This window comes from Gossypium arboreum, chromosome 11 (assembly GCF_025698485.1).
Source record: "Gossypium arboreum isolate Shixiya-1 chromosome 11, ASM2569848v2, whole genome shotgun sequence".
Lineage (NCBI taxonomy): Eukaryota > Viridiplantae > Streptophyta > Magnoliopsida > Malvales > Malvaceae > Gossypium > Gossypium arboreum.
Genome location: NC_069080.1, coordinates 87,927,750 through 87,999,838, shown reverse-complemented (window position 1 = coordinate 87,999,838; position 72,089 = coordinate 87,927,750). Strand labels below are relative to the sequence as shown.

The 72,089-nt window shown below is 34.6% G+C and overlaps 1 protein-coding gene across 1 annotated transcript; it reads right to left on the bottom strand.

The window, feature by feature from the left end:
- Positions 1 to 63,295: 63,295 nt before the first annotated feature.
- LOC108465347 (protein LIGHT-DEPENDENT SHORT HYPOCOTYLS 10-like) lies at positions 63,296 to 67,034 on the bottom strand. The gene is made up of 3 exons (XM_017765677.2): positions 67,018 to 67,034; positions 65,955 to 66,537; positions 63,296 to 63,577 (listed from the first exon to the last, which is right to left on the bottom strand). The coding sequence occupies exon 2, from the start codon at positions 66,497 to 66,499 to the stop codon at positions 65,972 to 65,974; it is 528 nt and encodes a 175-aa protein (XP_017621166.1). The 5' UTR covers positions 66,500 to 66,537; positions 67,018 to 67,034; the 3' UTR covers positions 63,296 to 63,577; positions 65,955 to 65,971.
- Positions 67,035 to 72,089: the final 5,055 nt, after the last annotated feature.

Below are 72,089 nucleotides of genomic sequence, written 5' to 3'. Positions count from 1 at the left end.
TCATCACAATCGATACGTACCTATACCATGGCCCGTAGTAAAATCAAGGTAACTTATCTCGGAGTACCTATACCATGTCCCGTAGCCAAATCAAGGTATTATTTGCACCTGAAGTGTCGATATCATGGCTCAAAGCCAGTGCATTAACTTAATTACATTACATTATCATCATCACTATACTTAAGGTTTAATCAGAAAGTTTCACTTGTCGATTTCATCATTGAACACTTCTGTAAAGTTGTATTCACAATTCAAACATTATCCACAATCTCATAAACACATTTTATACAATATCACAGCATATAACATTCATTTATAATGAAATTAACACCTACGAACTTACCTCGGTCGTAGAAACAACGAAACTAGCCGATTAATCGAGTACTTTGTTCTTGCCTCGATCAAAGTCCGTATTCCTCTTTTCTTGATCTTAATCAAGCTTCCAAAGTGCCAAAATTACTAAAGCTTCAAACCCTATCTTTCTTTCTAATATTCTTTGAAGAAATGGAAAAAAAAGATGGACACCAATTTGTTTTGTTTTATTTTATTAACCTTTATTTCATTATTTACTAATATAACCTTAGTTATAAACATTAAAATTTCCATAATAGATGTACATTAATGTCCATTAACCTTAAAAATGGTATAATATCATCATAAGAACGTCTTATTTAATGCCTCATAGTAAATAGACACTTTTAACAAGTGGAATGCAACTTTTGCATTTTACGCGATTAAGTCTTTTTTCTCAAATTGAGCTATTAAACAATAAAATTAGCTCACAAAATTTTCACACATATATATTCACATGATGTAAACACCAAAAATATTATTAAAATAATTTTACAAAATCAGATTTGTGGTTTCAAAAATACTATTCTGGTTTAGCTAAAAACACAGGCTGTTACAGTGTGTCTTAGCCATGTGACTTCAATTTGTTCTTGTGTGACAAATAAACAGTTACACGGGTTTGGGACACGGGCATGCATGACCACACGGCCTACCCACACGGGTGTGTCCCAAGCCACACGGGCATGTGACTCCTATTTAGGCAAAAAAATTTTAAGTGCTGTAAAATTTTCTAAAGTTCTCGGTTTAGTCCCAAACAGCTTCCAAAGCATGTTTTGGGCCTCGTAGGCTCATTTTAGGGACGATGTGATTTATTTTTAAAAATTTTTAATTTGGTGTCAAATTTGTGACTCAAAAAAGTGTGTTTGCTTGTCTTAAAGTCCGGTAATGCCTCGTACCCTATTCCAGCGTCGAAAATTAGTAGAGGGTGTTACAGTGATGTTGCTACAAGAATTTCACTAAAGCTATTCGTTTATTTCTCAATTCGTTGATCTCTTGAGCCACAATTTTTTTTAGTTCTTCATTTTATGTCATATCAAGCTGAATCTCAATCTTTGACGAAGAAATCACACGTGAAGGAACCGATCGATATCGACGCAACATCGATACGTGAAATACATTATGGATCTTTTCTAACTCTGTTGGTAAAGCTAATCGATATGCCACTAGCCCTATTCTTTCGATGATCTCGTACAGCCCAATGAAACGCAGACTCAACTTGCCTTTCTGGCCAAATCTAAGGATTTTATTCCATGGAGATACTTTCAGAAACACTCTATCACCAATCTAAAATTCAATGTCTTTCCGTTTTAAATCCGCATACAATTTCTATCTATCAAAAGCTACTTTCAAATAGTCACAAATTACTTTCACTTTCTCTTTGGTTTCTCTAATTAGATCAACCCCGTGAATCTGTTTCTTGCTAAGTTCAGTTTAATAGAATGGAATTTGGCATTTGCAACCATATAAAGCTTTGCACGGTGACATCTTTATGTTCGTTTGAAAGTTGTTATTATACACAAATTCAACCAGCGGCAAATATTTCTCCCAATTACCTTCGAACTCTAAAATATAACATCAGAGCATATTTTTGAGAACCTGAATTACGCACTCAAACTGTCCGTCAGTTTACGATGAAAAGCTGTACTAAAATTCAACTTCGTACTCAGAGCTTCTTGTAATTTCTTCCAAAATCGTGATGTGAACCTCAGATCTCTATCTGAAATTATCGAAACTGGCACCCCGTGCAATCTAACGATCTTAGAAATAGACAACTCAGCCAATTTATCAAGCAAAAAGTCAGTACGTATCAAAATGAAATGTGTGGATTTTTCAGTCGATCAACGACAACCCAAATTGCATCTTTTTTCTTTGGAGATAGGGGTAATCCCGATACAAAATCCATAGTCACTCTATCCCATTTCCATTCCAGTATCATCACAGGTTGAAGTAAACCCGAAGACACTTGATGTTCAGCTTTAACTTGTTGACACACTAAACATTTTGTTACAAATTCAGAAATGTCTCGTTTCATAATCGACCACCAATACAATTGTTCCAAATCGTTGTACATTTTGGTACTCCCAGGATGAACTGATAAGAAACCACTATATGCCTCGTGTAAAATTTTTTGAATCAATTTTGGATTTTTCGGTACGCAGATTCTATCTCGGAACATTAAACAATCATCAGATCCAATTTGATACTCTGAATCACTAGTCGACTCACATTGCACTCTTTTAGCTTGCAATTAACTATCACACCTTTGAGCTTCACAAATTTGCTGAAGAAATACTGGTTTAGCTTTTAACTCAACTAAGATCAAACCATCATTGTCACATCCTGATTTTGGGCTTAGTCAGAACAGTGGTTTCGAGACCACAAATCCGATGAGGAAAATTCCATTTTTATTATATTTTTATGATCTACAATTTCATGGAATGGTTTCATGAAAATTTTGTTCGAAGATTTCGACATTTGGGCACTCAATTTAGTAAAAAAGGACTAAATTGTAAAAAGTGCAGAAGTTGAGTTTTATATGTTAGAGGTGTCTAATTGTCATGAAATTTTAAATGGGACGTCTTTAAATGATAATTAAACCATGTATAACTTGTTGAACAAAAATGGCCTTGGTTGGATAAAATTTGAAAGAATAGTAAGAAGGGTATTTTGGACATTTAAGGGTAAAATCAATTAAAAGACAAATTTTAAACCCCAAATGTGTCCCTTTCTTCTTGCTACAGTAGAATGTACCAAGATCAGCCATGGTTAGGGTTTGGCTAAGCTTCCAAGTTTAATAGTAAGTGATTCCGAGCTCCGTTTTTAATGTTCTATGTATTTTTGAAATCCCGGTAACATGATTTGCTCATTTCTACCATTATTTTGAGTTAGGATTTATGTTTAAAAATTTACCCATGAATGATATGCATTTATTTTGATGTTTTATGGTAGAATATGAAGCTTGAAATTGTGTTAAACAACTTTTGCTAAGCGATTTTACATGAAAATGAGTAAAACGACATAATCGGTAAAAATACCTATTGTTCATAAGTACATGTTAAAGTGAGAATTTGATGTTGTTATAGAAGGGAAAAATGATCAGCATGTCATAAAACACAAGAAATAGGATGAAGTTTAATTTCCGAACCTTGGGGAAAAAGTGTAAATATGCAAAAGTTTAGGGGTCAAAATGTAAATTTGTAAAAATATGATTTATGAACCCATTTGAATAATGTGAGTAATAAATGAGCTATATTTGTAATGTTTAATCAAGAAAATCAAGATTCAGGCTAAAATCAAGAAAATACCAAGTAGTGGACTTAAATGGTAAAAATGGTCGTTTTCGTATGTGAGGTAAGTTCATATGATTTTTAATAATGCAATGTGTATTTTAATTTTATTGCTTTGATAGTATATGAGATGTAAGTTTATATGTAAATAATGTATTGTTTTATTATGTTATAATATTTTATTTTGTGGCATGTGATATAAGTTTTAGTATTGTTCAATTAATGGACACAAACGGTGATTTGTGGTTGATGAATTAAGATTAAATGAGGAAATCTTGGTTGAACCTTCAGAATGGAAAAACGTGGTGCTAAGTGGATATACCACGGTTATACGTGTATTGTGGTGCTAAGTGTGACAGCCCTAAATTGAGCCTAGTCGAAAAGTGGTTTCGGGACTGCTAAACTGAGTCACCGAAGTATTTGAATATGATATTTATTGTCTAAAATATGTGAATATGAATGTGTGAAAGTTTTAAGCTTCAATTTAGTCGATTGCATGTGAATTTAGTTAATAGGACTTATGTGTGACACTTTTGAAATGTGATAGGTTAATCTATAAGGATCTAATAATGCATGTTTTAAAAATGATGGGTTTGCATGTCAAATTTCCATTTATAATTAGTGGCCGGCCATGGTATGGGCTATTAATGATAATATGTATTTTTTTATTGACATTTTTAGTTACAAAATAAAATAATGGATTAAGAATAATAAAACATGAGGTAAGTGGGAGGAGAAACCAAAGTTGTTTCATCCTTGCTCCTTATTGCCGTAACTAGAAGAGAAAAGGCTTGGAGAAATTCAGCTATGGTGGTTAGCTAAATCAAGGTAAGTTCTAGGATGATTCTTGGATTTTTAGCATTTTTGTTGAGTTAGTCATTAAGTTCTTTGCTTAACCCATGACCAAATTTGAAATGGTGTGGTGTCTTGAGCATTCGGCCATGGTAGGAAATGGAAGAGATATATGGTTGTTTTCATGTTTAATGAATAAGTTACAAATGGTTATTAATTAAGATAGTTTAAGGTATTTGCAAGTAGTTTGAATAAATGAACAATAATAATAATAAATCATCTAGTGAATTGGTGTAATTGCTGAATTTGAACTAAGAAGTTATTGAGTAATGTTTGTATTTTAAGTGATAGAATAGAGTGAATGCTTGGAATGTGATATGTATGAATTATAAGTTGAATTAAAGGCTATTATATTGCCTTATCATTTTCGAAAATGTGCTTTGTCAAAGAAATTGAGGGTTGATGTTTAAGTGAGGTAAGTATAGGTATATTCGGCTTGTAGTTTTATAAATGTGATACGAGTATTTTGTTTGTAAATGAGTAGTAAGTATGTTAAGATGGTTCTTGTATGTATACGTATATGCAATAATGTTTAAGTACGAATGTATTTGGATGGATGTGCTTATAAGTATAACTTGAGACAAAATGGTATTTAGTCAATACAAATAACCATATTTGTAGAATGTATTAAATATATAATCGGCCTTAACATAGATATGCATATATCTATAAAAATTGTTAATGCCTAAGTAAGATGTTGGGTTGTGCATGACTAGAGAATATATATATATATATATATGCGTATGGTGTTTGATAGTTAACCATTACGTCATATGTACCTCAACCTTATAATATACATGTATTATATTAAATCGCCTATTTGATTTGAAATTAAATGAATTCAATTGTTTTAAATTAAGCTCAAGAGCAAAGAGGATCTAGATCTGATAAGGGAAAGGAAAAAGTAATCGAATAGCCGTTGAAGTCGTTCGACAACATCCGAGGTAAGTCTTCGAGTAATGGAACTTAGTTTATGATTTGATTAAGTCATGACATATAAGCATAACAAATAAACAGTGATATGATGATTCTACTTGAATTATATATTGAGGCAATTGGTTCATACTTATGACGGGCAGCCGAATGCGTATAGAGATCATGTTATAAAGCAAATCAAAATCATGACCTTTGTATGTGGCTATTGAGCCGAAAATGGTAATGGTTGATAAGTGTCTTGTGTTTGAGTTCTAGTAATGAAAATGAAATAAAGATGTGTTATGATTTATTGATATATGTGCATGATTATTCGGATGATAATCGGACTAAGATCCGAAGGCATTTGTGCGAGTTACTATATCCGGGCTAAGTTCCGAAGGCATTTGTGCGAGTTACTATATCCGGGCTAAGTTCCGAAGGCATTTGTGCGAGTTACTATATCCGGGCTAAGTCCCGAAGGCATTTGTGCGAGTTGCTATATCCGGGCTAAGTCCCGAAGGCATTTGTGCGAGTTGCTATATCCGGCTAAATCCCGAAGGTACTTGGGTTTGGAAATGACTGATCTTGCAGTAATAATTTCAATTAATACGCTCATAAAATCCAAACGATAAGGTATGTTTCGTATATGCATCGGAAAGTTGATTCCTTTTAAATAGTATTCCCTCAAGTGATTAACAAACTTCCGACCTTAGTTAGGTTTGATCCCCTGTGCATGAATATACTGGTTGAAGCTTGAAGTAAGTATGATTTTGGGAATATGCGTATATGCAATTATTCATTTAGTCATATGAACACTATACTTTAGTCGTAAATAATTTCATTACCTAAACTTACTAAGCATTAAAATGCTTATTCTGTTGCTTTGATTCTCTGTTTTATAGATTTTGTTAAATCACCTATCGGACTCTGGAGTGTCAAAGTCGAAGTCGTCCACACTATCAAAGCCCTTTTGGTACTCTTTTAGTTGAACTTTGATAATGGCATGTATAGGACTGACCTTTGTTGTTAATTAAGTACCTTTTGGTAATGTATATATATTCGGATAGCCATGCGAAAATGGCTTATGTATATTTTGAACATAGCATTATAATCATTTTGTATATATGGCTATTGAGTGGTGTGGAAATGCTTGGTAATGATTAGCCATTGGAATGGTTAATCATGACCATATTTGGTGCTAAGTATGTCAAATTGCTAGTTGATTCAGGGAAAACTATGAAATAGGTGAAATTTACCTTAAAATAGATGCTGACAGCAGTAGTGATATGAGTTTGAAAAATCACTAAAAATAGTATAAATGGAATTAAATAATGAATAAATTATTTAATCGAATCTTGATGAGTCTATTTTCATATGAAAGAAACGAAATGACCATATGAGCCGTATTTTATGAGATGTATAAGTTTTCGTGAAACAGGGCCAGAGCGATTCTGGATCCCCTGATCTGACTTTGGAAATTCACCATAAATTAACCAGAGATAATTAGAAGTCATTCTTTATATGTAAAGATTCCTTTTTGAGTCTAGTTTCATTAGAAACAAAAGGCATAAGTATTGAAGCCCTGTACAGGGAGATATCTAAATCGTAATGCATGAAGGTCAGAGTAGTCAAACCCTGAAACAGGGGAGACTTTAACTAATAAACTGTACTAATTGGCCTGACCAAAAATTCTAAAAACGACATTGTAGATGGATATATGAGTCTAGTTTTAGGAAAAATTTATGGAATCAGTTTTTGAATTCTGGAACTCGAGATATGATTTTTAAAGTGACTGTGATGCAGTTAGCCAGCTTGTCTGGAAATTTTAAAATGAACTGTGTAAGTAAATGAATTAAGTTCGTTAACACCTCGTGTTCGACTCCGGCAACGGTCTCGGGTACGGGTGTTACAATTTTATTGGTATCAGAGCCACGGTTTAGTCGATTCTAGGACTACCATAATACGTTCGGGTCTAGCTATACATGCCATTATGTGTTTATTTGAGAGTGTGGTGATTTCTGACAGTTAAAAATGTGTTTACTTATAGAAATGGATCCCGATCCCAACCAAGCGGTAGTTGATGATCTTGAGAGTGTAGCGCCTGCTCCCGCACAAGGGACAGCACCGGTGGACTCTCAACCTATTGCTAGTAATCAGAATGATGAAGCTAGACAGCCTTTTTATAGCGTGATGAATGATTGGTTCAATCAGTATATTTGAACTAATACGGCTGTTCCACAACCCCCATTCCAAACTAATACAACCCCTACACCTGCGATACCACCGGTAACTGACCAAATAAGGTTAAATAAGCCCCCAGTTGACAGAATCCGAAAACACGAGGCTACTGAGTTTAAAGCTACAGACAGCAACGATGCCGAGCAAGCTGAATTTTGGTTGGACAACACTATTCGGGTACTTGATGAACTATCTTGCACACCCGATGAATGCCTTAAGTGTACTATCTCCTTGCTACGTGATTCTGCCTACTATTGGTGGAATACGTTGATTTCTGTTGTGCCCAGAGAGCAAGTAACTTGGGAGTTTTTCCAAACCGAGTTTCAAAAAAAGTATATCAGCCAGAGATTCATTGACCAAAAACGGAAAGAATTTCTTAACCTTAAACAAGGTTCCATGTCGGTTACTGACTATTAACGAAAGTTTGTAAGGCTTAGCCGGTACGCTCGAGAATGCATTTCTTCAGAAGCTGTAATGTGTAAACGTTTCGAAGATGGACTGAACGAAGATATAAAACTGTATGTTGGCATTTTAGAAATCAGAGAATTTGTGGTACTTGTCGAGCGAGCTTGCAAAGCCGAAGAGCTCAGTAAGGAGAAAAGAAAAGCTAGTATGGGAGCAAAGAAGTTTCGTAAGAGATCTTTGGGAAAGCCCTTTCAACAGTCTTCGAAGAAAGTTAGAGATGATTTAGGCCGGTCTAAAGGCACTTCGGGCTTTTTTAGACGAGATCGTGATCGACCCCGTGAGTACACGAGTCACCGGTTGCCGGTGTTGGAAATGATCGTCGAGATAGAAGAGTGCGCGTATTGTGGTAAATGGCATTCGGGGAGTTGTAGATTCCATGACCGCTCCTGTTATAAGTGTGGATCAGCTGACCACTTTATTTAAGATTGCCCGAGATTGTCTGAACAGAATGTAAATCGAGTGGGAAGCGGGTGCTACTATTGCTCGAGGTAGACCGTCCAAAAATGCGGAAATCCTAGTGGCGGTCGAGAGGATCTAGAGACGCTACAACCAGATCTCGAGGCTCGTGCTCTGCTAAAGCTTATGCTATCGTGCGAGAGGATGCTTCCTCGCCGGATGTTATTAGGTACTTTCACTCTCTTTGATACTAGTGTGATTGCTTTGATTGACCCGGTTCTACTCATTCATATGTATGTGAGACCTTAGCATCCAAAGAAGACTTTAAGCTGTTGAGTCTCATCGAGTTCGTAATTCGAGTGTCGAATCCCTTGGGTCGTTATGTGCTTGTCGATAAGGTGTGTAAGAAATGCCCGTAGTAATCAGAGGTTCACCGCTTCCTACCGATTTGATGCTTTTACCGTTTGATGAATTTGATGTTATTCTCGGTTTGGATTGGTTGACCGTGCATGATGCAGTTGTGAATTGCAAAAGTAAGACTATTGATTTGAGGGGGCCAAATAATGAGATAATCCGAGTTGAGTCTACTGTTTTGAATGGATTGCCAACAATAATATCCTCGATGTTAGCTCAAAAATATGTGAGAAAGGGGTGTGAAGCGTATCTTGCATACGTACTTGATAATAAAGAATCAGAAAAGAAACTTGAATCGGTACTAGTGGTTTGTGCATATCCGGATGTTTTTCCCGAAGAATTACCGGGGTTACCACCTGTCCGGGAGGTAGAGTTTGGCATCGAACTTGTACCTAGGACTACACCGATTTCGATAGCTCCATATCGCATGGCACCAACGGAATTAAAGGAATTGAAAGCTCAGTTGCAAGAGTTGAGGGATAGAGGTTTTGCTCGACCGAGTTTCTCACCTTGGGGTGCACCAGTATTGTTTGTGAAAAAGAAGGACGGAACCATGAGGTTGAGCATCGATTATCGTCAGCTGAATAAAGTGACAATAAAGAATAAATATTCGTTACCGCGGATTGATGATTTGTTTGATCAACTAAAGGAGCCTCGGTGTTTTCAAAGATAGATTTGAGATCGAGCTATTATCGATTCTTAATTCGAGATTCGGATATACCCAAAGCGCTTTGAGCGAGATCTGATCCTACGAGTTCTTAGTGATGCCATTTGGGCTCACTAATTCCCTACGAGATTTATGGATTTGATGAATCGATCTTGAACCGTTTTGGATCGGTTTGTAGTTGTGTTTATTGATGACATTTTGGTCTATTCAAGAGATGAAACCGAACATGCTGAGCACCTGAGATTAGTGTTGCAGATTTTACGGGATAAGTAGTTATATGCCAAGTTCTGTAAATGTGAGTTCTGGTTGAGAGAAGTTAGTTTTTTGGGTCATGTGGTATCTACATCGGGTATTCAAGTTGATCTGAGCAAAATTTCAGCCATACTTAACTGGAAGCCTATGAGAAATATTACTGAGGTTCGGAGCTTTTTGGGACTTGCCTGTTACTACAGACGTTTCGTAAAGGGTTTCTCGATGATAGCCACACCAATGACGAAACTACTTCAGAAAGAGGTTAAGTTTGAATGGACAGAAAAATGTCAGAAAAGTTTCGATCAACTAAAAGCTTATTTGACTGAAGCTCCAGTACTAGTGCAGCCTGAATCAGGCAAAGAGTTTGTCATTTACAGCAACGTATCCTTACTTGGGTTGGGTTGTGTATTGACGCAAGAAGGTCGAGCTGTAGCTTATGCGTCGAGGCAATTGAAGCCACATGAGAAAAATTATCCAACCCATGATCTCGAATTAGCTGCCATCGTTTTCGTTTTGAAAATATAGCGACATTACTTATTTGGTGAGAGGTGCCATGTATTTTCAGATCACAAAAGTCTCAAATATTTGATAACTCAAAGAGATTTGAATCTGCGACAAAGACGTTGGCTTGAGTTGTTAAAAGATTATGAGCTTGTCATTGACTATCACCCGGGAAAGGCTAATGTGGTTGTGGATGCTTTAAGTCGTAAATCCTTTGTTTGCTTTCTGACGATGAATGTATACTTATGCATTCTATTCGACAATGTGTTAGTAGCAGAATTAAAGGCCAAACCCTTGTTGATTCATCAAATTCTTGAAGCTCAGAAAGTTGATGATGAATTGGTTGCAAAACGGGCTGAATGTGTTTGGAGTATGGAATAAGAGTTTCAAATTGATGATGACGATTGTTTGAGGTTCGGATGTCGTTTGTGTGTTCCAAGAAATTCAGAACTTATTTCGATCATTCTGAACGAAGCTCCTTGTAGCCGAATGTCGATTCACCCGGGGAGTACGAAAATGTACAGCGATCTGAGACGTCAGTTTTGGTGGCATGGTATGAAACGAGACATTTCCGATTTTGTTTCGATGTGTTTAATATGTCAACAAGTGAAAGCGGAACATCAAGTGCCTATAGGTTTACTTCAGCCAATCATGATACCTGAATGGAAATGGGATCGAGTCACGATGGATTTTGTATCTGGGTTGCCAGTGTCGGCAAGTAAGAAAGATGCAATTTGGGTTGTTGTTGATAGACTGACTAAGTCGGCTCACTTTATCCCCGTACGTATGGATTTTTCATTGGATAAACTAGCTGAATTGTATGTTTCTCAAATTGTAAGATTACACGGGGTACCTATTTCTATTGTGTCGGATAGAGATCCGAGATTCACCTCGCGATTTTGGAAGAAATTGCAAGAAGCTTTGGGTACCAAGTTGCATTTTAGTACCGCTTTTCATCCACAGACTGATGGTCAATCCGAGCGGATAATTCAGATACTCGAGGATATGTTGAGATGTTGCATCCTTGAGTTTAGTGGTTCATAGGAGCGGTATTTACCTTTGATTGAATTCGCTTACAACAATAGTTTTCAATCAAGTCTTAAGATGGCACCTTACGAGGCTTTGTACAGTCGTAAATGCCGTACACCATTGTTTTGGACCGAACTCGATGAAAGTAAACTTTTCGGAGTTGATTTGATTTAAGATGCTGAGCAGAAAGTAAAAATAATTTGTGAAAGTCTGAAGGCAGCATCAGATCGTCAGAAGTCGTACGCAGGTTTAAAACGAAGAGATATTGAGTATCAGGTAGGAGACAAAGTGTTTCTTAAAGTTTCACCTTGGAAAAAGATACTCAGATTTGGCCGTAAGGGCAAGCTGAGCCCGAGGTTCATAGGGCCGTATGAAATATCCGAACGAGTTGGTCCAGCGGCATATAGATTGATTTTACCCCCTGATCTCAAGAAGATTCACAACGTTTTTCATGTTTCGATGCTTCGACGTTAGAGATCTGATCCTTCGCACATAATAAATCCCTCCGAGGTCAAAATTCAAGCCGATATAAGTTATGAAGAAGAACCGATTCGTATCCTAGCTCGTGAAATGAAAGAGTTGCGAAACAAAAGGGTTCCGTTAGTAAAGGTGTTATGGCTCAAACACGGGATCGAAGAAGCTACTTGGGAAACCGAGAACTCTATGAAAGAACGATACCCAAACCTATTTACGGTAAGATTTTCGGGACAAAAATTTCTTAAGCGGGGAGAGTTGTGACACCCTAAATTGACCCTAGTCGAAAAGTGGTTTCGGACCGCTAAACCGAAGTCACCAAGTATTTGAATATGATATTTATTGTCTAAAATATGTGAATATGAATGTGTGAAAGTTTTAAGCTTGATTTAGTCGATTGCATATGAATTTAGTTAATAGGACTTATGTGTGACACTTTTGAAATGTGATAGGTTAATCTATAAGGATCTATTAATGCATGTTTTAAAAATGATGGGTTTGCATGTCAAATTTCCATTTATAATAAGTAGTGGCCGCCATGGTATGGGCTATTAATGATAATATGTATTTTTTATTGACATTTTAGTTACAAAATAAAATATTGGATTAATAATAATAAAACATGAGGTGAGTGGGAGGAGAAACCAAAGTTGTTTCATCCTTGCTCCTCATTCTTAGTAACTAGAAGAGAAAAGCTTGGAGAAATTCAGCTATGGTGGTTAGCTAAATCAAGGTAAGTTCTAGGATGATTCTTGGATTTTTAGCATTTTTGTTGAGTTAGTCATTAAGTTCTTTGCTTAACCCATGACCAAATTTGAAATGGTGTGGTGTCTTGAGCATTCGGCCATGGTAGGAAATGGAAGAGATATATGGTTGTTTTCATGTTTAATGAATAAGTTACAAATGGTTGTTAATTAAGATAGTTTTAGGTATTTGTAAGTAGTTTGAATAAATGAACAATAATAATAATAAATCATCTAGTGAATTGGTGTAATTGCCGAATTTGAACTAAGAAGTTATTGAGTAATGTTTGTATTTTAAGTGATAGAATAGAGTGAATGCTTGGAATGTGATATGTATGAATTATAAGTTGGATTAAAGGCGTTATATTGCCTTATCATTTTGGAAATGTGCTTTGTCAAAGAAATTGAGGTTGATGTTTAAGTGAGGTAAGTATAGGTATATTCACTTGTAGTTTTATAAATGTGATCTGAGTATTTTGTTTGTAAATGAGTAGTAAGTATGTTAAGAATGGTTCTTGTATGTATACGTATATGCAATGATGTTTAAATACGAATGTATTTGGATGGATGTGCTTATAAGTATAACTTGAGACAAAATGGTATTTAGTCAATAAAAATAACCATATTTGTAGAATGTATTAAATATATAATCGGCCTTAACATAGATATGCATATATCTATAAAAATTGTTAATGCCTAAGTAAGATGTTGGGTTGTGCATGACTAGAGAAAATATATATATATATATATGCGTATGGTGTTTGGTAGTTAACCATTAAGTCATATGTACCTCAACCTTATAATATACATGTATTATATTAAATCGCCTATTTGATTTTAAATTAAGCTCAAGAGCAAAGAGGATCTAGATCTGATAAGGGAAAGGGAAAAGTAATCGAATAGCCGTTGAAGCCATTCAACAACATCCGAGGTAAGTCTTCGAGTAATGGAACTTAGTTTATGATTTGATTAAGTCATGACATATAAGCATAACAAATAAACAGTGATATGATGATTCTACTTGAATTATATATTGAGGAATTGGTTCATACTTATGACGGCAAGAATGCGTATAGAGATCATGTTATAAAGCAAATCAAAATCATGCCCTTTGTATGTGGCTATTGAGCCGAAATTGGTAATGGTTGATAAGTGTCTTGTGTTTGAGTTCTAGTAATGAAAATGAAATATAGATGTGTTATGATTTATTGATATATGTGCATGATTATTCGGATGATAACCGGACTAAGATCCGAAGGCATTTGTGCGAGTTACTATATCTGGGCTAAGTTCCAAAGGCATTTGTGCTAGTTACTATATCCGGGCTAAGTCCCGAAGGCATTTGTGCGAGTTACTATATCCGGGCTAAGTCCCAAAGGCATTTGTGCGAGTTGCTATATCCGGGCTAAGTCCCAAAGGCATTTGTGCGAGTTGCTATATCCGGCTAAATCCCGAAGGTACTTGGGTTTGGAAATGACTGATCTTGCTGTAATAATTTCAATTAATACGCTCGTAAAATCCAAACGATAAGGTATGTTTCGTATATGCATCGGAAAGTTGATTCCTTTTAAATAGTATTCCCTCAATTGATTAACAAACTTAGGCCTTAGTTAGGTTTGATCCCGTGCATGAATATCTTGGTTGAAGCGTGAAGTAAGTATGATTTTGGGAATATGCGTATATGCAATTATTCATTTAGTCATATGAACACTATACTTTAGTCGTAAATAATTTCATTACCTAAACTTACTAAGCATTAAAATGCTTATTCTGTTGCTTTGATTCTCTGTTTTATAGATTTTGTTCGTCAGCTATCGGACTCGGGAGTGTCAAAGTCGAAGTCGTCCACACTATCAAAGCCCTTTTGGTACTCTTTTAGTTGAACTTTGATAATGGCATGTATAGGACTAACCTTTGTTGTTAATTAAGTACCTTTTGGTAATGTATATATATTCGGATAGTCATGCGAAAATGGCTTATGCATATTTTGAACATAGCATTATAATCATTTTGTATATATGGCTATTGAGTGGTGTGGAAATGCTTGGTAATGATTAGCCATTGGAATGGTTAATCATGACCATATTTGGTGCTAAGTATGTCAAATTGCTATTTGATTCAGGGAAAACTATGAAATAGGTGAAATTTACCTTGAAATAGATGCTGATAGCAGCAGTGATGTGATTTTGAAAAATCACTAAAAATAGTAGAAATGGAATTAAATAATGAATAAATTGTGTAATCGAATCTTGATGAGTCTATTTTCATATGAAAGAAACGAAACGACTATATGAGATGTTTAAGTTTTCGTGAAACAGGGCCAGAGCGATTCTGGATCCCCTGATCTGACTTTGGAAATTTACCATAAATTAACCAGAGATAATTAGAAGGCATACTTTATATGTACAGATTCCTTTTTGAGTCTAGTTTCATTAGAAAAAAACGGCATAAGTATTGAATCCCTGTACAGGGAGATATCTAAATCGTAATGCATGAAAGTCAGAGTAGTCGAACCCTGAAACAGGGGAGACTTTAACTAATAAACTGTACTAATTGGCCCGACCAAAAATTCTAAAAACAACATTATAGATGGATATATGAGTCTAGTTTCAGGAAAAATTTACGGAATCAGTTTTCAAATTCTGGAACTCGAGATATGATTTTTAAAGTGACTGTGATGCAGTTAGCCAGCTTGTCTGGATATTTTAAAATGAACTGTGTAAGTAAATAAATTAAGTTCGTTAACACCTCGTGTTCGACTCTGGCAACGGTCTCGGGTATGGGGTGTTACACTAAGTGGATATACCACGATAACACATATTGATACATGTAACATGGTGCTGAGTGGATATGTCACGGTTACATATATCGATTCATTAACGCGGTGCTAAGTGGATATACCACGGTTACACGTGTAATGTGGTGCTAAGTGGATATACCACGATTAAACATATTGATACATGTAACATGGTGCTAAGTGGTTATACCATGATTACATATATCGGTTCATTAATGTGGTGCTAAGTGGATATACCACGGTTAAACATATAACGTGGTGCTAAGTGGATATGCCACGGTTATACATGTTGATTTGAAAAGTGGCACTAAGTGCGTATGCCACAATTATATGTTTGCCCAATAGTGTGGTGCTATGTGCATATACCACTAAGTTGGGCATTAATTACGGAAGGTGGACCTATGTGCTAAAACCACCGGATATTGTTACTTTCCGAAGTGTTCACCGGGAGAAACAAGTTTACTAAATGAAATTTAACGTGAAAAAAAAAATGTGGGATAATACCAGAATATGAATATATGAGTTTTGAATTATGAGTTAGATATGTGATTGAATTTTTGATAAGATGAATATGGATAAGTATTATCTTGAAAGTTGATAATAAGAAATTTTAGTGAATGAATGAAATTTGGGATAAACAGTCTAAAACAGCAGCAGGGGAGTGATATTGAAAAATCACCAAAAATGGTAGAAGTTGAACTAGAAGGTGAATGAGATATGGAATTAAAGCTTATTAAATCTATTTTCATATAAAAGAAACAGAGCAAACAAAAGAATTCTTTATTTTGAGATACTTATATTTTTGTAAGACTGGTTCAGACTAATTTCGTTATCCCCTATTCTGAATTATAAAAATCATTAAAAATTGTACAAAAATAGTTAAGGAACATAATTTATATGGTTGGATTCCTTATGAAATTTCGTTTTAGAAGAATGAAATTGTAACCTCATTTTAATTTGGTAGATATAATTAAATTTTAGTGAAGAGTGGTCAGAGCTACTGAACCGCGAAATAGGGGAGATTTCAATGAATAAACTGTATTAATTGGCCCAACCAAAAATTTTGAAATTTTTATAGTAAGAATACATGTGAATATAGTTTCTGGGAAAATTAACAGATATTAATTTTGAATTCTGTAGCTCAAGCTATAAATATATTACTGACTATGACTTAAGTAGATAGCTTAACCAAAATATGAATAAAAGTGTAATTATAGTTGTTTTACCTAACGAAACATATTGGTAAATTTCTTATTAATTTCATATGGACTTACTAAGCGTAAAGCTTACCCCCCTTCCATTTCTTTTAGTATCGATAGGTCAGCTCGGGGTTGAAGATTGCCGGAAGCAGCATCACACTATCAGAACGTTGATGTGAAGCATTGATAAACTTCAAGTGTTTTCAAGTGAGTGGCATGTATAGAGATTTAGTTTGTATGATAGTTTTTAGTGTGATTTAGCCAAACGTATTGGCTTATTATGGTTAAATCATATATATCCATGTAATATGGTTTATATTTGATTATTGGGTTGTAAGTCTAATTGATTATGCGTGCTTGATCCATTGCTTTATGATATGTGCATGTGAATGAATGTTTCGAAATAAAAATGACATTTTATAGCTGTATTTTAGTTGGATGTTTGTATGTTTGTCCGATAATGCCTCGTACCCTATCCCGATCTTGGCTACGGGTAAAGGGTGTTACAATCATTAGATAATGTCAACTGTGTATTCATTGTTCTCAAGGCAAACAACGACTTTCTACTCAAGCATCTGCGACCACATTTCCTTTCCCCGGGTAATAATCAATTACTAACTTATAGTCTTTTAGTAATTTGAGCCATCTCAGTTGTCGCAAATTCAAATCGTTCTAAGCCATAATATAATTTAAGCTTTTATGATCAGTAAAGATGTGACATTTTTCACCGTACAAATGATGTCTCCAAATTTTCAATGCAAATACAATAGCAGCCAACTCTAAATCGTGTGTCGGATAGTTCTTTTCATGCGGCTTCAACTGTCTGGAGGCATAAGCTACAACTTTTCCCTCTTGCATCAATACGCAACCCAATCCATTCAATGATGCGTCGTTGCAAATCACAAATTCTTTATCTAATTCAGGTTGAACCAAAACTAGTGCCTCAATTAACAATGCTTTCAATTGATCGAAACTTTGTTGACATTTATCGAAACATTCAAACTTTACCTCTTTCTGTAGCATTCTGGTCATCGGTGTAGCAATCATCAAGAATCCTTTGAAGAAAAGTCGATAGAAACCAGGCAATCCCAGAAAACTTCTAACCTCGGATACATTTCGAAGTCATTTTCAATATAAGCATAAATGCTTAGTAAGTTCACATACAAATAGCAAGTAACATAACCATATAAGCAAACATAAAACATCATTTGCATAATCATCACCAAGACATTCATATCACATTTTCATTTATCATCTTACCATATTGTTGTTATATCGAGTTTTCAACCCGAGGGTTAAGTACATACCTGTTCAAAGTATCCATTTCACAACACTTACCAATACGTCCCTTTCATCTTGAGTATTCCTCCATTTGAGTAGCACTTTACCCGTTGAACACATCGGAATATAATTCGGATACATGGAAACTTTGCACATAAGTGCCACATATGTAGCCAAGCTACCATGTAACCCGCCCATAAGTGAACTCGGACTCAACTCAACGAGCTCGGGCGTTCGCATCCATAAGTGAACTCGGACTCAACTCAACGAGCTCGGATGCCTAGTTACATCTCTCGAACTCGGACTCAACTCAACGAGTTCGGACATTCGCATCCATAAGTGAACTCGGACTCAACTCAACGAGTTCGGATGCTCGACCATCCTAGTGACATGTCACTTGTATCCTAATCTATTCCTAAGGTTCAAACGGGCTTTTTCCTCGATCTCACATTGCCAGTCTTCCATGGAATATCGGGCCGATACTCGGTAGCAATTCATATTTATCAAGTAGTAAACATAATTTGCATATTACTCAATATTAACCACAAAGCATAATATTTCACAATAAAAAAATCAGCATATCATATAATTAACATCAATAACTTAAAAATAACAATTATGCTACATTATTTACACATGAACTTACCTCGTATGCTAAAATGGCTACTTTTACCATTTCGTCCACAACTTGGTATTTTTCCATTTTAGCCCAATTTCAGTTTTTCTTGCTCTATCATTTAAAATATAGTCTAATTAGGACTCACATTATTCAAATTGACCCAAAATCATATTTTGGAAAAATTACAATTTTGCCCTAAACTTTTGCATATTTACACTTTTGCCCCAAAGCTCGTAAATTAAACTTCAGCCTATTTTCTTATGTTTTAAGACATGCTGATCATTTTTCCCTTCTATGGCAACATCAAATTCTCACTCTAACATGTACTTATGACTATTAGGTATTTTTACCGATTAAGCCCTTTTGCTAGTTTTCGCTTAAAACCGAGTAGCACAAGTTGTCTAACATAATTTAAAACCTCATATTCTATCATAAAACACCAAAATACACAAATTTCACCTATGGGTATTTTTCCAAATATAAACCCTAGGTTAAATTATTGCTAGCATAAGCTTAATCGAGCTATCGGGACTCCAAAACGTAAAAATCATTAAAAGCGAGGCTAGAACGGACTTACAATCGAGCTTGGAAGCTTGAAAAACCCTAGCCATGGTTTCTCCTTGCTATATTCAGCCATGGGGTTGAAGATGAGCAGAATTGGCTTTTAATTTTGTATTTTAATTCATTTTACCCTAAATGACCAAAATGCCCTTACTACTAAACTTTCCAAAATTCCATCCATGTCCAATTTTGTCCATAGACTTAGAAATTGGTAAAATTTCTATTTAAGACCTCCTAATTAATATTTCAAAACAATTTCATACTAGAAACTTCTAGAATGCAAGTTTTACGAATTATTCGATTTAGTCCTTAATTTCAATTTAACCACTTTATGCATAAAAGTTCTTCACGAAATTTTCACACAATCATGCAATCATATAATAGACCTTAAAATAATCATAAAATAATTATTTCTATCTCGGATTTTGTGGTCACAAAACCGCTATTCCGACTAGGCCCAAAATCAGGATATTACAACTCTCCCCCCCTTTAGGGATTTTCGTCCCCGAAAATCTTACCAGAAAAGTGGTCTTTACTTAGATTCCTCAATTTCATATTCAGTGCTGAAGAACTTTCACTCAAGCGGTGCCTCCAATATATCTCATTAATTTCTCATATATTCTGAAAGTTTACGAACTCATCTCTTAATTGTTCTTAAATTTTCAACCCTTCTCCGTTTCCCTTGTCATCTTGACATAAAACCAGATCTCAATTTGGTTAATGGAGACTAGAATTCCAAGAAATTAAACAATCAAAAAGACCTGAAATTCCATGAATCTAATGAGTAGGAATTCATTCAATACCGATATGATTTATAGATCTCGCCAAACATTTAACAATAGGATACATCACATTTTCCTCTTTCCGCCATGGAAATAATTCTGATATGGCCTCAAGAGTAATCCTTCTCATTTCCATCCCAATATCAACACTGGCAAGGATAATTTTGATAGATCCCAATGTTCGGCTTTAACCCCTTTAACAACTCCGATTTTATGTAACATCGAATGCTCTAAACTATCACATTTCCTCACTGTCTTGAAACACATCACAATTCATACAACAGTACATTACTGAAAGTCAGGAAGTCTTTACTCAATGTAGACTAGTCTAGTTCAAATGCTTCGGTTACCAATATTCTCATCTATCCAAACTTTGTCAACATGTAATAAACTTTTCAGCTTTCACAAGACGAAAACCTTATCATTCGTAGTGATTTTAACTAATATCCAACTCTTTCCAATAAATATACACTTCTCGTTCAGACTATTTACTCTTTTATCCGTACAAAATGAAATTCTATTATCAGACTTGGGAAAAATAATCTTGAAATAATTGTCACATGAAATGTTTCAAATAGATAATTCACCATACCGATGAAAATCGCGCTTTTATAACTTATGCCTTTCTCGATGTCAAATCGTTACGTAAATTAGAAAAAAATCCCAATACTAAAATCACCACATTACCAAGATCAAATTAGAAGTATAGTCATATTTGACATGATTAGCACGAAATGAACAACGACTTGAACATGAGTCATAATTGACAAATTATGGAACAAAGATAACAAGGAAACCGAATAAAGAAATCCAAGATACGATACTATGCCGAGAATCGAAAACCAAACTCATAGAGAAAATCTGAGAATACCCGATAATTCTTCAAAGAAAGAAAGTCCAAAAGAAAACATCATTTAATCCCTTTGGAATCAAATATAACAAGAACAATATATCTTCCCATACATATATATCGATGAAGCATCAAGTAGAAGAAAGCAGAATCATAATATCATATGTATTCTCTCATCAATTCTTATCGATTTAAATGGAATAGAATACCCGATGAAATAGAGCAATACAAATTATAAACCCATCAGACTACCAATGCTTTTATCCAACACCGGATTACAAGACATTCCCATATAACAAGAATTTCTTCGAAGATCAATAGCCATAGAAATATTTCGAGAACGGGTAAACACATAGAACATCTCAAAAGAGATCGCTAAATCTGTCCGGTCATCCTTTGTCACACTCGGATAGTTCACATTTCAATTATCATTTCCCCAACTAGTTCTGCGTCACAAATTTCATATTAAACCATTCACTAAAGAAGGCCGATTCGAATAAATTTCGATTTACACTTTTCTCGACCTTGCACCGAGTAATTCGATTTACCAAGGAGAATTCCTTTTCTAATCGGGACAATGCATAACTCCAATAATCTTTACGTCAATCCGATACTTTATTGGCTCGACTTTACTTATCACTCATTTTCAATCTCGATCATACTTATAATTATTCTATCTTTGAACTTTTGGGTTCTCAACCAAAACTTATTCAATACAAATCTCATGAAATTCCATTATAAGTACCACTTTGGTAAGGGGGAGGGGTTGTAGGACCTCTAACTCGACTTTCTTATACATACACATATGACACAACTTCCATCATCATAGCAACATCATCAAAATCATGCCATTCATTCAAGCAATGCAACATTCATGTTGGCTTACACCAATTTTCCTATTGTCCCATTTAGACAATATACTTATGCATACATTCTATGTTTTCTAGATAGCTTTAATTATCCATTCATTTAATTAAATTAATTCATGCTCATGACATCATATAAGGTCAAACAAACATAGATATTTGCATCACAATCACAACTTTCATTTCGTGCATCATCATGTACATTTCATTAGCATTCATCAACATTCGACGTCCAAATCAAGACAAGGACATTTTCATTCGTATCATAATATTATGACTTTTATTCATACCTCTACTACTTTCTATTTATTTCGTTCATCTTATCAAGTAAGCCATATACACTACATCATATGAGCATGAAGCAAATATGGATATTTATCACATATGTATCATAAACTTTTATTCATACTTTTCTGAATCGAGACTTATCATAATCATAATTTTACTCAAATACCTTCACATAACATTGAACATGGTTGGCGCAGCTCGGTTGGAGAGTACCCTGTCTAAATAAGATGGTACTTATACGCGTCGGAAGATATCACACTATCACATATCAGTGGCATGTATAGCTAAACTTTTACACATGCTAGGTTAGTCCGAGAACTAACTAAACCAGCTCTGATACCACCAAATGTAACGCCCCCATGCCCAAAACCGTCACCGGAGTCGAGCTTGAGGAGTTACCGAACATAATTTATCAAATTAAGAACTTCAAATCACTTGTTTCTACATTCACAGCTTTCTAGCTACTCGCATCATAGTTACAAGAAAAATTATATCTCGAGTTATGAAACTTGAAATCAAGATCCGTAAATTTTCCCTAAATCTACACTCATATATATATTTACTAATTTTTTTCTAGAATTTTTGGTTGGGCCAATTAGTACATTTTATTAGTTAAAGTCTCCCCTATTTCAGGGTTTGACTACTCTGACATCTGTGTATTACGAATCAGATATCTCTCTATACAGAATTTCAATGACTACGAGGTTTGTTTCTCTTAAAACTATACTCGATAACAAATCTGTAAATATAAAGAATGACTTCTAATTATTTTTTTACAATTTATTATGAATTTTTAAAGTCAGAAAAGAGGATCCAGAAATCACTCTGGCCCTGTTTCACAAGGTTTCAAATATCTCATAAAGTATAATTTATATGCCTGTTTTCTTTTTATCCATATGAAAATAGACTCATTACGCTTCAATTTCATAACTTGCTCATCATTTAATTCCATTTATACTATTTTTAGGGATTTTTCAAATTCATGTCATTGCTGCAGCAATATTCTGTTTTAAGGCAAATTTCATCTTTTCATGAGTTGTTATGAACTAGATAACCTATTAAACTTCCATGATATCAAACATGATCTAAATTTAACCATCACCATGACTTATCAATATCAAACATTTTCTCAACCAATCATGGCCATATCATAAAATTATTTACACAAAATAAATATATTGCTATACATGCCACACTTAAGTTTTACAAGCCATTTACCTAGATGAAAGTCCTTTGGATAGTGTGATTGAACCTTCGACCCGTCCCGATTCCCGAGCTGGCTTGTTCAAAACTACAGTAAATAAAGAGGAGGGAGTAAGCATAAATGCTTAGTAAGTTCACATGCAAATAGCAACTAACATAACCATATAAGCAAACATAAAACATCATTTGCATAATCATCACCAAGACATTCATATCACATTTTCATTTATCATCTTACCATATTGTTGTTATATCGAGTTTTCAACCCGAGGGTCAAGTACATACTGTTCAAAGTATCCATTTCACAACACTTACCAATCGTCCCTTTCATCTTGAGTATTCCTCCATTTGAGTAGAACTTTACCCGTTGAACACATCGAATATAATTCGGATACATGGAAAGTTTGCACATAAGTGCCACATATGTAGCCAAGCTACCATGTAACCCGCCCATAAGTGAACTCGGACTCAACTCAACGAGCTCAGGCGTTCGCATCCATAAGTGAACTTGGACTCAACTCAACGAGCTCGGATGCCTAGTTACATCTCTCGAACTCGGACTCAACTCAACGAGTTCAGACATTCGCATCCATAAGTGAACTCGGACTCAACTCAACGAGTTCGGATCCTCAACCATCCTAGTGACATGTCACTTGTATCCTAATCTATTCCTAAGGTTCAAACGGGCTTTTTTCCTTGATCTCACATTGCCGTATTCCATGGAATATTGGAAGCGATACTCGGTAGCAATTCATATTTATCAAGTAGTAAACATAATTTGCATATTACTCAACATTAACCACAAAGCATAATATTTCACGATAAAAAAATCAGCATATCATATAATTAACATCAATAACTTAAAAATAACAATTATGCTACATTATTTACACATGAACTTACCTCGTATGCGAAAATGGCTACTTTTACCATTTCGTCCACAACTTGGTATTTTTCCATTTTAGCCCGAATTTTAGTTTTTCTTGCTCTATCATTTAAAATATAGTCTAATTAGGACTCACATTATTCAAATTGACCCAAAATCATATTTTGGAAAAATTACAATTTTGCCCCTAAACTTTTGCATATTTATACTTTTGCCCCAAAGCTCGTAAATTAAACTTCAGCCTATTTTCTTATGTTTTAAGACATGCTGATCATTTTTCCCTTCTATGGCAACATCAAATTCTCACTCTAACATGTACTTATGACTATTAGGTATTTTTACCGATTAAGCCCTTTTGCTAGTTTTCGCTTAAAACCGAGTAGCACAAGTTGTCTAACATAATTTAAAACCTCATATTCTATCATAAAACACCAAAATACACAAATTTCACCTATGGGTATTTTTCCAAATATAAACCCTAGGTTAAATTATTGCTAGCATAAGCTTAATCGAGCTATCGGGACTCCAAAAACGTAAAAATCATTAAAAACGAGGCTAGAACGGACTTACAATCGAGCTTGGAAGCTTGAAAAACCCTAGCCATGGTTTCTCCTTGCTATATTCGGCCATGGGGTTGAAGATGAGCAAAATTGGCTTTTAATTTTGTATTTTAATTCATTTTACCCCTAAATGACCAAAATGCCCTTACTACTAAACTTTCCAAAAATTCCATCCATGTCCAATTTTTGTCCATAGACTTAGAAATTGGTAAAATTTATATTTAAGACCTCCTAATTAATATTTCAAAACAATTTCATACTAGAAACTTCTAGAATGCAAGTTTTACAAATTATTCGATTTAGTCCCTAATTTCAATTTAAGCACTTTATGCATAAAATTTCTTCACGAAATTTTCACACAATCATGCAATCATATCATAGACCTTAAAATAATCATAAAATAATTATTTCTATCTCGGATTTTGTGGTCACGAAACCGCTATTCTGACTAGGCCCAAAATCAAGATATTACAAATTTTACACTTTTGCCCCTAATATTTCAACTTCTTTACGATTTAGTCCCTATCTCATAAAAATGCAAATTCATGCAATTCAACTTATACCCATGCTAGCCAAATATCAATTAAGTCCCTAGCAAGCCCTATATTCCATTAATTTCACAATTTAACCATGAATTTTTCACATTTTACAAATAAATCCCTAATTTGCAATTTCAACCAAAATCAATTAACAAATGTTGTTTATCTAACAACGACTATTCATTTTCTATCATCAAACATCAAGATACACACATATTCATCAATCGTTTCCATGTATGCTACTCCTTTAATGCATGTTTTGCTGCACATTTATTTTAAACCATTAGTCAACTTAATCTTAAATTTAATTTATGACATTAATACTATTAAATTTGGCTGTAACTAATTAAATTTGTCTCTAAACTAGACACATTAAATTGATGTCCTAAACTAGACACATTTAAGCTATGTATTAATATAAGACTTATTTAATAATTTAAATTAAAAATGTCCATATTTAAGACACATTAATTAATTAATTAATTTAAGCATAAATTTAACTAATTAACTAAGACAACTAATTAATTTATTCTAGCCAAATAAATGCATCAAATAAATAAATAGACATTTAGCTCAATGAGCGAGCTAAGTGTCGAATTGAGCTAGCGTGAGCTAAGTCAGCTTGTAACACATTGTACAATGAGCTACTCGAGCTAGACTTTTGATGTTCGGCCATGCCTTCCATCCAAACTCAAGCCATGTAACTTGCTACAGCTTCTTGGAACCACTTGGCACAAGCTTGAGTGATTGGCCCCGATGGTAATTCCATGGTCTTCATGGGCGAGCTCACATCACAAAGGGCCAAGGGAGCTGATGTTTCCTTTTTTCAAAGCTGGCTGTCCAGCTCTCCAAAGCAGCATCTTGGAGCTTTCACATTGCTGCAGCATCATTTCACATGGAATGGCCATTCAATTTCATGCACTCACACCAAAGGACCACTCATATTCGGGTTTCACACTTGCATGGCCATTGGAGTGCCCTAAAATGCTCATTTAATCAAGAATTTTTAGCTCATCCAAGCAGCACATTAAAGAAACATCCAAGCAGCCTTAAATCACCTTGGCCAAATCTACCCATGTTATTTAGCTTCAAATTGTTCTAATTATTTTTAGCTAATTAAGATATCCCAAGTGTGTCCATTGACATCCCCAAGTCCAAGGAATCTTCATGGAAAGTGTTAGGAAACTTTAAGAAAGTTTCCACTTCCTTAAGAGTTAAGTTGCTGTCCATTTAAGTTTCCCAAGTGCCTATTCGGCTAGCTCCTATTTTAGACTATAAATATGTAGTTCATATTACTTGTAAAGATTAATGAACATTTTATGAACTTTTTTTACTTTGTGAGTTTGTTTTTCAACTCTCATTGTTCTCTAAAGACTCGTCTAACTTATGAAGTAGCCTTGTGGTGTCAACCCATCTTTGTTCGAACCTATCACTTTGTTCCCAAAGTGTGGCATTCAAATTATACCGAGGTTCCTATCATCTTTGATAGTGGGTCGAGGTTTTCATCAACTATCTACTATCCTTTCATCGCATTTTCGACTTAGGTGTTCTCTTAAGTTACGGGTTAACACACCAATATTGTCTTAGTTCATACTTGAACCCTTAGCCGAATCTCATCCAGCATTTCTCAAACTATCCCATAACCACATTGAGCCATTTTGAGCCTAGTTCTTCCTTTCTATATAACCATTCTCGAAAGAACCTTAACTTACTCGATTTACGATCGGGCAAACGTTATGACTCAAATCTCAACCGAGGCGAGTGCATATCACCTGTTCCGACGACGGATACGGGTTAGGGATGTTACATTTTTTATGTTTATTTGGTGACGATATGTTAGCATGATGGGTTGGTGCATGTTGGAATGATTTATATGCTCAAGCATGTTGTATTTTTCTTGTTTCGAGTAAAAATGATACTTCTGTGATTTTAAAATGTGTAGAAAGTCAGAATCGTAATTTGCTATCAATACTATACCACGAGTATCGATACTCAGGGCAATTTTATCGATACTTTTTCAATTATATCGATATTTTTCAGGTTTTGATTTTTAGACGAGAAACAGAATACTGATTTGGTATTAATTTTGCAAGCGATATCAATACCATGCAAGGAAAATATCAATACCCTTGTCCTAGTATCAATACCTACGTGATTGTCTTGGAAATTTTGCTAAGTGGTCCTAATGCATGTTCAATTATTACTATGATTTTATTTAAAGTATGTGTAACAGTCTGATTTAGACTCTAATTGGAATAGTGGTTTCGAGACCACGAGTTTGAGTTAGAAAAATATATAAATATTATTTCCTGTGTTTATTATATGTGAATTTGCATGTGTGAAAGTTTCGTATGAAAATTTGATTGTTTGTGTGCTTAATTAAATAAATGGGCTTAATCGCGTAAAATGAAAACTTGATAGTTTAACTGAAGTGTTAGTGGCTTTATAATATGGAGTATTTATGTTGCAATTATGCCTTTTAATTATAGCATGGATGGTTGAGGACAACCGATATAAAGTTTCTTATTATTTTATAAAAGTTACAATCGTAATTGAAATATTAATATGTTATTATAAGAAAACATAAAAAAAAGGCATTCATTCATACTTTGAAATAGCTGAAAGTTGTAAGAAAGAAAAGAAATAAAAACTTTGAGGTATTCTGCCATTGTTGATTCAAATTCAAGGTTAGTTTGGTTTTGGTTTTTGATAATTTTTACGTTTTTGAGATCGTTGCTTTGAATACTGTCCGACCCATGCTCAAATATCTGATTTTGATGCATATTTTGAGTTATTCCATTGATGAGTATTTGTTTTTTGTGATGTTTGATGATAAATTATGAAATATATATTTTGGATTAATATGTTTTGTATTGGAGTTTTTGATGATTTTGAGTAATTAGGACTAAATTGCAAAAATAATAAATTGAAGGGCTAAAATGAAAAATAAATGAAATATATGGATTAGTATGAGCATAAGGAAGATTCGGCCTAACTATGATATGGTGAGATTTTGTGTATTTTATGTTTTGTGCAAGTAGGATTAATTTGTAAAAGTATGAAATATTAGGGGTAAAATGGTAATTTGCCCATTTATGTGTTGTTGGGTTAAATTGAATGAAATTGTGTTTAAATGAGGTTATTTTGGAATTATATAGATCAAGAACAAAAGAAATCGGACTTGGATCGGGGAAAAGCAAAAATAATTTAATAGCCTATTTTTAACGTTTGCCGATATCAGATGTAAGTCTTTAAGCAATTAAACATTGTTTATTTCGAACATAGAATGTTTTACTATGATGATTCAAATTTTATAGTCTATTAGTATAATAGCCAAATGTGATTTGTCATTGAATAAATGTGGTTGAGTTTTATTCGACTAAGTTAAAACCTCTGAAAGTTTGTATTAATTTTGTAACTGCCCAATTTAGGGCCAAAACAGAATAGTGGTTTCAAAACCACGAATCTGAGGTTGAAAGAAATTATTTTGATTAAGTTTTAGTGTTTATATTATGATTTCATAATTGTGTGAAAATTTCGTTGCTAAATTTTATCGATTGGGTGTTTAATTTGATATTTAGGACTAAAATGAAATAGGTTAAAAAATGTGTGTTCTAGTTCATAAAGTACTTGATTGAAATGGGGGTTTTAAGTAGAGATCCTTAAATGACAATTAGACCATTATACTTTATATGGACAAAAGTTAGGACATGGATGGAATTTTAAAAAGGTTTAGTAGTAAGGGCATTTTGGTCATTTGTATATTAAATGAAATAAATTGGGAAAAATAACACAAAAATGTGTTCATCTTCATTCAAGCTTGGCCGAAACTTACATGTTCTTCATAGCTAGGGTTTTTCCCAAGCTTTCAACCTCAATAGTAAGTGCATTCAAGCCCCGTTTTTAATGTTCTTTACATTTTTGAAATCCTCATAGCTCGGTCTACCTATTTCCACCATTATTTCGAGCTAAGGTGTAACGCCCCCACGCCCGAGACCATCGCCGAGTCGAGCTTGAGGGGTTACCGAACAATATTTATCAAATTAAGAACTTCAAATCATTTATTTCTACATTCACAGCTTTCTAGCTACCCGCATCACAGTTACAGGAAAAATAATATCTCGAGTTACAAAACTCAAAATCAAGATCCGTAAATTTTCCCTAAATCTAGACTCATATATCTATTTACTAATTTTTTTCTAGAATTTTTCTGTTGGGCCAATTAGTACAGTTTATTAGTTAAAGTCTCCCCTATTTTAGGGTTCGACCGCTCTGACCTCTGTGTATTATGAATCAGATATTTCTCTATACAGAATTTAAATGACTATGAGGTTTGTTTCTATTAAAACTAGACTCAATAAGGAATCTTTATATATAAAGAAAAACTTCTAATTATTTTTTTTAAATTTATTATGAATTTTTAAATTCAGAACAGGGGATTCAGAAATTACTCTGGCCCTATTTCATAAAAGTTTAAATATCTCATAAAATATAATTTATATGCCCATTTTGTTCAATCCACATGAAAATAGACTCATTAAGATTCAATTTCATAACTTTCTAATCATTTAATTCCATTTATACTATTTTTAGTGATTTTTCAAATTCATGTCATTGTTGCAGCAATATTCTATTTTAAGGCAAATTTCATCTTTTCATGAGTTGTTATGAACTAGATAACCTATTAAACTTCCATGATATCAAACATGATCTAAATTAGCCATAACCATGACTTATCAATATCAAACATTTTCTCAACCAAACATGGCCATATCATAAAATTATTTACACAAAATAAGTATATTGCTATACATGCCATACTTAAGTTTTACAAGCTATTTACCCAGATGAAAGTCCTTTGGATAGTGTGATCGAACCTTCGACCCGTCCCGATTCCCGAGCTGGCTTGTTCAAAACTATAGTAAATAAAGAGGAGGGAGTAAGCATAAATGCTTAGTAAGTTCATATGTAAATAACAAGTAACATAACAATACAAATATACCAAACAACTTTAGCATGGTATCACCAAAACATATATCATATTTCTAAACATCATTCATCATCTTACTACCTTATCGTTGTTGTATCTATTATCAACCCGAGGGTTAAGAACATACCTGTCCAAAGTGTCCATTTCACAACACTTACCAAAACGTCGCTTGCATCTTAAGTGTTCTTCCATTTCACTAGAAATTTCACCCGTTGAACACATCAGAATACAACTCGGATACACGGATAATTTGCACATAAGTGCCTCATATGTAATCAAGAAATCATGTAACCCGCCCCTAAGTGAACTTGGACTCAACTCAACGAGTTCAGATGCCTAGTTACATTTCACGAACTCGGACTCAACTCAACGAGTTCGGACATTCGCATCCATAAGTGAACTCGAACTCAACTCAACGAGTTCGGATGCTCAACCATCCTAGTGACATGTCACTTGTATCCTAATCTATTCCTAAGGTTCAAACGGGCTTTTTTTCCTCGATCTCACATTGCCGTCTTCCATGGAATATCGGAAGCGATACTCGGTAGCAATTCATATTTATCAAGTAGTAAACATAATTTGCATATTACTCAACATTAACCACAAAGCATAATATTTCACGATAAAAAAATCAGCATATCATATAATTAACATCAATAACTTAAAAATAACAATTATGCTACATTATTTACACATGAACTTACCCTGGTACCAAAATATAAAGATTTTGCAATTTAGTCCACAATCTTTTCTTTTCCTCGATCGCGACTTGAATCTCATTTCTCTTGATCTATAATGCCAAATTAATCTTATTTAATACATACATTCATCAAAACAGCATTTATTACGAACTTTGGAAAAATTACACTTTTGCCCCTAAACTTTTGCATAATTACATCTTTTCCCCTAGGCTCGGGAATTAAACTTTATTCCTTATTCATATGTTTTATAACATGCTGATCACTTTTCCCTTCTATGGCAACATCAAATTCTCTCTCTAACATATACTTGTGACTATCAGGTATTTTTACCAATTAAGCCCTTTTACTCGTTTTCACTCAAAACTGAGTAGCACAAGTTGTCTAACATAATTTAAAACCTCATATTCTATCATAAAACATCAAAATACACAAATTTCACCTATGGGTATTTTTCCAAATATGAACCCTAGGTTGAATTATTGCTAGCATAAGCTTAATCGAGCTACCGGGATTCCAAAAACGTAAAGAACATCAAAAACGGGGCTTGGAATCACTTACTATGGAGCTTGGAAGCTTGAAACAAACCCTAGCTATGGAGAACCCTTGAAATTTCGGCCTAATGAAGAAGATGGATAAAAATTGGCTTTTAATTTTGTTTTTAATTCATTTTAATAACTAAATGACCAAAATACCCTTTCTACTAAACTTTCCAAAAATTCCTTCCATGTCCTAATTTTGTCCATGAACTTAAAATTGGTCAAATTTCTATTTAAGACCTCCTCATTAATATTCCAAAACAATTTCATACTAAAAACTTCTAGAATGCAAGTTTTGCAACTTATTCGATTTAGTCCCTACTTTCAATTTAAGCACTTTAGGCATAGAATTTCATCACGAAATTTTCACACAATCATGCAATCATATCATTATCATCAAAATAATTATAAAATAATTATTTCTATCTCGATTTGTGGTCACGAAACCATTATTCGATTAAGCCCTAATTCAGATATTACAACTCTCCCCCTTTTAAGGATTTTCGTCCTCGAAAATCTTACCAGAAACAGTGTGGATATTGGTTTCTCATAGTTTCTTTAGGTTCCGATGTAGTCTCTTCTACCCCATGCTTTTTCCACAACACTTTCACAAGTGCAACACTTTTATTTCTTAGTTGTTTGACTTCTCGAGCTAAAATCTTAATCGGTTCTTCTTCATAAGTCATATCCGGTCGTAGTTCAACTTCTGTCGGTAAAATTATATGTGAAGGATCCGAACGATACCGACGTAACATAGATACATGAAACACATCATGAATCTTCTCTAATTCAGGTGGTAATGCTAGCCGATATGCTACCGGTCCAACTTTTTCAATTATTTCATACGGTCCAATAAAACGCGGACTTAACTTGCCCTTTCGTCCAAATCTAAGGACTTTCTTCCATGGAGACACTTTCAAAAATACCTTATCACCAACTTGAAACTCCATTTCTTTTCGTTTCAAATCCGCATAAGATCTCTGTCTATCTGAAGTAGCTTTCAAACAATCTCGAATCACTTCACCTTTTCTTCGGTTTCTTTTATTAAATCAACTCCATAAATCTGATTTTCCTTGAGCTCAGTCCAATACAATGGCGTCCGACATTTACGACCATATAATGCTTCATAAGGTGCCATCTTCAAACTCGTCTGATAACTATTATTATAAGCAAATTCTACCAATGGTAAGTACCTTTCCCAACTACCTTGAAATTCCAATACACAACATCTGAGCATGTCTTCAAGAATCTGAATTACTCTCTCTGATTGTCCATCAGTTTGTGGATGAAAGGCGGTCTTGAAATTTAACTTTGTACCTAATGCCTCTTGCAACTTTTGCCAAAACCGTGAGGTAAACCTCGAACTCTATCCAAATGATTGACAAAGGTATCCCATAAAGTCTAACAATCTCTGATATACAATTCAGCTAACTTATTAAGAGAATAATCAGACGCGTGCGAATAAAATGAGCCGATTTAGTCGATCATCAACTATTGCCCAAATGGCATTTTTCTTCCCTAGAGTTAATGGCAACCCTGATATAAAATCCATAGTAATCCGATCCCATTTCCATTCAGGAACCATAATAGGCTGGAGTAATCCCGAAGGTACTTGGTGTTCAGCTTTCACTTGTTGACAAACTAAGCACTTTGATACAAACTCAGAAATATCTCTTTTCATTCCACTACACTAGTACATTTTCTTCAAGTCATTATACATCTTCGTACTGCCCGGATGAACCGCTAAACAACCATTATGTGCTTCATGCAAAATCTTTTGAATCAACTCATCATTTTTCGGTACACAAATATAATTTTTAAACATCAAACAACCATCGAATCGGTTCAAATCGATCCGTGTCGACTTCACCTTTATTTTCTTTTGGCTAGCAAATCTTGATCATTTTTCTGAGCTTCAAAAATCTCTTGTAAAAACATCGGTCTTGCTCTTAACTCTGCTAGAATCGAACCGTCATCTGAAATTTTCAACTGAGTGTTCATAACTCTCAAAGCAAACAACAACTTTCTGCTTAAAGCATCGGCAACCACATTCGTTTTTCCCGGATGATAATCAATAACAAGCTCTTAATCTTTCAATAACTCCAACCATCTTCGCTGTCTCAAATTCAAGTCTTTTTGTGACATCAAGTATTTAAGACTTTTGTGATCGGTATATACTCGGCACTTTTCACCATACAAATAATGTCGCCAAATCTTCAAAGCAAATACCACCGCAGCCAATTCCAAATCGTGACTAGGATAATTCCTCTCATGAGGTTTTAACTGTCTCGAAGCATAAGCCACCACTTTTCCTTCTTGCATGAGTACGCACCCCAAACCATTTAGAGAAGCATCACTATACACCACAAATTCTTTACCTGATTCGAGTTGTATCAACACTGGTGCTTCAGTTAATAACTTTTTCAATTATTCGAAACTCTGTTGACATTCTTCCGTCCATTCAAATTTAACATCCTTTCGGAGTAGTCTAGTCATAGGAGCAGCAATTATAGAAAATCCATTTAGAAACTGCCAATAATACCCAGCTAGCCCCAAGAAACTTCTAACTTCAGTTACGTTTTTCAGTGGTTTCCAATCAACAATGGCTGAAATGTTACTAGGATCAACCCGCATACCATCACCTAAAACAATATGACCCAAAAATCCAACTTCCCGGAGCCAAAATTCACTTTTACTAAACTTAGCATACAGCTGCTTATCTCTCAAAGTTTGCAAAACTATCCTCAAATGCTCAGCATGCTCTATCTCATCTTTTAAATAAATTAAAATATCATCTATAAACACCACAACAAATCTGTCCAAGTATGGCTGAAATATGCGATTCATTAAATCCATAAACACAGCAGGAGCATTTGTCAACCTGAATGGCATAACTAAAAATTCATAATAACCGTACCTTATTCTAAAAGCAGTTTTAAGCACATCTGACTCTTTCACTCGCAGCTGATAATACCCAGATCTCAAGTCAATCTTTGAAAACCATGTCGCTCCTTTTAGCTGATCAAACCAATCATCAATTCTCGGCAATGGATACTTGTTTTTGATGGTCACCTTGTTTAACTGCCGATAATCAACACATAATCTCATAGAACCATCTTTCTTTTTCACAAATAACACGGGAGCACCACAAGGTGAAAAACTCGGTCTCACAAAGCCTTTATCAGTCAACTCTTGCAACTGCGACTTTAATTTTTTCAACTCTGTTAGTTCCATTCTATATGGAGCAATCGAGATCGGAGCTGTTCCCGGTATCAAATCAATACCAAATTCTACTTCCCTAACTAGAGGCAAACCCGACAATTCTTCTGGAAATACATCCGCAAATTCACACACAACCGGCACTGATTCAACTTTCTTTTCAACTTCTTTTGTATTAATTACATACGCCAAATAAGCTTCATAACCCTTTCTCAAATATCTCTGAGCCGACATCGAAGAAATCATACTAGATAATGCCTCTGATTTGTCTGGCTCAACCCGCAGAATTTCACCACTTTCACACTTTAATTCTAAAACCTTTTCTTTGCAATTTATTATAGCATCATGCAATGTCAACCAATCCATTCCCAAAATAACATCAAATTCATCAAACGGCAACAACATCAAGTCGGCCGGAAAGTAATGACCCCGAATCATTAAAGGGCATTTCTTGCTTACTTTATCAACTATCACGCATTTGCCTAACGGGTTTGACACTCTAATCATAAATTCTGTGTTCTCAACAGATATATTCATACTATACACCAGTTTCATGCATACATATGAATGAGTAGAACCGGGATCAATCAAAGCAATAACATTAGTATCATAAAGAGAAAATGTACCGGTAATCACATCGGGTGAGGAAGCATCTTCACGCGCTTTAATAGCATAAGTTCTAGCCGAGCTCTTCCTTCGATGTAACCGCTGCATCTCGGCTACATTCTTCTCGCTTGTTTCACTTCCACTTTTCTGGATACCTTCCCTCGAGTCCGCACCAATCGGCTTTTACATTCTGAAATTTTTCTTTCTCAACTCTCTCTGGGCAGTCTCTAATAAAATGATCCAGAGAAAAACATTGAAAACATTCATTTGCTCTGCACGGACCAAAATGATTTCTACCACACCGCTGGCACTTGGGTTTAACAAATCTCGTATTTCCCACACTAGCCGCAGAAGTAGTCTGAGATTTAGGACCCACATTTCGCTTCTTAAAATTTCTATATGATTGCCCAGCTGAAACTTGGGAACGAGGATTCATATTTCTTGACTTTCCGGTTTGCTGTGAGGGTGTATTACTTATTGGTCTTTTCTTCCAATTTCGTGTTTCAGATTCTACCTTTTTCTTTTCCTTCAGTAATTCTTCAGCCTTGCAAGCTCGACCGACAAGTACCACCATTTCTTTTAGTTCAAGGATCCCAACAAATACTTTAATGTCTTCGTTAAGCCCGTCTTCAAATCGTCGGCACATCTTGGCTTCTATAGGAACATATTCCCTGGCATACTTACTCAATCGAACAAACTCTCTTTCATATTCTGAGACTGTCATATTACCTTGCTTCAGCTCAAGAAACTCTTTACATTTCAGATCAATAAATCTTTCACTAATATATTTCTTCCAAACTCTTCTTGAAAGAATTCTGAGTTACCCTCTCTTTCGGTACCACCAAATTAAAGTCTTCCACCAATTATAGGCTGAATCTCTCAACAAAGATGTAGCACATTTCAAACATTCTTCAGGTGTACAAGATAATTCATCAAATACCCGGATAGAATTTTCAAGCCAGAACTCTACTTTCTCTGCATCATCATCAATATTTGCTCTAAATTCTTCAGCCCCTTGTTTACGAATTCTGTCAATGGGGGTTCTGTGAAATTTTATCATATCCACTCCCTGAGGCATCGGAGGCATAGGTTGAGGAATTGGGGGAGGTGGGGGAGGTCGTACATTTGGGTTCGTACGAACAAACTCAGTGTACCATGCACTCATCATTTGGAGAAAGGCTTCCGATCCTTTCTCCTCCTCCCCGACCAACAAGAGGGGTGGGTTTTCAGTCGGCGCTGCCCCTTCAGCCAGAGCTGGCGCATTACTCTCTACTTCATCTGCCACAGCTGGATCGGGATCAATTTACTATATAAAAATAATTTAAAAAGGTCAGAAATCGTCACACTATCACAATTCATACATATGGCATGTATAGCAAAATCCGTACATACAACACGTAGTTCGAGAACCGACTAAACCTGCTCTGATACCGCTAAATGTAACGCCCCCATGCTCGAGACCATCATCGGAGTCAAGCTTGAGGGGTTACCGAACAATATTTATCAAATTAAGAACTTCAAATCATTTATTTCCACATTCACAGCTTTCTAGCTACCCGCATCACAGTTACAGGAAAAATAATATCTCGAGTTACAAAACTCAAAATCAAGATCCGTAAATTTTCCCTAAATCTAGACTCATATATCTATTTACTAATTTTTTTCTAGAATTTTTCTGTTGGGCCAATTAGTACAGTTTATTAGTTAAAGTCTCCCCTATTTTAGGGTTCATCGCTCGACCTCTGTGTATTATGAATCAGATATTCTCTATACAGAATTTAAATGACTATGAGGTTTGTTTCTATTAAAACTAGACTCAATAAGGAATCTTTATATATAAAGAAAAACTTCTAATTATTTTTTTAAATTTATTATGAATTTTAAATTCAGAACAGGGATTCAGAAATTACTCTGGCCCTATTTCATAAAAGTTTAAATATCTCATAAAATATAATTTATATGCCCATTTTGTTCAATCCACATGAAAATAGACTCATTAAGATTCAATTTCATAACTTTATAATCATTTAATTCCATTTATACTATTTTTAGTGATTTTTCAAATTCATGTCATTGCTGCAGCAATATTCTATTTTAAGGCAAATTTCATCTTTTCATGAGTTGTTATGAACTAGATAACCTATTAAACTTCCATGATATCAAATGATCTAAATTAGCCATAACCATGACTTATCAATATCAAACATTTTCTCAACCAAACATGGCCATATCATAAAATTATTTACACAAAATAAGTATATTGCTATACATGCCATACTTAAGTTTTACAAGCTATTTACCCAGATGAAAGTCCTTTGGATAGTGTGATCGAACCTTCGACCCGTCCCGATTCCCGAGCTGGCTTGTTCAAAACTATAGTAAATAAAGAGGAGGGAGTAAGCATAAATGCTTAGTAAGTTCATATGTAAATAACAAGTAACATAACAATACAAATATACCAAACAACTTTAGCATGGTATCACCAAAACATATATCATATTTCTAAACATCATTCATCATCTTACTACCTTATCGTTGTTGTATCTATTATCAACCCGAGGGTTAAGAACATACTGTCCAAAGTGTCCATTTCACAACACTTACCAAAACGTCGCTTGCATCTTAAGTGTTCTTCCATTTCACTAGAAATTTCACTGTTGAACACATCGGAATACAACTCGGATACGGATAATTTGCACATAAGTGCCTCATATGTAATCAAGAAATCATGTAACCCGCCCTAAGGAACTCATACTCAACTCAACGAGCTCTCAGGCGTTCAGATCCATAAGTGAACTCGGACTCAACTCAACGAGTTCGGATGCTCAACCATCCTAGTGACATGTCACTTGTATCCTAATCTATTCCTAAGGTTCAAACGGGCTTTTTTCCTCGATCTCACATTGCCGTCTTCCATGGAATATCTAAGCGATACTCGGTAGCAATTCATATTTATCAAGTAGTAAACATAATTTGCATATTACTCAACATTAACTACAAAGCATAATATTTCACGATAAAAAAATTAGCATATCATATAATTAACATCAATAACTTAAAAATAACAATTATGCTACATTATTTACACATGAACTTACCTTGGTACCAAAATATAAAGATTTTGTAATTTAGTCCACAATCTTTTCTTTTCCTCGATCGCAACTTGAATCTCGTTTCTCTTGATCTATAATGCCAAATTAATCTTATTTAATACATACATTCATCAAAACAACATTTAATACGAACTTTGGAAAAATTACACTTTTCCCCTAAACTTTTGCATAATTACATTTTTGCCCCTAGGCTCGGGAATTAAACTTTATTCCTTATTATTATGTTTTATAACATGCTGATCACTTTTCCCTTCTATGGCAACATCAAATTCTCTCTCTAACATATACTTGTGACTATTAGGTATTTTTACCGATTAAGCCCTTTTACTCGTTTTCACTCAAAACTGAGTAGCACAAGTTGTCTAACATAATTTACAACCTCATATTCTATCATAAAACATCAAAATACACAAATTTCACCTATGGGTATTTTTCCAAATATGAACCCTAGGTTGAATTATTGCTAGCATAAGCTTAATCGAGCTACCGAGATTCCAAAAACGTAAAGAACATTAAAAACGAGGCTTGGAATCACTTACTATGGAGCTTGGAAGCTTGAAACAAACCCTAGCTATGGAGAACCCTTGAAATTTCGGCCTAATGAAGAAGATGAACAAAAATTGGCTTTTAATTTTGTTTTTAATTTATTTTAATAACTAAATGACCAAAATACCCTTACTACTAAACTTTCCAAAAATTCCTTCCATGTCCTAATTTTGTCCATGAACTTAAAATTGGTCAAATTTCTATTTAAGACCTCCTCATTAATATTCCAAAACAATTTCATACTAAAAACTTCTAGAATGCAAGTGTGGCAACTTATTCGATTTAGTCCCTACTTTCAATTTAAGCACTTTAGGCATAGAATTTCATCACGAAATTTTCACACAATCATGAAATCATATCATAATCATCAAAATAATTATAAAATAATTATTTCTATCTCGGATTTGTGGTCACGAAACCACTATTCCGATTAAGCCCTAATTCAGGATATTACATAGGGTTTATGTTTAAAATTTTACCCATGAATGATATGCATGTATTTTGATGTTTGATGGTAGAATATGAATGTTGAAGTTAGGAGAATGATCTTTTCTAAGCGATTTTTAGCGAAAATGAGCAAAACGACATAGTCGGTAAAAATACCTATGTTCATAACTATGTGTTAGAGTGAGAATTTGATGTTGTCTTAGAAGGGAAAAATGATCAGCATGTCATAAAACATAATAATAAGGGCTGAAATTAAATTCCTGAGCCTAGGGGCAAAATCGTAATTTTGTAAAAGTTAGGGGGAAAAAATGTAATTTTTCCATAATGTGATTTTTGGATTGAAATAAATAGTATGAGTGTTAAATGAGCTAAATATATAGTTATAGATCAAGAAAGGCGTGGAATCCATCTCGAACGGCGGAAGGAAAAGGTTTTGGACTAAATTGCAAAATTTCTATATTTTGCACCGAGGTAAGTTTGTATATAAATAATACATTAACTTCATTTACATTTTTATATTTCAGCCTATTATATGTATTTTAGCTAATTTTGAAACATAAACCGTCTATTGGAGGAATGGAAATAAGTAATAGAGATAGAAATCCCGGTTGAACATTCGGAAAGATTGACTAATATTGATGGAGCGTAGCTAGGTCACATGTATGGTGCTGAGTGCACATCATGTGTACAAGAGAGCTACGAGATACTATGTAGTAGCTAGGTCACATGTGTGATATGGGATGTATCCTATGTAGACAAGAGAGCTACGGGAGAGATAAATGTAGCTAGGTCGCATGTGTGATTCCAAGTGAAGGACACCATGTAGACAAGAGAGCTACTATATAAATTGGCTAGGTCACATGGGTGGTACTAAGTGTTCACCATGTGTACAAGAGAGCCGAATTATATGAAATATAATATTGGGGCAGCGTGCTGAAACCATCAAATATCGAGGATTGATCCAAATTGTTCAACGGGATAATTTTAAGGTGGCATTGTAATCATGGACTTATACTTGTGATGTATGAAATGTGGTGAAAATGAAGTGTGATATGTATGCTAAGTGAGGTTAATACAAAGAAAGTGTGAAAGTGTGAATTTGCAATAATACTGTTTTGGACAGTAGCAGTGACGTGATTTACAAAAATCACCAAAAATAGTATAAATTTAATTAGAGGCTGAATAAGATATGAAATTAAAGCTCAATGAGTCTATTTTCATATAAAAGAAACATAGCAAGGAAAGGAACTCTATATTTTGAGATATTTATATTTGTGTGTAACTTGTTCAGATTGACTATGTGATCCCCTGTTCTGAATTTGATAAATCATTAAAAATTGTAAAAAATAATTAAGAAATATAGTCTATATGTCTAGATTCCTTATTGAGTCTAGTTTTAAATGAAACATTTTTCATGGCTATTTGAATTGTTTACTAGGAGAAATTCAACTTGTAGTGAACAGAGGTCAGATCAGTCGAGCTGTATAACAGGGGAAAACTTTAACTAATAAACTGTACTAATTGGCTGGACTAAAAATTCTAGAAAACAATTAGTAAGAATTTATATGAGTCTAGTTTCAAGAAAATTTTACGGATTTGAATTTCGAGTTTTGTAACTCGAGTTATGATTTATTTAGTAACATGACGCAGGAGAGACAGCTCAATCAAAGTGGAGTAAATATTGAAATTAAAAGTAGATACACTTGAGTTAATGTGTAAACATATTAGATTCTTTAATTATTATTTATATACTTACTTACTAAGCTATATAAGCTTACTTTCTTTTCTCTCTTTTGTCTTATAGTGTCGTCCGGCATTGCTCGGGAGTTAAGGATCATTGAAGATATGCCACACTATCAATACTTTTGGGTATTTGAACTAAACATTTCTTTTGAATTATGGCATGTATAGTAGGCTTCGTTATTTTGTTACGTGTCATAATTGCCTAGGTTTAAAATATTGGTTACATTATTTAACCAAATTATTTTGTATAAGCCATTGAAGTTGGCTAATATTGTTCAAGACATATGTTATAATGACACATTATCTATTTGGATGACATATTTCTATTTCGGTTTCGTTTAATGATATATATTATGAGCTGGTAATACCTCGTACCCTGTTTCGATGTGGAACACGGGTAAGGGGCGTTACGAATTACATGGAATAATTGGACGATTCGATATATGACCTGTTAAGGAATGATTTTATAATTGTGATATTCGGGCTTTAAGCCTAGCAAGCCTTGTGCTGGTGACTTTGATCAGGCTTTGTGCCTAGCAGGCTTAGTGCCGGTGAATAAATAAGAATCAGACCTTGAGTCTAGCAGGCCTTGTGCCGGTGTGTGATTCAGGTTTATGCCTAGCAGGTTTTATACCGGTGATTTATTTTCAAGTCTATGATTATAAGGATTCAAGTTGTTGTGGAAATTTAGCAAGTGAAATTGAGCTGAATGACATTGTATATATTCGGCCACATAGGTATGTACATATGTGATGATATGTTGAACTTGAAAATTTGGCTACATGTGATGTTTTATTTAACTTGTATTTTCAGTCGTATATGATGAAATATTGAACTTGTATATTTGGCCAATTGTGATGATATAACGAACCTTGTGTATTCGGCCATACATGTAAGTATTTATAAGATGTTATATTTGATCTTGTATATTCGATTATATAGGTAAGTATTTATATGGTATTATAATTGACCTTGAACATTTGGCCAAGGTAAATTATTTGTATTCAAATATAATATTAATGATACAATTCAACTTGTTTGAAATGTTTTGATTACTCATTTGAGTTGTTTAAATTGCTTAAGGCTTACTAAGCTAAGTTAGCTTACTCTGTGTGTTTTTTTGTTACTCTATTTTATAGATTTTGGTTGTAAGTCTCGAGCTCGGGGATTACTATCGAAGTCATCCACACTATTGTCAACTTTCAGTACTTTTAAAAGTCTATTTTCAAACTTATGGCATGTATAGGCTAATATGTATTTTGTTCAACCTTAGATATGTATAAATTTAGCCATGTGAATATGGCTTAACTTCAAAGTTGAATGTGGTGTTTGATTATATGATATGTATGGCTTATAATTAGCTCATTTTGGTAAGCTTGATACATGGTATGATATATATATATATATATTTGTGGATTGTTATAATTCGGCTCAAGTAATGTAATTATGGTTGATGGATGTGTTTTGGGTGTGGTTTATTATTGACCTATATTTTGATTATAATTTAAATGTTCGATGGAAATTAAATTGGATAACCGATTATATAATAAATTGATTGGTTGTGTATATGCATTTTAAGTATGATAATTAGTCAATTTTATATTGATGAATTGGGTATAATTTTTATAGGTTAACTTGCTAGCTAAATAGAAAATAGAATAAGTGGCAATGTGTGCACATGTTTTATGCTTGAATGGTTGGATATTTAGGTTCGAATTATTAATGGCTTATTAGATGGTTTAAAAGGGTGATGTTTAAAATAAATTTTTAGTATGTGAACTAAGCATGATATGTTTTATTTTTAGTGTTTGAAAATCGTCCAAATGTGATGCAGTGAAATGTGCGTAAGGTTTAATGTATAATGAAATATATTTGGTCATTTTGTGAAGTTGTTACTGCCACATATGCTAATGGACAAAAAGCCTTGTGATATGATTTATTTGGTTTAATATGCGCATGTAAAGAATTGTGAAGTAAAATGTTTATTTTTTTTTTAAGTATTCAAATACCATTAACGTGATGACCACATGATTCGTGCTATGTATTTATAAGGCATATGTTGGAAGGTTTTGAGGCATGTTTGTTAGTTTGAAAATATGATTATATGCATGGTATGGATTCGGTTAAATTTTGAGGTATGAATCGTATATGGAATATGATTAATAATGAAAGTTTAATATTTAATTAGCCATGTGCTTTATATATACGAATATGACGTGTGAATATGTGTGACAGCCCAAAATTGACCCTAGTCGGGAAGTGGTTTCGGGACCGCTAAACCGAGTCACCGAAATGTTTGAACGTAATATTTATTGTCTAGAATATGTATTTATGAATGTGTGAAAATTTCAAGCTTCGATTTAGTCGATTTCATGTGAATTCAGTTATTAGGACTTGTGTGACACTTTTGAAATGTGCTAGGCTAATCTATAAGGACCTAATAGTGCATGTAATCAAAAGGGAGGACTTGCATGTCAAATTCCCCCCCCTAATAGCTAGTGGCCGGCCATGACAAAGGATTATGGGCAAAAACATGTCATAAAACATGTTGGGACAATGGTGTATGTAAGAAAAAAAATAAAATAATGAGCATGGGAATTGAATAATGAAAGGGAAGAAAAAAAAAACAGAATGGTAAGTGTTTCCCCCCCTATTGCCGTGAGTTGAAGAAAAGAGAGAAAAAAAAATTGTTGTTCATCTATTTTTTCATTTCTTTGAGCTGAAAATTCTAAGGAAGAAGGAAGGGGTTTTTGCTTCATGCTTGGTTTGGAAGAGGATTAGGAGGAGGTTTGGCCATACTTGTATTAAGATTAAGGTATGTTTGATGTTGTGCCATGAGATTCATGCATGTTTTTGGTTGCTAACTTGATGTTCTTATTAGCCCATGGTTCAAATCTTTGCTATGTCATGGGGATGATATTCGGCCAAGGTAGATGTTGTGTTAATGCCATTGCATGCTAAATATGAAGCTTGATAATGATACATGTGATGGTGGATTGAGGACTCTTGGATTTTCTTTTAGCATTTTTGAGTGAGACATTAAGTTCTTTGTTTAACCATGACCAAAATCGAAACGGTATGGTGTTGTGGTGTATTCGGCCATGGTATATCGATAAGTATGATTTATGCATATTGCATGGTAGGTAAGATTTGAGCTTTGGATATATGTTTATATTTGGATATAAGCAACTATGAGATTCGGCTCTAGCATATATATATATATGTTTGCACATGATGTATTGGTATGACATATATACTATCTCAAGGTATATATTTGCATATGATGATGTTTCGATTATGAAATAAATGATTGATGCGTATTGAGTTACAATATGGAATGCGTTAGTTAGTAAAATGTATGCTGTTTTTGTGTGGTATTAAGCGTATAATTGGCCTCAACATGGACATGCATATTCGGCCACATGAGAGGGATTGGTGTGCATGCATTCGGTTAGAGGCAAGCATATTGACGCCTATTCTTGGCTTGGAAAATTCGGCTAAGGAGAGTACTAACTAATGTGTTGAGTTTGATTCATGATTTCCGTACATATGTAACTTTAATGTCTAATGAAAAAAAATGTGGGCTAAGTACCTTGAATTCCTTTTTCGATGCTCAAATGATTAAATCAATTTATTTGTTAAATTAAGCTCAAGAGCAAGGGGGAGCTAAATCCGATAAAGGGAAGGAAAAAGTGGTCGAATAGCCATCGGGATCATTCGACGACATCCGAGGTAAGTTCTTGAGTAATAGAGCTTAAATTATGATTTGATTAGATCATGTCTCAAGTAAATCGAAATCATGCTCTTTGTGTGTGGATATTGAACCGAAATGTGCAAGAGTGATAAGTGTATTGTATTTGAGTTTTGCTAATGGAAATGAAATACGAATGTGTCATGATTTAGTGTTAAATGTGCATGTTTATTCGAATGGTGTCCGGGCTAAGTCCCGAAGGCTTTTGTGCTAAGTGACTAAATCCGGGTCAACTCCCGAAGGCATTTGTGCGAGTTACCAAAACCGGGTTAAGTCCCGAAGGCATTCGTGCGAGTTATTAAATCCGGGCTAATTCCCGATGGCAATTGTGCGAATCACTATAACCAGGCTATGTCCTGAAGACAATCGAGCGAGTCGCTATATCCGGTTAAATTCCGAAGGTACGTGATTCGGGAATGAGCAATCTTGCTGTAAAAATTTCAGTTAATACGCTTGCAAAAATTCCAGCAATGAGGTATGTTCGTATGTGCATTGGAATAGTTGAATTCCTTCGAATAATATTCGCTCAGTTGAGTAATGAGCTTCCGGTATTTGGCTAAGATGATCCCTTATGTATGAACATAGGGGTTGGAATGTAAAGTAGAAATGATTTGAAAGTATGTATATACGGAATTATCCGCTTAGTTATATGAATGCTATACCTCTGTTGTGCTTAAATTCTTCGCTCAAACTTACTAAGCATAAATTGCTTACTCCGTTTCTTTGTTTCTTTGTTTTATAGATTTTTGGCTCGTCACCATCGGACTGGATTTTTGGAAGTCGAAGTCTCCCACACTATCAAGGGCCCTTTTGGTATAAATTTTGGTTGAGCTTTGAAATGGCATGTATAGGACTACCCTTTGTTGCTTTTCAAGTATTTTTGTGATGTATGTGTGTACGGCCATGCGAAAATGGCTCGTAAAAGTGGAGTATGGCATTAGACCATTTGTGTTTATGTATATATGTATGGTTTCATGATGTTACTACGGACTGAATGGAAGTGTTGGGCAAATGATCAGCCATTGGAATGGCTAAATATGATTATATGTGGACCTATGTATGACAAACCTCTAGTTGGTCCATGGAAACCACGAAATAGGTAAAGTTTACCTTGAAAACAGATGCTGACAGCAGCAGTGGTGTGGATTTGAAAAATCACTAAAATTTGTAGGACTGGAATTAAATAGTTAATAAATTATGTAAATGAACCTTGATGAATCTACTTTCATATGGAAGAAACAAAACAGTCATATGAGTTATATGTTAAGAGATATTAAAGTTCTCGTGAAACAGGGACAGAACGGTTTCTGGATTCCCTGTTCCGATTTTGGAAATTCATTGTAAATTAACCAGAGATAATTAGGAGTCATTCCATATATGTATAGATTCCTCTTTGAGTCTAGTTTCTATAGAAACAAATGGCATCAGTATTGAAGCCTTGTACAGAGAGATATTCAAGTTGTAACGGGAAAAGGTCAGTGTAGTCGACCCCTGTAACATGGGAGACTTTAACTAATAAACTGTACTAATTTACCAGACCAAAAATTCTAGAAAAAATTTTGTAGATGGAAATATGAGTCTAATTTCAGGGAAAAATTACGAAACTGATTTTCGAGCTTTGAAACTCAAGATATGATTTTTAAGGCGACAGTGATGCAGTAACCAGCTTGTCTGGAAAATTTTAAATGGACTGTGAAAATGATTAAGTCGAGTTGTGTGCACCTTGTGTTCGACTCCGGTAACGGACTCGGGTACGGGGTGTTACAATTTTATTGGTATCAGAGCTACGGTTTAGTCGATTCTAGGACTACCGTAATGCGTTTGGGTCTAGCTATACATGCCATTTTATGTGATTATTTGATAGTGTGGTGATTTCTGACGTTTGAATTTGTGTTTATTTATAGTAATGGATCCGATCCCAACCGAGCGATAGCTGATAATGTGGAGAGTGTGGCGCCTGCTCCCGCACAAGGGACAGTGCCGGCGGACTCTCAACCTATTGCTAGCAATCCGAATGATGAGGCTAGGCAAGCTTTTTATAGTGTGATGAATGATTGGTTCTGTGATAGCCATAATGTGACCCTAGTCGGGAAGTGGTTTCGGGACCACAAAACCGAGTTATAAAAATAATTATTTGTTATATCCTATGCTTATTATGTGTGTACATGCATATGTGAAAGTTTCATTCTCTAATTTTACCAATTGTGTGAGAAATTATTAAATAGGGATCAATATGAGACATGGTGAAATATGATAGGCTAATGTTAAAGTGGCCAATTAATGCATGTAAGAAAAAGGGGGGACTTGCATGTCAATTTCCCCCCCCCCCAATTAGTAGTGGCCAGCCATGCTATGGGTGGAAAACATGTCTCCAACATGTTATGTTAATAGTGTATGTAGGAAACTATTAAATAAAAAAAAAAAGAAAAAAAGCTAGCATTAAAGAAATGGAAAAAGGGGGAAATGATGAACAAAGAGAAATGGTCTCATGCATGCCCCCCCCTTTGTTGCCGTGAGTTGAAAAAAAAAGAAAGTGTTCATCCTTGGTTCATGCTTGGCCGAATTGAAGGAGAAAGGAAGAGAAGGTTTGGTCACCCTTGAGCTTGAATTAAGGTAAGTGAGTTCATGTTGGTTCTTGAAAGGTTAGCATACTTTAAGCTAGCTACTAAGTTTCCTACTTAGCCATGTCAAAACCTTGATGATGAATGGTTAATGTTTATACTAGTAATAGCCGAAATAAAGATGCTTGATGTCATGAGTAAATGTTGTTTATATGTTTGGAATTGAAAAAAAAAAAGAAAAGAGATTGATGTTTAATCACTTAAGGATTCGGCATTGTTTAGGATGACTTAGTTAATATGTGATTTTGGGTATTTTGAGTTTGAAATGTAAGTATATGTGTGTGCTTGGTCATAAGAGTTTGCTAGAAAATTTTGTTGGTTGAGTGATGAATGGCCGAATGAACTATGAATGTTATGAAAAGAATGTAGGAAGCCCAAGATGTGAATTTTAGTCTCGGTGATAGGAAGGATTCGGTTGGTGTTTTGATGTTGTGGATGAGACATGAAGTCTTCGGCCATGGTGTTAAAAATGTGGTACTTGTGTTAGACTTAGAATCAATTTGCTATATGGTTAGTATAGCTATGGATGACCGAATATGAGAGCATGATTAGATGAAGAGTTTGGTTAATTGATATGTGGTAAATGTTAAGTGTTAAATGAAGTGGAAATGATAGATTGATGTTGCACATTCGGCTATAGTTAGGCAAATCGATGATTTTTATCTTGACTTAGATAATTGGCTATAAGTCGAATAGCTTAAGATCATAAGGTAGAAAGATATAAATTTGCCATGTGTCTCCTATGCTATGAAATCATTAGTATTTTGATATTAATATTGGGCAAGATGGTTAAACTAGTTAATTTATTGAATTAAGCTCAAGGAGTTAGAGGAGGCTAATCAAGCAAAAGCAAAGGGAAGAACGTCGAGTAGCCGAGTTGGAACCGTTTTACCTAACACAAGGTAAGTCATTACACGTATTTGATATTGCTTAAATGATTGTAAAATTTATGCAATTGTGTTTAATGGGATGATATATATATATAAATGAAAATGTATGTGTATGGAGTGATGACAATTGTTGAATGTAAAAGAAATAGTGAAATGTGTAGAAAGTTTGCTTTCGGCACTAAGTGTCGGGCAATACGTGTGTACGGTGACGAGATTGGCACTAAGTGTGCATGCTGGAAATATATGGCACTAAGTGTGCATGCTGGAAATATACTGACCTTTGGGTGTGCGAGCTCAAGGGTATGGCACTATGTGTGCGGGCTTAAATTGCATGGCACTAAGTGTGCGAAATCGAGTAATAAGCACTGTGTGTGCATTACTCTATATATATGTATATATATATATATCTCCGATCGAACAATTATATGGAGGGTGTGTCTCCATCGAGTTGAGTATGGACAGCGGATCGGTAAGTACCTTGAGCTCATGACGAATAGGAAATACGTTCATGCTCGGGGTTGAACTTGGTAAGCCTTAGATCTATGTGATGATTGCAATTGTATGATTGTGTTGTGAATGAGTTGGGGTGTAAAGTGCCTCAAATATCGTATTGTATAAATATGAAATGTGGATGTATGACTTGGTATGAGATTGAACCGAAAGGTCCGAGGAATTATGGTATAGTTTCGATATGGATGAGTACCTAGCCACGCTTATTGTTTCATGTTGTGATAACTTTATCAATGGGTGGTTGATGAATGCTTATGACTTACTGAGTTATAAACTCACTCGGTGTTTTCTTGTCACCCATTTTAGGTCTCTTGGACTCGTATTGTTGCGTGCTCAGAACCGTCGTTGAAGTCATCACACCGGCTGGAAATCTTTTGGTATTGTCTTCGTTGTTGAAGAACATTTGGCATGTATAGGCTGTTATGTTTTGTTGAACTGTGGGTTGTAAACTTTAAGCCATGTGAAAATGGCCTATGTGGTCTTCGAGTGGGATGCTAGAACCTATAGCTACGAGTCTTAGAAACTTTAATTTTGATAAGGTGGCCATAATTTGTGTCATGTATGATGGATGATTAAGGCCAAGGAAAGATTCATGAAATTGGCATAGTCTACTGCAGTAACTGTTGCGGACAGCAGCAGTGAGATGAGATTGAAAAATCACTAAAAATAGTAGAAGTAGAGTTAAATAGTGAATAAATTATGAAATTGAACCTTGATGAATCTATTTTTATATGGACAAAACGAAACGACCATATGAGCAGTATACTGAGAGATATTAAAGTTCTCGCGAGACAGGGCCGGAACGGTTTCTGGGTCCCCTGTCGCGACTTTGAAAATTTACTATAAATTATCAAGAAAGAATTAGAAGTCATTCCTTATATGTGCAGATTCCATTTTGAGTCTAGTTTCATTAGAAACAATCGCCACCAGTATTAAAGCCCTGTACAGAGAGATATTCAAGTTGTAACGCGCGAAGGTCAGTGTAGTTGAACCCTGTGACATGGGTGACTTTAACTAATAAACTGTACCAATTGGCCCGACCAAAAATTCTAGAAATAAATCCATGGATGGATATATGAGTCTAAGTTCAGGGAAAATTTACGGAATCAGTTTCCGAGTTTTGGAACTCGAGATATGATTTTTAAGGCGACAGTGACGCAGTTTTCCAGCCTGTCTGGAAATGCCAAATTGGTTGGTACTTTGAGAGGATTTGGCCCGTTAACCCCTCGTGTCCGACACCGGCGATGGTCACGGGTTCGGGGTGTTACAGGTTCAACCAATACATTCGAACTAATACGACTATTCCACAACCTCCATTCCCAACAAACACAACCCCCGCACCTACAATGCCTCCGGTAACTGACCAAATAAGGTCGAATAAGCCCCCAGTTGACAGAATCCGAAAACATGGGGCTACTGAATTTAAGGCTATGGATAGCGACGATGCCGAGCAAGCTGAGTTTTGTTGGACAACACTATCCGGTACTCGATGAGCTATCTTGTACACCCGATGAATGCCTAAAGTGTACTATCTCCTTGCTACGCGATTCGCTTACTATTGGTGGAGTACTCGACTTGTTGTGCCCCGAGAACAAGTAACTTGGGAGTTTTTCCAAACCGAGTTTGGAAAAAGTATATCATCGAGATTTGTTGATCAAAACGGAAGGAATTTCTTGAGCTTCAAAGAAGGTTCTATGTCGCCATCGATTACGAGCGAAAATTTGTTAGACTTAGTAGATACGCCTGGAATGTATTTCGTCCGAGGCTATCATGTAAACGCTCGAGGATGGGCTGAATGAAGATATAAAATGTTCGTTGGCATTCTTGAAATACGAGAGTTCGTAGTACTTGTCGAGCGAGCTTGTAAAGTCGAAGAGCTTAGAAAAGAAAAACGAAAAGTTGATGTGGGAACTGGAGAGTTTCGTAAAAGATCCTCGGGAAAGTCTCTTCAACAGGCATCGAAGAAATTTTGTGATGATGTGGGCCGGTCTAGAGGCACTTCGGGCCTTTTTAGACGAGATCGTGATCGACCCCCTGTGGGTACACGAGGCGCTTCGGTCGCCAGTGTTGGGAATGAACGTCGAGACAGAATGGAGTGTCGACATTGTGGCAAGTGGCATTCGAAGTTGTAGATTCCGTGACCGCTCTTATAAGTGCGGATCGCTTGACCACTTCATTAAAGATTGCCCGAGGTTGTCTGAACAGAATGTAGATCAGAGTGGGAAACCGGGCGCTACCACTGCTCGAGGTAGACCATCTAGAAATACGGGCAATGCTAGTGGTGGTCAGAGAGGATCTAGAGATGCTACGACCAGATCCGAGGCTCGCGCTCCTGCTAGGGCTTATGCAATACGCGCACGCGAGGATGCTTCCTCGCCAGATGTTATTACTGGTACTTTCACTCTCTTTGATACTAATGTGATTGCTTTGATTGACCCTGGTTCTACTCATTCTTATATATGCGAAACGTTAGCATCCAATAAGACTTTACCTATTGAGTCTCATCGAGTTCGTAATTCGGTGTCAAATCCTTGGGTCGTTACGTGCTTGTCGACAAAGTGTGTAAGAAATGCCCCTAGTAATTCAAGGTTCCTGCTTTTCGGCGGACTTGATGTCGTTGTTGTTTGACTAATTTGATGTTATCCTCGGTTTAGATTGGTTGACCGCACGACGCGGTTGTGAATTGCAAAAGCAAGACTATTGATTTGAGGTGCGCAAATAACGAGATGATCCGAGTTGAGTCTACGGACTTAAAGGGTTGCCGGTTGTAATATCATCAATGTTGGCCCGAAATATGTAAGAAAGGGTGCGAAGCATACCTTTCAGATGTACTTGATGATAAGGAGTTAGAAATAAAACCCGAATCTGTGCGGTGGTTTGTGAATACTGGATGTTTTTCCAAGAATTACCGGGTTTGCCACTGTTCGGAGATAGAGTTTGGTATTGAGCTTGTACCGGACCACACCGATTTCGATAGCTCGTATCGTATGGCACCAACGGAATTAAAGGAGTTGAAAGCCCAGTTGCAAGAGTTGGTGGATAGAGGTTTTGCTCGCCCGAGTTTTTCACCTTGGGGTGTACCAGTGTTGTTTGTGAAAAAGAAGGACGGAACCATGAGGTTGTGCATCGACTATCGTCAGCTTAATAAAGTGACAATAAAGAACAAATATCCGTTACCGCGTATCGATGATTTGTTCAATCAGCTGAAATGAGCCTTAGTGTTCTCAAAAATAGATTTGAGATCGGGATATTATCAGTTGCAAATTTGAGATTCGGACATACCCAAAACTGCCTTCAGAACGAGATATGGTCACTACGAGTTCTTAGTGATGCCGTTTGGGCTCACTAATGCCCCTGCGGTATTTATGGATTTGATGAATCGGATCTTCAGACCATATTTGGATCGGTTCATAGTTGTGTTCATTGACGACATCTTGGTCTATTCAAGAGATGAGACCGAACATGCGAGCACCGAGATTAGTGTTGCAAATTTTACGGATAAGCGGTTATATGCTAAGTTCAGCAAGTGTGAGTTCGGTTAAGAGAGGTTAGCTTCTTGGGTCATGTGGTATCTCAGATCGGTATTCGAGTCGACCGACCAAAATTTCAGCCATACTTAACTGGAAGCCTCCAGAAATATTACCGAGGTTCGGAGTTTTTGGGACTTGGTTACATTACCGACGGTTTGTAAAAGGATTCTCGATGATAGCCACACCCATGACGTAAACCGCTTTTAAAAGTGTCGAAAAGTTTCGATCAATTGAAAACTCATTTGACTAAGCTCCAGATTAGTGTAGCCCGAATCGCAAAGAGTTTGTCATCTATAGTGACGCCCCTACTTGGGTTAGGTTGCATATTGATGCAAGAAGGTCGAGTTGTGGCCTATGCGTCGAGACAATTAAAGCCACATGAGAAAAATTATCCGACCCATGATCTCGAATTGGTCGCCATCGATTCGCTTTAAAGATATGGCGACATTGCTTATTTGGTGAGAAGTGCCATGTGTATTCGGATCACAAAAGTCTCAAATATTTGATGACTCAAAGAGACTTAAATCTGCGACAAAGACGTTGGCTCGAGTTGTTAAAAGATTATGAGCTTGTCATTGATTATCACCCGGAAAGGCTAATGTGGTTGCGACGCCTTAAGCCGAAATCACCGCTTGCTTTTACGAGCGATGAATGTACACTTGTCTATTCTACCCGACAATGTGTTAGTAGTCAATTAAAGGCCAAACCATTGTTGACTCATCAAATTCGTGAAGCTCAGAAAGTTGATGATGAGTTGGTTGCAAAACGGGCTAAGTGTGATCCGAACAAGGAATCGGAGTTTCAAATTGATGATGACGATTGTTTGAGGTTCAGAAGTCGTCTGTGTGTTCCAAGGAATTCGGAACTCATTTCAATGATTCTGAACGAAGCCCACTGTAGCCGAATGTCAATTCACCCGGGGAGTACGAAGATGTACAACGATTTGAAACGTCGGTTTTGGTGGCATGGTATGAAACGAGACATCTCCGACTTGGTTTCGAGATGTTTAATATGTCAACAAGTGAAAGCGGAACATCAAGTGCCTTCAGGGTTACTTCAGCCGATCACGATACCCGAGTGGAAATGGGATCGAGTCACAATGGACTTTGTGTCCGGACTGCCATTGTCAGCAAGTAAGAAGGATGCGATTTGGGTTGTTGTTGATAGACTGACTAAGTCGGCTCACTTTATCCCCGTGCGTACGGATTTTTCATTGGATAAACTCGCTGAATTGTACGTTTCTCAGATTGTGAGATTACACGGGGTACCTATTTCTATTGTATCGGATAGAGATCCGAGATTCACCTCGCGATTTTGGAAGAAATTGCAAGAAGCCTTGGGCACCAAGTTGCATTTTAGCACCGCTTTTCACCCCCAAACCGATGGTCAATCCGAGCGGATAATTCAGATACTTGAGGATATGTTGAGATGTTGCATCCTCGAGTTCAGTGGTTCATGGAAACGGTATTTACCTTTGATTGAATTCGCTTACAACAACAGTTTTCAATCAAGTATTAAGATGGCACCTTACGAGGCTTTGTACGGGCGTAAATGCCGTACACCATTGTTTTGGACCGAGCTCGGTGAAAGTAAAATTTTTGGAGTGGACTTGATTAAAGATGCTGAACAGAAAGTAAAAGTAATCCGTGAAAGTCTAAAGACAGCCGCAGATCGTCAGAAATCGTATGCGGATTTGAAACGAAAAGACATTGAGTAACAGGTGGGAGATAAAGTGTTTCTTAAAGTTTCGCCTTGGAAAAAGATACTCAGATTTGGCCATAAGGGCAAATTGAGTCCGAGGTTCATCGGGCCATATGAAGTCTCCGAACGAGTCGGTCCAGTTGCATATCGATTGATTTTGCCTCTTGAACTTGAGAAGATTCACGATGTCTTTCATGTTTCGATGCTTCGACGCTATAGATCTGATCCATCGCACGTAATTAGTCCATCAGAGGTTGAAATTCAAGCCGATATGAGTTATGAAGAAGAACCGATTCGTATCCTAGCTCGTGAAGTGAAGGAGTTGCGAAACAAAAGGGTTCCACTAGTGAAAGTGTTATGGCTCAAACACGGGACAGAAGAAGCTACTTGGGAACCTGAGAACTCTATGAAAGAGCCATACCCAAACCTATTTACCGGTAAGATTTTTGGGGACGAAAATTTCTTAAATGGGGGAGAGTTGTGACAGCCCAAAATTGACCCTAGTCGGGAAGTGGTTTTGGGACCGCTAAACCGAGTCACCGAAATGTTTAAACGTAATATTTATTGTCTAGAATATGTATTTATGAATGTGTGAAAATTTCAAGCTTCGATTTAGTCGATTTCATGTGAATTCAGTTATTAGGACTTGTGTGACACTTTTGAAATGTGCTAGGCTAATCTATAAGGACCTAATAGTGCATGTAATCAAAAGGAGGACTTGCATGTCAAATTCCCCTAATTGCTAGTGGCCGGCCATGACAAAGGATTATGGGCAAAAACATGTCATAAAACATGTTGGGACAATGGTGTATGTAAAAAAATAAAATAATGAGCTTGGGAATTGAATAATGAAAGGAAGAAAAAAAGAGAATGGTGAGTGTTTCCCCATTGCCGTGAGTTGAAGAAAGAGAGAAAAAAATTGTTGTTCATCTTTTTTCATTTCTTTGAGCTGAAAATTCTAAGGAAGAAGGAAGGGTTTTGCTTCATGCTTGGTTTGGAAGAGGATTAGGAGGAGGTTTGGCCATACTTGTATTAAGATTAAGGTATGTTTGATGTTGTGCCATGAGATTCATGCATGTTTTTGGTTGCTAACTTGATGTTCTTATTAGCCCATGGTTCAAATTTTTGCTATGTCATGGGGATGATATTCGCCAAGGTAGATGTTGTGTTAATGCCATTGCATGCTAAATATGAAGCTTGATAATGATACATGTGATGGTGGATTGAGGACTCTTGGATTTTCTTTTAGCATTTTTGAGTGAGACATTAAGTTCTTTGTTTAACCATGACCAAAATCAAACGGTATGGTGTTGTGGTGTATTCGCCATGGTATATCCATAAGTATGATTTATGCATATTGCATGGTAGGTAAGATTTGAGCTTTGGATATATGTTTATATTTGGATATAAGCAACTATGAGATTCGGCTCTAGCATATATATATATATATGTTTGCACATGATGTATTGGTATGACATATATACTATCTCAAGGTATATATTTGCATATGATGATGTTTCGGTTATGAAATAAATGATTGATGCGTATTGAGTTACAATATGGAATGCGTTAGTTAGTAAAATGTATGTTGTTTTTGTGTGGTATTAAGCGTATAATTGGCCTCAACATGGACATGCATATTCGGCCACATAAGGGGGATTGGTGTGCATGCATTCGGTTAGAGGCAAGCATATTGACGCCTATTCTTGGCTTGGAAAATTCGGCTAAGGAGAGTACTAACTAATGTGTTGAGTTTGATTCATGATTTCCGTACATATGTGACTTTAATGTCTAATGAAAAAAATGTGGGCTAAGTACCTTGAATTCCTCTTTTGATGCTCAAATGATTAAATCAATTTATTTGTTAAATTAAGCTCAAGAGCAAGGGGGAGCTAAATCCGATAAAGGGAAGGAAAAAGTGGTCGAATAGCCATCGAGATCATTCGACGACATCCGAGGTAAGTTCTTGAGTAATAGAGCTTAAATTATGATTTGATTAGATCATGGCTCAAGTAAATCGAAATCATGCTCTTTGTGTGTGGATATTGAACCGAAATGTGCAAGAGTGATAAGTGTATTGTATTTGAGTTTTGCTAATGGAAATGAAATACGAATGTGTCATGATTTAGTGTTAAATGTGCATGTTTATTCGAATGGTGTCCGGCTAAGTCCCGAAGGCTTTTGTGCTAAGTGACTAAATCCGGTCAACTCTCAAGGCATTTGTGCGAGTTACCAAAACCGGGTTAAGTCCCGAAGGCATTCGTGCGAAGTTATTAAATCCGGCTAATTCGAAGGCAATTGTGCGAATCACTATAACCGGCTATGTCCCAAGACAATCGAGCGAAGTCGCTATATCCGGTTAAATTCAAGGTACGTGATTCGGGAATGAGCAATCTTTCTGTAAAATTTCAGTTAATACGCTTGCAAAAATTCCAGCAATGAGGTATGTTCGTATGTGCATTGGAATAGTTGAATTCCTTGAATAATATTCGCTCAGTTGAGTAATGAGCTTCGGTATTTGGCTAAGATGATCCCTTATGTATGAACATAGGGGTTGGAATGTAAAGTAGAAATGATTTGAAAGTATGTATATACGGAATTATCCGTTTAGTTATATGAATGCTATACCTCTGTTGTGCTTAAATTCTTCGCTCAAACTTACTAAGCATAAATTGCTTACTCCGTTTCTTTGTTTCTTTGTTTTATAGATTTTTGGCTCGTGCATATCGGACTCGGGATTTTTGGAAGTCAAGTCTCCCACACTATCAAGGCCCTTTTGGTACAAATTTTGGTTGAGCTTTGAAATGGCATGTATAGAACTACCCTTTGTTGCTTTTCGTGTACTTTTGTGATGTATGTGTGTACGGCCATACAAAATGGCTCGTAAAAAGTGGAGTATGGCATTAGACCATTTGTGTTTATGTATATATGTATGGTTTCATGATGTTACTACGGACTGAATGGAAGTGTTGGGCAAATGATCAGCCATTGGAATGGCTAAATATGATTATATGTGGACCTATGTATGACAAACCTCTAGTTGGTCCATGGAAACCACGAAATAGGTAAAGTTTACCTTGAAAATAGATGCTGACAGCAGCAGTGGTGTGGATTTGAAAAATCACTAAAATTTTTAGGAATGGAATTAAATAGTGAATAAATTATGTAAATGAACCTTGATGAATCTACTTTCATATGGAAGAAACGAAACGGTCATATGAGTTATATGTTAAGAGATATTAAAGTTCTCGTGAAACAGGGCCAGAACTGTTTCTGGATTCCCTGTTCCGAATTTGGAAATTCATTGTAAATTAACCAGAGATAATTAGGAGTCATTCCATATACCTATAGATTCCTCTTTGAGTCTAGTTTCTATAGAAACAAATGGCATCAGTATTGAAGCCCTGTACAGAGAGATATTCAAGTTGTAACGCGCGAAGATCAGTGTAGTCGACCCCTGTAACATGGGAGTCTTTAACTAATAAAATGTACTAATTGGCCCAACCAAAAATTCTAGAAAAAATTTTGTAGATGGAAATATGAGTCTAATTTCAGGGAAAAATTACGAAACTGATTTTCGAGCTTTGAAACTCAAGATATGATTTTTAAGGCGACAGTGATGCAGTAACCAGCTTGTCTGGAAAATTTTAAATGGACTGTGAAAATGATTAAGTCGAGTTGTGTGCACCTTGTGTTCGACTGCGGTAACGGACTCGGGTACGGGGTGTTACAATATGTGAATGTTCAGAATTATGCTTTTGTTCAGTAATGCCTCGTGACCCTAATCCGACGACGGATACGGGTTAGGGGTGTTACAGCATGTTTGGTATGTTCTAATGATGAAAGATATATGTTTGACAAATAAAGAGGATGATTTCTTAATGATGTGAAAATTTACTATGAGTATGACATGAGACGGTGGTGTGGCATCTTGATATTCAGGCTTGGCGACCAAGCTGAGTATAGGGTGTTACACTAAGTACAAACCCAAAAATAATTAAACCTAAATACAATAGGTCTAATTCTAGGAACCATAATTTTTGGCAAAATTACAAAATAAAAAATATTATATAATATCCGAAAACTTCCATTCACATACATAATTTGAAAACATACATAGGTTAAGAATGCCACTTATAAACTTAATCAATCAAATAGAGTGTAGATAATTCGGTAATCAAGTTACACTATAAATATAGCACAACCTAGTTTTGGTATCAAATGTTGAAAAACTCAATTTAGAAAACGTTTTTGTTTGCACATCCGATTTTTTAAAATCTTTTAAAACTTGAGCCCTTTGTGTTATTTATAACAATAAACGTAACAAATTTAGTATGCTTGTTTTTCGCTTGGTGGGACTGGTAGATTTCTAGCTTTCAACCAACACAAATTTTTTTGTTATTCTTGAACCTCATTGTGCTTAGAGAGTGAGCTCTAAATCCTAAAGGGAACACACATAAAAAAAAAAAAGTAATTTTATTGCGGGGAAAGTTAATTCTCTCCATTAATAAGAAACCAAAATTGAGTTCTCTTGAAAATATAATTTATTTTAGAAAAATAAATCTCACTATGTTTCAACAGAGTAACTATACTTAGAGTTATTTTTTACTTAACTCATAGCCCTTATATATTAGAGAAGAACCACAAAAGTTTTACTTAAATAAGAAGAAACAATATAATAATATTTTAATAGAAAACACTAACTCTCACTAAGAGTATCCATGATGGACGGTGCACATTGAGTTCAAAACTCATTGTACCAGTCATCCATCTTCAAATTTATCTAATTTTAAACTAATTCATGTAATATATTTTACTCAATAATAAATTTTATATTTTCAAAATATTATTTTTAATTAATTAAAATAAATTTAATTACTTTTTTTCAATCATGTTTTTTTTACACAAGAATTCAACAATTATCTAAAGGTAACCACTAGTTTTCTAGCACGAAACCTACATAAAACTATAATTCGCTCAAACTCAAGACTTCGTTATACAAAACCAATTTTCAATTTATGCCATAAATAGTATCAATATCATTCTAATAGTCAACTAACCAATGATTGGATACTATGATTCAAATCAATATACCAATAATTCAATTAAATAATTCAAATCAATAAACACACGAAATTTAGAAGCCAATATGGTAAAACAAATTAATATCCCCCATAACAAATATAACAAATATAACAACGAAGGTCTCAATTACATGTGGAATCAAAATCGAAAGTTCAGATGTATTAGAAAGATCTTTATGACAGAAATTTTGCATGTGCGAAAGCTTAAATTTACTACAGTATCAGACCTCCTTGTTACTACCTTGAATATGTGCTACAGAAACAAAAAAAAAACGACGCGCTAAAAAAAATCACTCAATGATGATACATTACATTTTAAAATTCACGAAGTGTAAATATTTAATTTCTAAATTTTGCACATTATAAAAGAAATTGACTTTGAAAGTAAGCATTCTAAAAGCATTCAATAGCCAACAACGACATTTAATCATAAATAAAATTCATTTAATCAATTTACTCAAGTAACATGAGAAGGAAAATATTTAGACATATGAATGTCGAACCGAACTCCTAATGATAATCAACAAATAGCTGCACAAGTGCCAATAATGATAATATTCTATTATACGATAAATACTACTTAATTAATGACCAACCAAATACCAATGTAAAAAACATAACAATGACAATATTCTCAGACGCTCAAGATTATCCATACAATAAATAGTGATGGGATTCATATAATCTATCACATGTCAATTATATCTGATAAAATTCTAATTAATTTTACTGAATATTTTTAACAATTTATTAAAGTAGCAATTTATACAAATAGCCATTATTAAAAACATTTTAATGAACTATTACGCGATGTCAATTCCGAATACAAGTAATCACAAATCGAATTTCCAAGCAAGTATTACTTAGAATGTTCAATCTTTGACAACTTTGACTTTTTCCTTCGCCTTGGACGTTTCAGCTACTTCGTTCTCTTTAAGAATTAAAATCCAACAATTAATAGAATAAACCTATAATTTCATGAATACAAATACTAAACAAAGTTCACTATCCGATACCGAAAACTACCAATAACTAATCCAAAATTTATTTTGAACAAAGCGAAACTAATTTCGACCATATAAAAACTTCGATACTAATCTAGAAACACGATTAAAAAAAAAAACTTACCTCTAGATTCAGATTTTTCCTTTTTTTAAATTTTAAAAATATTATAAATTTGAGTTTTGATTTCCACAATTCAAAATCAAATTGGTTTAAATTAAAATCACTCTAAAAGCGAAGAAAATGTGTTCCCCACTTTCAATTTGGTTCGAAATGAAAAAGAATCGATAAAAAAATTGAAATAGAAAGAAAAAAAGAAACTTCCCTGGATTTCGAACGGCGTGCGGAGATGGTGACGATCAGGTTTTTTTCCACGCTTAAATCTTAAAAAAGAAAAATTAAACTTTGAACTTTGGTAAAATGATCTCATAAATACTTTTAACTTTCCCCATTTTACAAATAAGTTCTTAAGCTTCAATTAACTCAATTTGCCCTCTCTTTACAATTTAATTCAAGACCAATCAATACCATTAATTATCGAAAGCCCAACAATAAAGTCTTAACTTCTGATCTAGAATTTCCGATACTAAATTCACTATGGAATAATAAATTCTCAACAATCTTGCAATATTTTATTGAAATTTCACAAACAAGAAAATTTTGTGGCGTTGTTTTAAACTTTTTTTAATATATCATATAAAATTTGATATTTTATTTAACGGTTAAAATAATAATTTTAATAAATAAATGACTTTATTAATATAACATCAATAACTTAAAAATATAATTATAATATTTTAAAGTTTAAAATCAATTTAAATCAACCATATAACTTAAAAATATAATTATAATATTTTAAAGTTTAAAATCAATTTAAATCAACCATATAACTTAAAAATATAATTATAATATTTTAAAATTTAAAACCAATTTAAATCAACCATATAATTTAGAGATATATAATACAATTAACCTTATTCAACAAACATTCTTTGAATTTTGAATATTTGGGTTTTCTCCAACCATATTTTACTTTAATTAAATATCAAGTGCTTCCATAAATGAAAATAAAAGAATAAACACTCATTTAATTACCAAATAAAGTGCATTAATTTAAGGCTTTTAAATCAAAGCTTTACTTGACAGAGACGAAAGAAAATTAGAAAGATAGAATAATTGAAAGATTAGAAAATATATTCACCTCTAATACGTATGCTTGGTAAGAATTATAAATATGAAAAAACAGAAAAAAAATAGTTTTGTTCTTATTTATTGGATGGTAGAATTAAAAATAGGGAAAAAATTAATTTTTTAAAAAATACATAATTTTAAAATAACATATATCTCATATATTTTCTCTCATCTTAGAATGATTTACTTTTATAAGTTAATAGTTCATTTGGATAGACGATGAGTGTAGCTCTAGTGAGATTAAAAATAGCGATGACCGTGAGATTAAAATAATGTTGTATATGTGTTTGGATTAAAACGCAGTAGTATAGTTATGAGACGAAAATGAAAATTTAGTTTGTCTCCTAAACTTATCCAAAAGTACTTAGTTGGTATATGAATTTTTTTATGGACCTAATTGGTACTTGAACTTGAATTAGACTAGAATCTTTGCACTAACACCATTAGTTTTTATTGACGTAGCATTGATAGTTAATCTATTGGTAACACATTGCAACCTCTCAAAATGACATGTGATAGATATAAATTTAAAAAAAATAAAAAACTTTAAAAATATAGAAATTAATAAAAAATATATATTTAATTTGTCACATAAAAGTTGAACCTAGAAAAAAACTATATTTTTTATTAATTAATTTATTTTAAAGATTTTCTATTTTTTTAATTTATGCTCGTCATGTGGTATATGAGAGGCTGTCATGAGTAAACACCAAATTGGTTATCAGTGTCATGTCAATACAAACTAAAGGTGTTGGTGTTGAGGTACCAACTTAGATGACAAAATTAAAGTTCAAGTACCAATTAGGTCCAAAAAAGTTTAATTTAAAATTATAAAAAATATTCAAAAATAAAAATTCAAAAAATATATAAAATTGATAAATATTCAAAAGAAAGCATGAAATATACATGAATTGTCATGCGGGCTATCATATTTAAAACTTAACATGTTATTCGGTATTTCTATTAAAAACTCAATTAGACTATTTTTAAAAAAAGTTAATGGTCAAATTTGACTTTGTTTTAAAAAGTTGAAGGCCAAATTAAGTTTCCTGACAACAAAAATTATAAATATTAAAGGTTAAATTTAATATTATACCAAAAATAAATGAATTAATAGATATAATTAAAAGTTAAGAATAGTATTAATTTCCACCGAAGGTCCAGACCCTAATTGGACGCTTCTCCCATCTGTTGAAAACCAATATTCCAGGGTGAGGTGTTCCAAACAGATTTCACTGCAGGTGTGTTTCAGTGAGAGAGCGATTTTAACTTTGGATTTAAACGCACCGATGGTCCATTGACATTCAAAGAGACTATAAGATGAAAAGTAGTTTCTTCTTAGCAAAAGATGGAAAATAGTATCTATTCTATTTTTTTTATCAAATACATTTAAGATTTATTTTCTTTTCATTTTTGGAGTACTCTCTTTTTCAGTTTTTCATTCAACCAAAAATGTTATGGACATATAAAGTTATAAATGTTTAATAAAATCAAATTTATACGACACCTAAGGATGAGATAAGATAGGATATGAGCGAGATATGATGAAGTAACCCTAGGATAAATCAATGTTGCATTCCGAATAAAGATCAGGAAAACGACAGGATAATAATTCAGAATATTATAAGCAGGGCCTTTCATCTTTTGGTAATAAGTAACTTTTTAACTTTTTCGTTTCTCTTTCTATGGGAATTACGAAGTATCTCAAAGTGAAGAGAATTTTCACCGAATGAAGCTGTGTTTTGGCATCATTTTGCCTCTCAAATGCGATGTCTGAAATAACTGCAACAGTTACATAAAATCGCATTTAGAAGAATCCAGGTTTAGCTTAGTTTTATTAATTTAAAAACTGAGATTCAACAAATTTGTTTTTCAATTGATATTTAAATTTTAATATCTACATTGTTTTAACTTATTTTTAAGATACTGCTTCCTTTTGTGCCAAAATATAATTGCATTCAGCAAGCGAGATCTAACCAATCAAATCAAAGATAAGGCCAGCTCGTTGGCATCCGTATGATTGCTAGCATTTTTGAATTAATAGGTTTGAAGAATGGAGTAGAGTTTAGTGGGAGAGGAAACTTAAAGACTGATCAATATTTACGACTAAAATGATCAATTATTATCAATACGATATGAATGTTTTGCGTAGGAAGCTTAGACATAAAATGGACATTCATGAAAAGAGAAAACGGAAACAAAGTAGAAACTGATCAAGAGAGTTATGTACAACCAACTGATCCCATCATTATAGCTATTGCCAAATACCAAAAAGGAAAAATACTATTAAAGAAGGCCGAAACCCCCAAACTGAGCTGAATCTTCGATGGATTTTATCATATTATATTCCCTTCCGTTTGATTCTTTTTCTCATGTAATCCCTGCATAAATTAAGTAGATATCACTATATATATGCATGTAATGTTAGAAAAAAATTGAAAATTTGATTTGGCTTTACCTAATTCACTAATAATTTATAGATTACAGAACAAAATAAACTAAAGAAAAGCACAAACCTAATAATCTCAAAATTCTAAATCTTTCTATCTGCACCAACATAAAAATTAAAGAAAGAAATTAACAAGCTAAGATACTGCATCCATCCAACAAAAAAATTTCAAAGATTGTAAATTGTAAAATTGCTATCTAGGTTTAACTAACTGACCAATATTGTTTTAAAGAAAAAAGGTTAATTACATACGTTTCAAAATGAGACGCACAGGAAAAGCCTCAAAGAATGCATATGTTTTGTCTCAGCTGATCATGTAAAACTGAAAGTGGATCGTAAAGGCTGCACTACATTTTTCCTAAGCTGATAAAGGAATGCTTAAATTTTATAATAATCTAACCGGATAATTCTCAAAACTCTATCTGAATATACAATCTTATATATAAACTTTGATTTTGTGGTTTAAATGTATGCATAAAATTTTTATTTTGGTTCAATTATAAAATTTTGAAAAATAAATACATTCATTTATTTTTACATCATATAAACATAATTATTTTTATATGCAATATGTTAATGTTAGATGTTGTTATATCTGTGATCGTATTAGTAGTATCTGAAAATTGAATTAAATTAAAATTTTATATAAAAATTACACAAAATCAAACTTTAAACATAACATTACATATTAAGTTGTTTTATCCCTAATCAAACTGTATATTCCAAGAAATTAATGGCATACATCAAGAGCCAGAAACATATACTATATATGGAAAAACAAATTGACCATGTAAAGATCTTTCTCCTTGCATTTACGTGCAAAGATCGGGATGCAAACGACATTACAAGTATAAGAGATTATCTAGCAAAATCAAAAGGAAATGGACATGATATGTGATATGTTTCCTAAGAATCATTGTTCTAAAGAAACACAATTTGCTATCTATAAGTTCAAATGATATATAGCAGAATAAAATAAATTCTTTGGTGCTGCCAAAAAGAGTTATGTATTTGATGATGAAGAAGAGCGACAAGAACACGTGAGGTGGTAAACTTTTAAAGTAAAACACCAACATAAAAATTCGAGTGATTTTGTTTCTTAAAAAAATGTATTCTTTTGATGTCTAAAGTTAAGTCATTTGGTGAACGTACCCAACAAAAGCTTTACCTCCAGCGAAATCTTTAATCAGAAAACCAAAGTATATATTGCAAATGGAATATAACTTAGTGTCCCACAAAATCTGATGTTGGGCAACATGCAATCTATGGAAGGTACAAAGGGCAACAAGAAAATTAATTGATTAATGCAGAAATGCAAAATCTCAAAACTAGCCTTGCAAAGATCTTCTGCACTAGAGGAAAGAAAAATATAAAAATAAGAATCTGTGGGGTATTCGTAAAATTGTTGTTATCGTTAAGGTTAAAGAAACAATTGTTAATTGAAAGAGTCTGGCATTAAAGATTCGCAATTATGTTAATTTAATTGAGCAAAAGGCAAACAAAAAACATGGATATACACTAAAGTATTAACTAAGGTGATTTATTGAGAAACCTTAAACATTCAATAGTCCTTTGCTTTCAATCATTTGCATATTTTATATTTGCAAATGTGGAAAAGTGTATGACATATATCTTACTTGACCATTCATGGCGGCATACAATCTGCGGAATTTTAAAACCGCCACGTCAAGGAAAAGTTCTCATGAAGCAACTAACATTACCTTCAGCAACTATTTTCACAATCAGATTTTGCAAACTTTTGTTTATAAAATAAAAAGGATTTTGCATAATTTTTATCTGTTGTCTGTCTGTCTGAGAAAGAGAGAGAGAGAGAGAGAGCGGGGGGGGGGAGCCAGAATTTTGGTTACACGAAATAAATTATACCATCGATTTGAATGTCCCATAAGAGTAGAAGATACCTAGCTAGCTAGTAAAAGCTACTCTGGAAACATCCAGATGGGTCCATCACTCCAATGTTTTTCCATACCATGTCACTATATATGCAAATTAGGGTTCTTGAAAGTTATAAGTTTTCATTGAGAGCCAAGGAAATTGCCTGTCTACAATATTGGGAACTGAGTAATCTGTATTAGTATTCCTCCAATTAGGTAAACGATTAGATTTGATCTGTTGTTTGTATGTCAGTAGCCTTCCACAAAGCAGTCTTTTAGTTGAGAAACTACATAGAGTTAGTGGTCTCATGAAATGAAGATACTAGCACTGCTTCCTAGATCTAACATTTTGAAAGTGAAAGTAGCTATTGAAATTTAGAAAAAATTGAGAAGCGGATGGATGATAAAAATAATTACCATATATCGTCCAAAGATTAAGAGAAGTGAATGGTGGAGCTGGATTCATCACCTCCCTTGCCTTGATGCGGCTTCTTCTTTTTCTTCTTATAAGGGATCCCCCTTGCCTTGGCTTGACACTCCCTGACCTCTCTGAGATAAACCCGAATAGCACCGCTGGCAAAAGGGTTGGTCTCAGGTGACCCTCCATTCTCTTCATAAGCAGCTCGAAGTCTCCCAATTAGAGCATCGAGGCTGCCCCAGGCTTGCCTAAGGGGACATGTGCAAGGAGCAGGCGGTTCAGGCTGTCCATAGAACATGCATCCCTGCAGGTGAACCTTGGTCTTTCCGAACTGATCCAGATATCGAAGGAAGTCCAGCACATGGTTACAGTTGCACTGAGAAAGAGGAACTGGGGGCCTCTGGTTCTTCAGGTACTGCCCGAAAGTATTCCAGTCCCTTCTCTTCTGTGACTCATAGCGGCTCGGTGTTGGGGGCAGCTGTTGATCACCGGGATTAACCCTTGATGGTCCTTCCGCTATATCCTTCCCTCTTTCACTCGACATATTGTTGAGATCGAGGCAGATTGATTAATTATCTTTTGCTAAATAAGGCAAGAAGAAATTATAAGGGGGCTGGGGGAAAGGGGAGGTGAAAGGAATAGTAGAAGCAAGAGAGTGGAGCAATATGAATTCCACATCACGGGGCATGCTAGACATGCCATTGGGCCATAACAACATGTTGCTTTCTATTCCTCTTTTTCTTCATCTTTCATTTGTATATTCTCCTTTCCTTTTCCTTTTGGTTTTTGTATTATTTTCTTAAAAATAATAGTTTTAGTACTATACAATTAGCTCTACAGTTCCCATATCAAAGCATACAATAATTATATCTTCTTTGTCGACATAAAATATTATCATGTTAAACTTGAAGATCTAATCACAATTAAACCCTGATTCTCTCTGCTGATGATTTCGCTACAGTTTCTACAAACAAGATATCCTTTTGAGATAAATATATATTTGGAAAAGTAGCACAATTTATTAAACCCATAAATTTGATAGTTTTGACGAGGGAAAAATACCAGGCAAAACGTTCTAACACTCCAAAACAATGCCAAAAGAGATCCGAACCAAAACCCCAAGTACAGCGAACCCAGATACAGCTCAATCAGAAAATGGATAGGAGACTGTGAGCCCGATTAGTCCCTGTCCTGGCTAATTTGTCTGCATCAGCATTGCCTTCCCTGAGAATTTGAATAATGTCCTAAGCACCAAAGCAACAAAAGTTAAAATTCCTACAGAGATAAGGGGCTCTGAGCAACAAAAGACATTATTTCTCTTGTCAAATTCAAAGTTTTATGAATTCCAGTAAAAAAATATATTAATCCTTTGGTTCCATAGAGTGTATGAGATTATTTTTTAATAGTTAAATATTCCAAATTAGGTGATGTGAATGAAATCAACTACTGAGATTTGCTGTTGCTGTTTTGGTTGTCATTTTCAAAGGCAACGGGGACAGATATTATGTTAAAATTATTGTACAGCCCCTATATTATTGTAGAGAAACATCTTGGTCACTTTATATTGAAATGAACAAAACTATCTCTAACGAATAAAATAAACAATTTTGTGATAGTTTAAAACAGATTAACTTAATGGATGAATTTAATTAAATGACATGATATTTTTAAATAATGTTGTATAATTATCATTGAATTTGGAACTTAAAAACTCAATTAATTGCATTTAACCCAATTGATCCGTAATTTATTTATCTATTAAATACAATAATTTGAGATTGTTAAACTACAATGAGCTGGAGGTGAATATATTTAATCATATTTAAATTAATGTTACATTATCTAATCATCTCCGATTTATGAAATTAATTAATTTTTATATACCGATTCAAACTATTAATAACCCATCCCCAACACTAAAATAGGAGAATAAATATATTTTAACGTTTTCGAACTCATATCCACCTGCATTGATAACAATGTTAATCTTAACCAAGAAAAGAAAAATGAGACGCCCCTCATGGTGGGACAAGTTCCCCATAATTTAGGAGAGTTTTTGTCGACATTGGCTTAGCGCAATAGTCTTTGATCTGGGATACGGACTTCGGAGGGGAGTAACTTCCGAGTCGTCCAGCTGGCAACATGGCGGATCTCAGGCTGTGAATGTATAAAAATCACACCAGTTCTTTCAAGTATTACTGCGCTCAGTGTCGACTTCATGGCGTGTGGGATCTTTGAAGGTCCCATTTAAATGTTTAACTATTATAAAAATATCTTTTACTCATTTTTTTATAATGTATAGGGATATTTATGCTTTTTTTGAAAGTACAATGATTAAAATGCATTTGGTGTCATCTATATATACTTATATTTAGTCTTTTACTAAGTTGGTGTCATTGTTTAATTGAGCACCTTCTTAGTTATGGAAGTATTAAAATATCCTCTCCAATGCAAATTAAGTTATATTTTTATGAGATTATTATTTTTATTTTTATATAATAAATCAATAAAAATTTGATCATAATAAAATTCAAACTCAAACACATGCATAATAAACAAATAATTTTATTATTGTAATTAAAGAATTAATTAATTATAATATAATTTTTAATAAATATATTTGTTATATAATTTGATTAAAAATACACTTTGTCCTATAATATATAAATACCTATAGGATACTTTTTAAGCCAATAAAACGTACATAACCATGGACGAATACATTATATACTATATACTCGTCAATTCAAGTTATCCGGTTCTAGAACTAAGCTATCTTATTTTCATTTATTAGCTATGTTATTTTCATTTATTTGTTTTCTTAGGTTTTTGGGAACATAAAATTTGTTTTGTGATTCTTCAACTTGGACAAAGGCATGAATTCTTTTGCAAGGCACGATTTAACCTCATTTGTATAAAATTTAGGAATTCAATAAAATAAAAAGAGTGTGGAGCTAATAGTATTGGTTTAAGGATGGTTGGAAGGAGATTATTTGGTGACTTGATGTGTAACAACCCGTTTTTAGTGAAATCAGAACAGTGATTTTAAGACCACAAATCCGACGTGAAAGTATTTATTTTATTATTATTTTAATATTTATGGTATATTAGTATTGCTGTATAAAAATTTTGTTAAGAATTTTTTTCGTTTGCATGTTTAATTTTGTAAAAAGGACTAAACCATAAAAGGTGCAAAAATAGAGTTCTAGTAGCTAAAGGTATCAAATGGCTATAGAAATTTAACGTAAGAGTACTTAGGTGGTAATTAGACCATTTTTGTGGTAGTGGACATTTATGAGTTTGGTTTTATTGAAATTATGAATAATTTTAAAGGTTATTTTGGTAAGTAGGTAATTAAGGCTAAAATTTAACAAAATAAATCCCATTTTTCATTCATCTTCTTCTTCCACCGAATTGAAGAAACAAGAACAACATTTTAGGGCTTTAAACATTCAACTACTTCTCCTTGCTTGCATGTAAGTGGTTTTTGTCTCGCTTTTAATGATTTTTATGTTTTTGAAGTTGTTTTAGCTTAATCTAGCTAGCCTAGGGACTAATTTGTAAAATTGTTAAGGGTTTAGGGTTTTGTCATGAATGTTCTTACATAATTTTTGAAGTTTGATGAAAGATTATGAGTCTTTTTTGTTAAAGAAACAACTTTTGTAAAGTGATTTTTGATGAAATTATCATTTAGGGAGTTAGTTGTAAAAGTAGTAAAATATCATGATAAATTTGTGAAATGTTGAGTTGTATGAGGTTGTATAAGTTCCTAGGTAATTCGACTAGCATGAAATGTGGATGAAATTGCATAAATTTCCATTTACAAAATTAAGAACTAAATTGTAAATAAGTTAAAACATTAAGAGTAAAAATGTTGTAACACCCCTAACCCGAATCCGTGACCGGAATAGAGTTACGGAGTATTACCATAATTTACAGATCAAAGAGCAAATATTCCACATCATACAATATTGATATCAGAAATTAATCATAAAGTCCTTTATATGAACCTTCGAGGTCCAGAACATGCATTTGAAACAAGTCGGGACTAAACCAAGTTCACAAAGAATTTTTCGCGAAATCTCAAAATTTTTCCTAGGTGCAAGGGACACACACCCGTGTGGTCAGGTTGTGTTGTTCACACAACCAGGGACACACCTGTGTATCGGGCCATGTAACTCTCTGACTTGGGTCACATGGTCAGGTCACACACCCATGTGCTAGACCGTGTGTAGGTGCAGGGGTCACACGACCAAGCCACACGCTCGTGTGTTACGCTGTGTGATCAATTTTGAGCATTCTGTTTTGACATTTTAAATATGCAGGGGACACACAGCCAGATCACATGCCCATGTGCTAGGCAGTGTGTCACACACGGCTGAAACACACGCACGTGTCTCTACCTGTGTGGACAAAAATAGACTATTTTCCAAGCCACATTTCGCACCCAATTTGTCTTCCTCTTACACCAATACTTAAACATATTCACAAGCCATTTTAAAACAATTAATTCATGTCAAAACCAAGTCTCATTGTAACACCCCGTACCCGAGTCCATTACCGGAGTCGAACACAAGGTGCACACAACTCGACTTAATCATTTTCACAGTCCATTTAAAATTTTCCAGACGAGCTGGTTACTGCGTCACTGTCGCCTTAAAAATCATATCTTGAGTTTCAAAGCTCGAAAATCAGTTTCATAATTTTTCCCTGAAATTAGACTCATATTTCCATCTACAAAATTTTTTCTAGAATTTTTGGTTGGGCCAATTAGTACAATTTATTAGTTAAAGTCTCCCATGTTACAGGGGTCGACTACACTGACCTTTGCGCGTTACAACTTGAATATCTCTCTGTACAGGGCTTCAATACTGATGTCGTTTGTTTCTATAGAAACTAGACTCAAAGAGGAATCTATACATATATGGCATGACTCATAATTATCTCTGGTTAATTTACAATGAATTTCCAAAATCGGAACAGGGAATCCAGAAACCGTTCTGGCCCTGTTTCACGAGAACTTTAATATCTCTTAACATATAACTCATATGACAGTTTCGTTTCTTCCATATGAAAGTATATTCATCAAGGTTCATTTACATAATTTATTCACTATTTAATTCCATTCCTAAAAATTTTAGTGATTTTTCAAATCCACACCACTGCTGCTGTCAGCATCTGTTTTCAAGGTAAACTTTACCTATTTCGTGGTTTCCATGGACCAACTAGAGGTTTGTCATACATAGGTCCACATATAATCATATTTAGCCATTCCAATGGCTGATCATTTGCCCAACACTTCCATTCAGTCCGTAGTAACATCATGAAACCATACATATATACATAAACACAAATGGTCTAATGCCATACTCCACTTTTACGAGCCATTTTCGCATGGCCGTACACACATACATCACAAAAGTACTTGAAAAGCAACAAAGGGTAGTCCTATACATGCCATTTCAAAGCTCAACCAAAATTTGTACCAAAAGGGGCCTTGATAGTGTGGGAGACTTCGACTTCCAAAAATCCAGTCGATAGTGACGAGCCAAAAATCTATAAAACAAAGAAACAAAGAAACAGAGTAAGCGGTTTATGCTTAGTAAGTTTGAGCGAAGAATTTAAGCACAACAGAGGTATAGCATTCATATAACTAAACGGATAATTCCGTATATACATACTTTCAAATCATTTCTACTTTACATTCCAACCCCTATGTTCATACATAAGGGATCATCTTAGCCAAATACCGGAAGCTCATTACTCAACTGAGCGAATATTATTCGAAGGAATTCAACTATTCCAATGCACATACCTCATTGCTGGAATTTTTGCAAGCGTATTAACTGAAATTTTTACAGCAAGATTGCTCATTCCCGAATCACGTACCTTCGGAATTTAACCGGATATAGCGACTCGCTCGATTGTCTTCGGGACATAGCCCGGTTATAGTGATTCACACAATTGCCTTCAGGAATTAGCCGGATTTAATAACTCGCACGAATGCCTTCGGGACTTAACCCGATTTTGGTGACTTGCACAAATGCCTTCGGGAGTTGACCCGGATTTAGTCACTTAGCACAAAAGCCTTCGGGACTTAGCCCGGACACCATTCGAATACACATGCACATTTA

Coding starts and splice junctions, on each gene's coding strand:
- LOC108465347 (XM_017765677.2), bottom strand. CDS start 66,499: ATGTCGAGTGAAAGAGGGAAGGATATAGCGGAAGGACCATCAAGGGTT.